A 72089-nucleotide genomic window follows, 5' to 3' on the forward strand; every position below is an offset into this window, starting at 1 on the left:
ATGATTTTCTCAGGAAAATGTTGGTCAATACCCACCTCTACCATAACCCTAACAAATCCCAGTAACGATTTGTCCAAGGTAAGGTCATCAACCCTAACAAATTTCCCAATTATGGTCGCCAGTTTTTCCAAACATTTTGTTCCCGAAAATTTCAAATCTAATCCCATCAATTTCACCCAGATAGGAACAGTTTTCACTGATACTTTGGTTATCTTAGTATTTGGTTCCCAAGGACGAATAATCATAGGCTTGCCATCAAATAGGAACATTCCTTTCTCCAGTACAAGCTTCCTATGCTCCATTGTTGCAAACCTCATCACGAATAAGCCATTTGGTAAGAAGGCTATTTTGGAAATATCATAATTCTTCCATTCTCTCCTAAGATAGCCTTCCATAGCTCTCCATGGTGGGTTTGCCCCCATGACATATCCAAAAATCGCAAAAGACGAATAATCAATTTCCTCTTTAACATCATCTAGAGTAAGTTTAACCATCATACCTTCCTCATCACTATCAGGCGGTAGTTGCTGCACTTCATTGGTCTCCTGATCCTGCACACCCTTCTGTGACTTATCTTCCGGGGACGCATTCTCAGTGACAGCCACAGATTCTGGTATCGCTATTCCAGCACTACGCAACATCGCCGCTACCTCCGCCCTGATTTTGGCTACTTCCGCATCACGATCTATTGTTGAATTCATATTATTACTATTAATATTTGGCGTAATAATATCATTTTTTTTGTTTTTGTCTGTATTAATTTATTGTATAGTATTATTATTAGTTTGTTTTGATTGTTGAACGATGGATGAATTAGGTTTAGTTGTTTTGTTCTTCGCCATTGCTGAAGACCTTATCGCAATCGCACGCACTTTCTCTCTCTAACTCATCGCAATAATATCTCCCGTCATTTATTTTGTGAATCTCATACCTTAATTAGTGAGTCTTAGCAAATGCTGATATTGTGATAATTAAAACATAAGTAATATTCAGCAAACTTAAAAATCTCGAATTAACTAAACAACAATATTCAAAAATAAAATAAAATAAAGCTGATAATTAAATAAAAAGCTGAAAAATTAAGCAAGGTATGATATTTGTTTAGTTTATCAAGCACCCCTATTTGTTCGAGGCAATGCACATAGAGCAATATTGATATAGCTATAGGTGCAACATTCATTTGCATCAGCGAGTGATCTTCCTGCGTGTTTAGATGAATATGGGACCCTTCTACAAACTGGAGTGTGTTAAAATATTTTGAATCAAGCCTAGATGCTACCCATAGAAAGGGCCCCTGAACTCGGGAATTGGTAGCCAGCCATTCAGATCTAGTACACCCAAATTGCTCGAACTTCTCCTGCAACTTAAAAGCCTGTTTGCAGCTAGTTTCATTTGTGCCAAATTGAATTAGTACTAATCCCATAAAATGAGAGGTCTGCCTGCACATAACAGGCACCAAAGACTTTATCTCATAACCTTGGCTCGTTAAACAATTAGCCAATTTAGAGAGGTCGCGACAAACATACTGCCCTTGATCCATATAACCTAGAACATTCGCCAAAACACAAGTATAGGGGAATACAAATAAATGAGACATTGTGTGCAATTGGGTTTTTTGAAATGTTTTACTGAAGAGAGAAGAGAGGTTATTGGGATATAATATTAGGTTTCAGAAATTAGATATTTATAGGCCTGGTATTTGGCACAATCACATCAGATGCTGTTCGCATTACCCATATATTAAATTTTTTGATTGAATGCTTGATTGTTCAATGTCCTTTTCTTGGGAATGGAAGTGTTATTAACAAATCATCAAAATATCCTGATACATACAACCTGGCCTTTTCTTAAAAGTGAACTCATAATCTTCACCAAAAATCATTATTAAAAGTGAACTAATAATCTGAAACAAAAATCTTTTTAATTATTTGAACTAATAATCCTGATACTTTATTTAGTGAATCTCATCCTTTATTTAGTGAATCTTGGGCCTTGTCTTGTGAATCTCTGTTGTTAAACGTTTGGATTGGTTTTAACCTGTGACTCAATCATTTTGTCCTGGACTAGAAGGTTACTGATGAAATTTATTTATTTCCTTTTCTGTGAAGCAGAGACCCTAGTTTTTGAAACTAGAAGGTTATTTTGTGAAACTTGGACACTTAATAACTAATAAGTAATATATACAACCTGGGTAAGATTAAAACTGAACTAATAATCTGAACCAAAAAGTGGACTTGTGAATCTCAGTCCTTGTCAATGTGAACCCTTATTTAGGAATTACCTATTTTGTTCTTTTTCTTTATTTGTGATTCTCAGACCTTGTTTTGTGAATCTTAAGGATTAATTTGTGTAACTCGAAGATAATATTCTGAGACTTTATTTCTGAATCACCTATTCTGCTCTCTTCCTTCATTTTGTTATACTTCCTTCATTTGTGAATCACAGACTTTACTTCGTGAATCTTAAGCCTTGTTTTGTGAATGTGAGATGTGAATTTGTGAACCTTTTATCTTCTTAGGTGTTGATTCAAATGTCAACAACAACTCAGAGGTAGTGTGACGCCTCGTGTCGGTTGCGGTGAGGTTCCTTGCTCTAATGTTGGTTCTGGTCAGGGTGGTGAGGGTTCTACTACTGTCTTAACAACCCCTACAATGCCAACTATTTCCACACCTACTACTCTGGTAACTTACACACCGGGTGGCACTGAGCAATGGATAAGTAGGATTGAAGATAAGTTTACACCCGTGGTTGGCAAAACATTTGTGGACTTAGAGTCAACGATGTTGTTCTATAAAATTTATGCTATTGCTTGTGGGTTTGAAGCAAGGAAGTCTTCAACCAAGAGGTTTAAAGATCGTATTATTCGAACAAAATGCATGGTTTGCCATCGTGAAGGTTTTAATAAGAGGAAAAGACGTCCTCCCCAAGCTGATGCAAAAACAACAACCGTTGAAACTGGTGACAAAACAAAAGCTGGTGCAATAAGTGGAAATAGAAAAACAAAAGCTGCTAAAACCAATACGAAAAAGGGTGGAGTTGCAGGTGATGAGGAGGCTGAGAGTTCCAATAAGCAGAGTGGTACAAGAATAACTAAAATTAAAAGGTGGGGTTGTGAAGCAATGATAAAATTCATGTTCCATGAAAAAAATGTACAAGATTGAACAATTCCGTGAGGGTCACAATCACCCAGTGACGCCGGTCAAAAATAGGGAATTTGAGAAACTTGCAGACAATATAAATCATCTGAATGAATATCATAAACAATTGATCATTCAAAATTAGAGATTGAATGTCGGGGCTAGTTTAACATACAACTTTTGCAAGGAACAAGCAGAGGGTTTCGAAAATGTGGGTGCTTCCCTTATGCAGTTCAAGAATTTCCAAAGAAATGTAAAGTGTCTACTTAATGGTAAGGATGGACATATGTTCATCTCTCGTTTAGAAACCCTCAGAGAAACAAAAGGGTTGGTATTTGCATACGAAACAGATGCTGACAATGCTTTGACAAGAATTTTTTGGACAAATGTGGATTCCATCAGATGTTACGCGTTGTTTGGTGATGCTATGTCATTTTATCCAACCTATGGAACGAACAAATATAACATGAAATTCGCGCCTTTGACTAGGATTGACAATCACAAAAAGTCAATAACATTCGGATGCGCTCTTTTAGACCATGAAGACGATGACTCATTTATTTGGGCATTTCAGCAGTTTCTGAAAGCAATGGGTGGCAAAGAACCAAATTACATCATCAGTGACCAAGATGCCGGAATAATAAATGCAGTTCAAGGTGTGTTTGGAATATCGTACTTTTGTGAAACTGGTTATTTATTTGGTGAATCTAGGAACATTATTCGTTAATCTTGTTGTTTATTTGCTGCTCTGTCTGTAAGCGGCATCTTCAATTTGGTTTAGTTTTTGAATGCTAGAGGTTATACTGCGAAACTAGTAGGTAGTATTGTGAAGCCTGGACCTCAATGTTGTGAATTCTGGAACTTATCTTGTGAAACTGGAACATAAAATTGTGAAACTTGGACCTGAATCCAGCATTAAGTATTTTTATCATTTCAGACCTTATTTTGTGAATCTCATAACTTTTTTTGTGAAACTTAAAGCTTACTTTGTGAAACACAAAGGAAATATTCATAAACTTGGTCATAAGTTGTTGAAATCACCTATTTTGTTATTTTTCTTATCTTGTGAATCTGAGACCTTATTTAGTGAATCTTAAAGCTTGATTTGTGACCATAGAAGATAATACTCTGACAATAGATAATGTGGATTTTGTGACTTGCAGCCGTGTTCAAAAAAGCAAGACATCGCTTTTGCATGTGGCACATTATGAAGAAAGTAACAGACAAGGTTGGGAGCACAATTTGCAAAGAGACTGATTTCTTAAGTCGTTTGAACAATGTTGTTTGGAGCGAGGACTTGGAGCCTGAGGAATTTGAAGAGAATTGGGATAAGGTCATTAGAGACTTCTCGTTAGAAGGAAATAAATGGTTGACTGGCAAGTTTGCGGAACGAGAGAAGTGGATACTCGCTTATTTTAGGAATGTGCCTATGGGCAACATTTTCAAAACCACACAAAGATCAGAGAGTTCGAATAGTTTCTTCAAGAGATTTGAAAATAAATATGGGACTCTTGTAGAATTTTAGATGAGATTTGTGAGTGCCATGGACCAACAAAGGCACAACCTATAGCTTCTTGAAGCACAGAGCGAAAACTCAATGCCTGAAACCCTATTCGGGTCAAACTGGGAGGCCCATGCAGTGAAGGTCTATACACATGAAGTGTTCTCCGACTTCCAAGAGGAGGTTAAATTTTCGGTAAATGCGTGTAGTGTTTGTGGATACACCCCAACCAGATCCAGTAACTAACTTTGAAGTTTCAATTGTTGAGGACGCAAACAAGCGAAAGAGATATGCAGTTGAGTACAATAGGAGAACAATGGATGTCCGTTGTACATGTAAATTGTTTGAAAGGAAAGGTATTTTATGCAACCACATCATTTGGATTTGCTCGGGAAATTTTAAGGAAATACCTGAGAAATACATTTTGCGTAGGTGGAGTAAGAATACACTCAGAAACCCGGTTTATGATTTGAATGGGAATCTGCTGGAAAACTACGATCTTACTGGTAATAGTAAATTTGGAATGTCTCGGGTGTGGTCTGAAATTTACGCAACTGTTGGTATGCTCAAAAGAAAAGAAGAAGAGTCAGATATGAGAGAGTTTGCCAAGCTAATTAAAGAACTATGAGAGAAGTTGGAGCCAAACCCAAAGCCTTTGACCAAAGAACAAGAATTGGAGGTCCTTCTGAACTGCAAGGCTCCAAAAGAAGTCAAGATCTTACCACCTAAAGTCTCTAAAAACAAAGGTAGTGGTAAAAGGTTGGTGAGCAGCAAAAATAAGGCAATTATGAAGGCAAAAAAATCGAAAAGGTTGTGTGCTAAGTGTAAACGCATGTCACACCACGATAAAAGAAATTGTCCAAATGAGTTTGCAGAGCATCCTTCTGAGAATCAAGTATGTATAATTCTACTCTTGTCTTTCCATTTTATTATTACTTGAAAACGAAACTACTCTTGTCTACTAATTTTTTTTTTTTTTTAAAAAAAATATCTAATCAAGGTTTGATTCTTCACATAGGGAGACACATCGAAAGAAGAGGAAGAAGGGGAAGAAGTCGAGGATGAAGATTGATGTAAAGCAGTATTCTTAAGCAATGAGAATAGAGATGACGATTGAAGAAGACAAGTTTTAAGCTCGTTTTATTTTGGTCAATGTTATGAATCCTGGAACTTATCTTGTGAAACTGGAACGTAAAATTGTGAAACTTGGTCCTGAATCTAGCATCAAGCGTTTTTATCATTTCAGACCTTATTTTGTGAATCTCAGACCTTATCTTGTGAATCTCATACCTTATTTTGTGAATCTCAGACCGTATCTTGTGAATCTCAGACCTTGTTAAGTGAATCTTAGGGCTTGTTTTGTGAAACTTGGTCGTGGTTTAAAATCATCTATTTTGCTCTTAAATTTGTGAATCTCAGACCTTATCTTGTGAATCTCAGACCTTGTTCAGTGAATCTTAGGGCTTGTTTTGTGGAACTTGGTCATGGTTTAAAATCATCTATTTTGCTCTTTATTTGGTGAATATTAGACCTTGTTTTGTGAATCTCAAACCTTGTTCAGTGAATCTCAGAGCTTGTTCAGTGAATCTCAGAGCTTGTTGATTTTAAACCACTTATAATAACCAAGTTTCACAAAACAAGCTCTAAGATTCACTGAACAAGGTTTGAGATTCACAAGATAAGGCTTTATTTTTGTATGCTAATGAACTTACCTCAAAATATTCACTTTTGGTCCATAAACTATCATCGTCCAAGGCACTCAACCACTTCAACAGAAAAACTCCACAATCAAAACTAGACAAAAAAAAAAACAGCAAATGGTTTAAAATCAACAAGCTCAAAATAATAACTATTGATCTGTTAACAAAAGGAAAAAGATACATGCTTACATACCATGTTGTTTGTTGAGGGACTTCAAGATTGACAAATTCGTTCGTGTGCATGAACTCCAATGATTTATATGACTGTCCCAAAATAGATGAAACATGATACAACTGAAAAGAAAAGGCAATAACAAGATCAAAATATATTTTGGAGTATACTTTTAAAAGAAAAGGTAATAACAATATTTTGGAGAAAAAAAAAATCATACAAGCTCTTTGGCATGCTTGTTGTCAGGATCGACATTAATATCCACGCTTGAGTCAAGGATGAAATTTTTTCCCTGCTTTATATCACAGACACAATCCCACCAATGCTTCGGCGTGTCACTATGCAAAGGGATAAAAACCTGAGATAGTAAATGTGCAAGACAAACCAAAATATTAATGCTATAATAAGGAAAATAAGGTCTAGGATTCACAAAATAAGGTCAAGGATTCACAAAATAAGGTCCAAGATTCACAAAACAAGTTCCAGGATTCACAAAATAAGTTCACAAAATAAGGTCCATGATTCACAAAATAAGGTCCAGGATTCACAAAATAAGTTTCAGGAAATAAGTCCAGGATTCACAAAACAAGGTCCAGGATTCACGAAATAAGGTCCAGGCTTCACAAAATAAGTTCACAAAATAAGGTCAAGGATACATAAAATAAGTTCACAAAATAAGGTCCGGGATTCACAAAACAAGGCCCGGGATTCACGAAATAAGTTCCAGGATTCACAAATAAGTTCACAAAATAAGTTCCAGGATTCACAAAATAAGTTCCAAGATTCACAAAATAAGCTCCAAGATTCACAAAACAAGTTCCAAAATTCACAAATAAGTAAAATAAACATCACAAATATCTGACCTTGTTGATATGGCTACCATCAACTGGAGTGTAATGGGACTTTATATATTGACCCCAAACAATGGGGTTGTATTCTGAATGAAGACCCTACAAGTCACAAAAAGGCAATTTTATAAATAAAGCAACTTTAAGAACGCAAAATACTTGAATATCAACATATAAATGATTTGAAACTAACTATATTGTTGTTGGCAAGTAGAGTACATTTGTTCTACCGAGTGTGCACTTAATTCCAAACATATCAATGACCTACAAAATTAAATTTGTTAGGAAACATACACATCGAGTGACTTGATTGATTTTATGAAACGTGAACAAAATGAAACAGTGGGCAGGAAAAGGAAAATAATACTCAGGGGTTACTTACCTGATCCATAATAAGGCCACGCGCTCCAAGGGTCTGCAAAGCATCTCTTGTGACTTCCATCCACGGAGTGGACACCATAACCTCACTTCATTATTGATAAAATGCAAATTAGTAGATATATTTATTACAATTAAAAAAATCAAAAAATCAAAGCAAAAATATGACATTACTGTTGAGTTTTCTTTGATCTCTTTCGAACAAAATTCACCAATTCCATGTCAGTGTATCGAGGCCATTCTAGTGCATCATTTTGTACTATTTCTTAGAATAGGTTCTCAGAACATGTAGTAATTTGATCGCACGCCCTCAACTCCTTACTGGTAGATGGTTTATCGAGGCCGGAAACAATTGGTGTAGAAGGAGGATCACTGTTCCCTACCACAGGAGGAGGAGGAGTAGAAGTCGCAGGAGTAGCTAGAACAGTAACGGTGGGGTGAGTGGGCTCATTGACGGGAGGGACATCATCAATAGCACTGGAAATTTTTTGCATATCTCTTTCGCTTGTTCTCCTCCTATTGTACTCAACCCACCGTTCTTGATTATGATGATCATCCTCTACCACTGTGGGCTCAAAATGGTCAGGTTGTTCATCATTGACAGGAGGGACATCATAATTGATGGGAGGGACATCATCAATAGCAGTATTATGAGAGGGAGATAAAATATGATCGGGTTGTTCATCAGCTTGAATACAAGACGTTGAAGGTTTAGGTTGAGATAAAAGATGATCATCAAGTGGTATGATTTGGCATTCTGGCATTGGTGGTGAACGACATGACTGTATTGGTTGCAAAGCTTCACCCATCACGTCCAATGCCTCCAACAATTCAGCTTTAGACCACCCACACATTCTCTCCAGATTATCCCCACTATTACCCTCCACACTCTCCTGGACATTACCCTCCACACTCTCCTGGACATTACCCTCCTCATTATTGTCTTGTTGAGATAACCTAAAACCATCTGACATACCATCTACAGCTGCAACTAGTTTAGAAACTGTTGCTGAGGAAGGTAGTTTGCTGAGAGCTTGGCTAGCAAGAGATTTGTACTCCACGAAAGCTTGAGCCATGACCTTTGCGTAAAGCGCAAGTTTATTAATAAACTCAGTAGTACTACCTGAATTGTTAGGTAGAGGAGGATCAACCTTTGCGGAAAGCGCAAGTTTATTAATAAACTCAGTAGTACAACCTGAATTGTTAGGTAGAGGAGGATCAGTAGGTTCTTCATCTTCAGATTGTTTTTGTTCATATTGTTGTTGTTCACTCGTTGGCTTTGAAGACTGCCTAAAATCAATAGTAGGAAGCAGCAAGGGTGCATGTGGCTTATGCTGAGTGATGACCATTGGAGGCTCAACAGAACCCCTGCCGAAAGTTTTCTTGTCCGAATTTTTGTCATTCACTTCCTCCTTAACTCTCTTGGATATAGCTTCTTTAGTCCAAGTTGAGAGTGTTGGAAACTACCGAGTAACAAGGCGTGATTTAAAGACACATCGGTCTAGATAAATGAAAACCACGACCATAATAGGTCCACCAAACCAATTTTCTTTCAGCTTTTTGGTCTCAAACTCCTCCTTTTGCCAAGACTCAACTTGGGAAGCCAATTTCCATTTGATGAAATTGCACCAGTTGAATTCGGAGATCAAGTCAGTGTTTACCAAACTTTTAAGAAGTTTCAAACTTGCCCGATTCCCTACAACACCGCCTAAAAGAGCCGAGAAGATATAAATGATGAAATTGCGCTTGAAATCATCTCACCATCTCTTTGTGTAGAGAGCTTGTGCAAAATGTCTTTGACCTCAATGGAACTACCTTCGTATTGACTTTTGAACTTCTCCAAAACAGACAAATAAGAAGGGCACTTATCTCCATTTTTTTCTTCAACGACAATGTTTGGACCCATTGGCAATCCCAGGCACAGATATATATCTTCCTCTAAAACAGGAAGTTTCCCATCAAACAACGATCCTTTAAAGGGGTCGTAATTTGAAACTAGCTAATACGCTAAGTTTCCAGGAATAAGATCGGTTTTCAGGTATAAGCTAGGTTGCACGGACACTCCTCCTAATCGGCGTTCCTGTGTCGGACACCCGTGTCGGACACGACACTCGTCGGACACACGTCAAAATGTGTCGGACACTTGTAAAGCCGTGTCTAACTTTTATCTTTTATTTAGGCACGTGTCCGACACGTGTCCATGGTATTTGGACACACCTGGCCTCCAAACGGAATCAAGTTGAATTTAAGTTAAATGGCGAGAATTGTTATATGGTTAAATTTGATGGGGAAATAAGTTGAATTGGAGACAAATGATATGATTTAGACTAGTAATGAGATGTCGAAATAGATTGATTATAAGTTGGTTTTGGTTTTTGAAATGAGAATGAGTTATAATTAACGTAAGTTTTACGTTCACTTATTTAAATTTAATATTCAATACTTTTTCAAAAATAAAATCACACATATATAACTATAAAATATATATTTTATTAAATTTAATTGTCGTGTCCCGTGTCCTAAATTTCATGGGATGCCGTATCCGTGTCCGTGTCCGTTTTGGTGCAACCTAGGGTGTAAGAGGCCGCCAAAGCCCATTTGTTTGATGGCTTCTATCTGGTTTTCAGAAGGTGGACTCGTCTCATGGTTGATAAAATTGTAAAAACCAGAAGGAGACATCCTAGTCCTCAACACATGCAGTCTGTCTTTGTAAATTCTTTTCTTTTTTGTAGCTGGCTCAGAGAGAAGTTCAGTAGAATCAGTAGGTGGTTCAACACGTCACTTCATCCTGGCTTGGCTTGCTTCCTACTGCTCAGTAAAGTCTATTATTCACAAAATAAAGAAAACTTCACCATATTTAGTTTGTTTATTATTTAAATTAATACAGCAAACTTCATTAATAAAGAAATGCAAACTAAGGAAAGTGTACAACAATTCAGTTACAAGTTTCAGAATGTTATGGTCAAGATTCACAAAATAAGTTCCAAGGTTCACAAAATAAGTACCAAGGTTCACAAATTAAGTACCAACATTCACAAAATAAGTTCCAGCAGTCACAAAATAAGTTCCAGGATTCACAAAATAGGTTTGACAACAGAGACGGTGATTTCATCCAGCATCGTTTCCCAATGAAGTAAGGCAAAATAACATCAGAACTAAAATCCAAAATGTAAACATTTTAAGTAAGTTTGACAACAGAGAAGGTGATTTCATCCACTTATTAACAAGTATAACAATATTATCTTCTAATTTCAGAAAACAAGGTATGAGATTCACACAATTAGGTCCTAGACTCACACAAGTAGGTCCTAGATTCACGAAATGCAAATGAGATGTAGCTACTGAAAACTTAACCAACAATACATTTTAAAACTGGCAATATAGAAGGATAAGATAATGAAACATGCATCCAAAAAACATGCATCCAAAAGAACGATAAATTAATCACAAAACCATACGCAATCAAGCTTACAAAAACTGACAATATAGAGACTACTAAAACTGAATGAAATAAGCAAGAGAATCGAAATCTACTAAAAAAATGGAAAGGAACATACAAAAAGAGGAGAAATCGACTTCAATTATGCTCGCAAAACCCTAAACCCTCAATAACAAAAACCTGCATAATAACAACAATAATTTGACGAATTAAAGAAGTTGATTGAAAATTATGGTGAAAAATACGAAACAAAAGGAGGATGAATCGAAACTTGAGAAAGTAGATAGAAAATACCTAATTTGAGGATGATAGTGACAGTAGAAACGGTAATGCTAATGGCAGACGAAAAGCTCAATGATAATGGCGGATGGAAAACTTAATGATAATGGCTGGATAATGGCGAAGACGGAAGTGAAATTGGAGCACTGAATATGGAAGTTGAAGAGAGAGAGAGAGAGTTAGTGAATATGGAAGTTATTTTGTGAAACTATTCAAGAAATTGTGAAACTTTGTCATGAATGGTGGATCTTTACTTAAAAATTTTGTATTTCTAATTTTGTGAATCCTGGATCTTATTATGTGAAATTGGAGCATGAAATTGTGAAACTTCCATATTCAGTGCTCCAATTTCACTATAATGTGGATTTTGTGAATTTAGTCTTTAGTCGATGTGGATTTTGTGAATTTAGTCAATTTCACTATAATGTGGATTTTGTGAATTTAGTCTTTAGGCTTTACTTAAGAATTTTTGTGAATTTAGTCTTTAGTCTTTTTTATAATGTGGATTTTGTGAATTTAGTCTTTAGTCGATGTCATTGTTTCCCAATGAAGTAAAGCCTGAATCCAGCATCGTTTCCCAATTTAGCCTGAATCCAGCATCGTTTCCCAATGAAGTAAAGCCTTTAGTCGATGTCATTGTGCCAAAGGTATATCCAGACCTGAATCCATTAATCATGTAATGTACATAATACAAAAAAAAGATGCGAATGAAATGAGAAGAAGGCTTGTATTAAACATCTTTGTCTCTCAATAAAAGACCGTCATACAAAGTACAGCCATCTCATCTTATGGTCAAATCCAAGTTTCACAATTTCTTGTAGCATTACATTCTCGACTACTCACTACATTCTCGGCTACTCAAATACAAGACTAAAGACTAATCAATTCATGGTACCATTACAAACAAACAAGGTCGGTCATATGGCCGAATTTCACCATTTCGAATACTGAATACATCAACATAAGATAGATATAGCAGACCTGCTGAAGCAACGGATGTCCGCCAGTGAACACATATCCATCGAAGAAAGATCATTTGATTGCAAAAAGATTGTCATATCATCAATGAAACACCTATACCATCACAAACAAGTAACAATTAAGAGATTTTCACCCAACTTATTTACAAAATGTTCACCCAAATTATGACCAAATGGACTTTGCATTAATTTTAAGTCAAGGAAGTGTACCGTTTTTGTATTTTTATCCCATTTAAGAAGTTCCAATATTATCTTCTTTCGATAGTCCGGCAATTTCTGCAAAAGAGATTTTCATACAGTATATATTTAATTGGCAAGGTAGGAGGCAAAACCCGTAAATTTATACCTCAAAATATTCATTGTTGGTCCATAAACTTTCATAATCCAACGCATCCAACCATTTCAACACATACACTCCACAATCAAAACTATAAATAAATAAACATTTATGAGTAAAAGAAACATCTCAAGTGAAGATCAACTATTCATGACCAAGTTTCACAATTTGATGTTCCAATTTCATATAATAAGTTCCAGGATTCACAAATTAAGATAAAGAAATTTATTAAATTTAAATATCAACCATTCATTTCAGCAATATGGGATTGGGTAATTGGTTTTAGTCAGAGAGGGCCATTCAGCTCCAATTTCAACCATTCAAACTTGTATGATAAAAACACAAATATAGCCTAAAAAACGAAGATACATGGTTACATACCATGTTGTTTGTTGAGGGACTTCAAGGTTGACAATTTCGTTCATGTGCATCAACCGCAAAGATTCAAATGCAGATGAACCACCACAAAGAACAGATGAAACTTGGTACAACTGGAACATGAAAAAGCCAATAAAACATAAAAATATGACAGGGTTATATTTTTAAGAGACTAAAGATAAATACTCCAAAATATTTTGGGAAAAAATCATACAATCTCTTGGGTTGTGTGGTTATCAGGATCCTCTTGTAAATCGGTGCTTGAGTCGAGGATGAAATTTACTTTTTGCTTTAAATCGCAAACGCAAGCCCACCAATGATGACACTTATCGGCACGCATAGGGATAAAAACCTGCAATAGACAAACCAATTAACAATACACATGAACGAAAATAAATAAAGAAGAAAATAAATAGCAGAAGAGAGATCTTTCACCTTTTGGATATTGCTACAATCAAATGGAATATAATCAGACTTCAGGTATTGACCCCAAATAGTCGGGTTGCACTCGAGATGAACAGTCTACATGTGATAAAAGTAGGACTATTTTAATAAACCAGAGCGGAGCAACATTAAGAAAGAAAATACTTGAATATCAACATCTAAAGGATTTGAAGCTCACATATACTGTCGTTGGCAAGTATATGACATCTGATCTACCGAGTGTGGACTTAATTCCAAACATATCAATCACCTACAAAATCAAATTTAACAAAACAAAGGTAAAGGATTCACAAAATAAGTTCCAGCATTCACAAAATAAGTTCCAGGATTCACAAAATAAGTTCCCAAAATAAGTTCCAAGATTCACAAAACAAGTTCCAGGATTCACAAAACATGTTCTAGGATTCACAAATTAAGTTCTAGGATTCACAAAAAAGCAAAATAAACATCATAAGTGAAAAGAAAATGTAAAATGAAACATGAAAAGAAAAAGGAAAGGAAAATGATACTTACCTGATCCATAACAAAGCCACGCGGTCCAAGGGTCTGTAAAGCATGTCTTGTGACTTCCATCCACGGAGTGGACACCATAGCGTCACTTAAATAGTGAGGAAATGTAATTAGTCAATATATCTCTCACAATATAACTTTTATATTGTAAAATCAAAGCAAAATCAAATAACTTTTATATTGTAAAATCAAAGCAAAATCATTACAATTTAGTTTTTGCCGATTTGGATCTGCTAACATAATCCAACAATTGCTGGTCACGGTAAGGTAGTGGTCGAGAGCCACTGACATAATACGAAGATATAAGATTATTTAATCAACTAAAGTACTAAAGAATGTAAAGGTTTTACAAGAAAATTTTGATAATATTAAAATAAGAAGGTTCTTACAGTGGTACACGACTCCATTCTAGTGCATCTTTTTTCACTCTATCTCTTAAAGGTTTCTTATCACACGTAATAATGTGATAGCACACCCTCAATGCAAAACGCTTCAGCTGAGTTTCCTATAAATGGAAAAAGGGGAATAATAATGTGTTGCAAACTTATAAAAAGTTACATTTATCAATGTATAAATAGAGAGTAAAAGTTGAAAAAGTAATCTTACAGTATATATGGTTATTGGACAATCACTTTTGTTTCCTTTGTAATTCTCCAATATGTTCAATAAATAGAGGTCATTATCAATTTCATCAGAATTTAGGTTTGATTTTGGGATAAACACTTCGGGCGTCCACAAAATACTTGTCAGTGCTGGCAACTTTGGTTTAAGAAGCCGGATGAGCCTTTCTTTCTGTATGAACAAAGGAGAAATTAGTCTTTCTTAGCACAGGTATGAACAAAACTTATTTTGTGAGGTACAAGACACGATCTAGGAATCATGTAAGGTACAAGACTGTCAAAACAGACACTAGCTACAAATCATGTGAACCATACATCTTAGTTTGTAAAGCTTGGAGTGAAATGGTAAAGGACCACAGGTTCACAAAATAAGATCTAGGATTCACAAAATAAAGGCCTACTTTCACAAAGTCCCCTATTTTGCCCTTTTCCTTATTTGGTGAACCTCAGACCTTGTTTTGTGAATCTCATACCTTGTTCAGTGAATCTTAGGGCTTGTTTTGTGAAATTTGGTCAACATAAGTGGTTAAAGTCACTTATTTTGCCCTTTTCCTTACTTGGTGAATCTCAGACCTTGTTCAGTGAATCTTAGGGCGTGTTTTGTGAAACTTGGTCAACATAAGTGGTTAAAGTGATAAGAGTGCTTTCTTGTAAATTAAGATTCACAAACCTTAAGTGGAGGCTTCACAAAATAAAGTCCTACATTCACAAAGTCAATTCCTAGTAGAATCACAATAACACATATTTTCCTATGCAAAATGGAAACAATAGACGTACCACAGGTTGTATAAAACAAGAATAATCAACAGATGTGCCTTTCATAGGATGGATGATTTGCATTTTGCTACTTTTAGTTCTTAGGTCGATACAAATCAAGAAAGGTGGGCATGAGGCAGAGACTATTGGAGCGCAAACCTGAAAAAAGGACAAAAAGTCACTGAATTAAAAAGACAAAAATACAGTGAATAAAAGAGACAAAAATGAACTTAAGTTGAAATATAAGCAGACCAAAATCAAAGACTTACTAGTTGAACTCCAGAAACATCAACATTGTCGAGACACTGGGAACAAAAAATAAGATCATTATGAGTAACGATTATAAGTGAACATCATGTAAAATAGACTTGGAGAATTGGATAAAGTAGAGAGTAATAAGACTAACACTTTCATTTCTATATGGCACAAATAAACGAGAAGGGGAAGTCCGGGATCTGAATATCTCATTACTAGTTAAGATATCACAATAAACATCTACAACATGAGAAGATATCCGATCGCCTTTCGCCACACTCTTGAACTGGCTCCTTGTCAAAGTCTGACATTGATTTTGGAAAAGAATCTCTGTTTCTCATATACTTTGCTAAGTATGAAATCTAATACTTGTTTCTCAGCTTGATTCAAATCCCTAATAATATGAAGATTTCTTTGCAAATAGGGCGATCGGAAAACTTCCGCTGGAACTACAACCCTCCTCTTACAACGAACTGGAACATCGTCTTCAATTGGTAATGGAGATAAGGGAAATGGAATTGCAGCAGTAGTTGAGGTTTTGCAAGGAACACTGGCAATCGACTTTGCCAAATGACGTGGCAATCGACGAATATAGACATTACTGACAGGTCGTTTGACAGATGGTTTATCAAGTGTTGAAACAAGTGGAGTATCTGGTAGGACAATAACATTATGATGATCAAGAGTTGTGTTACGTACCACAGTACTAGGACGTGTAGGAGTAGCTGCTAGAACAATAATTTTAGGCTCAGTGACGTCCTTGACTGGAGAAACATCATCCAGAGCAGCGTGAGAGGATGTGTTCCCTACCAAAGGAGTGGGCTCAGTGAAAGAAGGGATGACATCCACAAGGAGGGATGAGACAGCAGCATATGTGTCAGGCTCAGGTTGAGAAGATGTTGCAGGTTCAGGTTGAGACAACAAATGGTCATCAGCTGGTAGGAACCTAAAGGATGGGTATTCTGCATTTGGTGGTGGTGAATGATGTAGCGCTATTGGTTGCAAAGCTTCATCCATCACATCCAATGCCGCCAATAAATCAGCCCGAGACCACCCATAAAAATTATCCACATTCTCCCCACCTTTCTCCACATTCTCATGAATATCGTCAACCACTTTCTCAACGATATTCTCATCCACAATGTCCGAGGCCTTTTCCTCATTCTTCACATCCTCCACATTTTTAGCATCATCCTCTTGTTGAGATAACTTAAAACCTTCTGCCATGCCGTCTACAGCTGCAACTAGTTTCTTCATTGTTGTTTGGAGGGAGCTTGACTAGCAAGTGATTTGTAGTCCGCAAAATCTTGAGCCATTGCCTTTGCGGAAAGCGCAAGTTTATGGACAAACTTACCAGTGCCTTCATTCCCATTCCCAGGTAGAGGTAATTTTTCAGCTTCAGCTTCAGATGCTTTATCTTGAATTGTTAACTTGGAGGACTGGCCAAGCTCAATCTTTGGAGGAGGAGGACACAACTGTGAATGATGTGGAATATGGTGGTTGATCACCATTGGAGGCTCAATAGAACCCCGGCCGAAAGATTTTTCATCACCATGTTTGACATTCAATTCCTCCTTTATGCGCATGGATATTGCTTTTTTTGTCCAAGTCGACAGTGTTGGAAACTGTCGACTCACTAGTCGTGATTTAAATACACGGCGATCTAGGTATATGAAAACCAAGACGATAATTGGTCCACCAAACTAATTTTCATTCAGCTTCTTGGTCTCGAGCTCCTCCTTCTGCCAAGACTGAACACTGTCAGCCAATTTCTTTTTGATGAAAGTGCACCAGTTAAATTCGGAGATGTAATCAGGGTTTGACAAACTTTTAAGAAGTCTTAGGCTTGCCCTATTGCCTACGACACCGCCTAGAAGAGGAAAGAATATATAGATGATGAAGTGTCGCTTGAAATCATCACCACCATCTCTTTGTGATTGCAGCTTGATCAGGATGTCTTTCACCTCAATTGCATCTTTTGCATATTGACTTTTGAATTTTTCCAAAAGAGACAGATATTCTAGGCACTTATCTCCCACTTTTGCTTCAACAACAACTTGTGGACCCACTGGTATTCCCGTGCAAAGATGTATATCTTCCTCTAAAACAGGAAGTTTCCCATCAAACAACAATTCTTTTAAGGGGTCATAATTTGAAACTAGCCAATAAGCTAAGTTTCCAGGAACAAGATCGGTTTTAAGGTGTAAGAGGCCGCCAAAGCCCATTTGTTTGATGGCTTCTATCTGATTTTCAGAAGGTGGACTCGTCTCATGGTTGATAAAATTGTAAAAACCAGAAGGAGACATCCTAGTCCTCAACACAGGCTCTCTGTCTTTGTAAATTCTTTTCTTTTTCGTAGCTGGCTCAGAGAGTGGTTCAGTAGCTTCAGTCAGTAGAATCAGTAGCTGGTTCAACACGTCGCTTCATCTAGGCTTGGCTTGCTTCCTACTGCTCAGTAAAGCTTACTATTCACAAAGCAAGGGAAATAAGTTCACAAAATAAAGAAAACTTCACTATATTTAGTTTGTTTATTATTTAAATTAATACAGCAAACTTTATTAATAAGGAAATGCAAACTAAGGAAAGTATACAACAATTCAATTACAAGTTTCAGAATGTTATGGTTAAGATTCACAAAATAAGTTCCAAGGTTCACAAAATAAGTACCAAGGTTCACAAATTAAGTACCACCATTCACAAAATAAGTTCCAGTAGTCACAATATAAGTTCCAGGATTCACAAAATAAGTTCCAGGATTAACAAAATAAGTTCCACGATTCACAAATAAGTTCACAAAATAAGTTCCAGGATTCACAAAATAAGTTCCAGAATTCACAAAATAAGTTCCAGGATTTAAAGTAGGGGGTCGGGTATCCTAAAACGGGGCGGGAAAGGGTTTAGGGTTGGATTAGGCGGATCCGCGGTATCTTACTATTTTTTTAGAACAAAGTTTCAAAACTCAGTGGCAAAAATTACAGAACATTCTTATGCTATCCCGTGATTTGGGATTAGGCGGACCGCTACCGCGAATCCGCCTAATCCAACCCTAAACCCTTTCCCTTGCTACTCATTCGAGGGGCAGGAAGACCAAAAGACACCCTATAGGGGGGGACGGGTGAACCCTCTTTTTGGGGACGGGATTTAAAGTAGGGGCCGGGTGTCCAAAAACGGGACAGCAAAGGGTTTAGGGTTGGATTAGGCGGATAGGGTTGGATTAGGCGGATCCGCGGTAGCGATCCGCCTAATCCAACCCTAAACCCTTTCCCTTGCTACACTCATTCGAGGGGCAGGAAGACCAAAAGACATCCTACAGAGGGGACGGGTGAACCCTTTTTTGGGGACGGGATTTAAAGTAGGGGGCCGGGTGTCCTAAAACGGGACGGGAAAGGGTTTAGGGTTGGACTAGGCGGACCGCTACCGCGGATCCGCCTAATCCAACCCTAAACCCTTTCCCTTGCTACTCATTCGAGGGGTAGGAAGACCAAAAGACACCCTACAGGGGGGACGGGTGAACCCTTTTTTTGGGGACGGGATTTAAAGTAGGGGCCGGGTGTCCTAAAACGGGACAGGAAAGGGGTTAGGGTTGGGTTAGGCGGACCGCTACCGCAGATCCGCCTAATCCAACCCTAAACCCTTTCCCTTGCTCAACTAATTCGAACGGCGGAAGACCAAAAGACACCCTAGAGGGGCCGGGTGAACCCTTTTTGGGGGGACAGGGTCTAACTAGAGGGGTCGGGTATCCTAAAACGGGACGGGAAAGGGTTTAGGATTGGATTAGGTGGACCGCTACCACGGATCCGCCTAATCCAACCCTAAACCCTTTCCCTTGCTCAACTAATTCGAACGGCGGAAGACCGAAAGACACCCTAGAGGCGCCGGGTGAACCCTTTTCGGGGGAACGGGATCTAACTAGAGGGGTCGGGTATCCCTTGTTCATTGAATTCGAACACCAGAAAAACCGAGTGAACCCTTTCCCTTGTTCATTATATGGAACAATATGTAAGAAAACAAATACAAAATTAAATGAAAAATCAAAAGTAAAGAACATTGCATTGTACATAGAAAAGTGATCCATGCAAATATTTAAAACAAAGTACAAGATTACATGATAATTTATGTTATCCAAAATGTTAAACTAAGACGTACATAATTATATAGAAGGTTGACACTACTACAAAATTATACAAAATAACAAAAGGGCAAAGTTAAAACCTTAAAGTGTGAAGCCCTAGTTACACAGATAGTACATTACAAACAAGGGACAACTCTAGGCTATACATACATCATCAAAGGTAAGTCAAGAAAAGATATATTTCTACGAGTGACTAGTAAGTCAGCAGCAATGCCAATAGCTATATCTCGTTCTTCACTCGGCGTAGCTAAAGCATGCAATAACTCATTAACTTGACTACGTGTAACATCATCAAGAGCATTAAGATAAGTACTCTGAGATGGAATTTTTGCTTGGTGATAATGCAGTAAGAATTTGGCAGTCATATCCTCCGTCATGAAACATTTGCATGTTTGAAAGACTATTCTAGGACCCCTACGAATAGTCCGAACACCATTCACATCATTTATGTCTACAGAAAGCCAATATGCCATGCTGACCCCAGGTGCACTTTTGTGTATCAGAAATAGTTGAGCCCAATTTGGACCTACGAGCGCCATATGTGCTTTATCTTCGTAATGATCAATTTTAGAGAAGATTTTTTGCATAAGATCTTGATTATTAAAAACAGAATGATATGCTTGATAGTGACGGTCAGGCACTATAACTTCCTTTAACGGCGAAAAAGAGAAATCAATAGCTGTTTGTTTTTCAGTGACATAAAGTTCGCGAAATGACACTTGATCTTGGTCAAGAAGATTAACAACACAACCATTGCATCAAGTTGTCATACTTGTCTATGAAACAAGTGAAATACAACTATTAGTAAAACAAAAAAAAAAAGCAGAAATAGAAACTCAGAACAAGCTCATAGATTGCTTCAAACTTGACCGTTTACTCTTTTAATGCATTCTCTCACTAAAAAAACAAGCAGCAAGTACTTTGACTAATTAACTGTAAGTTGTTATTTTTGCAATATACACCAGCACAAGCTTAATTAACAGTAAAAAGAGTACAATCTGAACACTGAATCAAGCTATTATTGCTTCATGCTAGCTCGCTTTATACTAGAGGTAGCCTCGTCGAGTGAACATTATTATTCACCAAGGTAGGGAAAACATTTGAACTAAACAATTGCAGACATAGAAATTCATGTTGCATAAAAGCACATTCCAGTTTCATGTTGCGTACATGACTAAGTTTTACAAAGATTACGTCAAAGCCGAGAATAGATGCTCGAAGAAATCACAGAAGCAGAATAAAATACTCGTAAGAAAACAAGGCCAAGCATTCAGGCCAAATTTAAAAGTATAAAGAGTCTAGTTTCGCAATATCGTCTCCTAGTTTCACAAAAGAAGTTCCAGGATTCACAAAACCAGGAAGAGAAATTATTAAGAGAAAGAGAACTAGCATTGAGTACAAGGATCACAACTAGCATTGACAAGGTCAGATGCTTGTTTCACAAATTAACTTCCGAGTGTCACAAAATTAGATCTAGGAATCACAAAAGCAGGGAAAATAAAAAGGTTTAGATTCTCAGACCTTGTTTTGTGAATCTCAGACCTTGTTCAGTGAATCTAAGGGCTTGTTTTGTGAAACTTGGTCATTATAAGTGGTTAAAATCATCTATTTTGCTCTTTTCTTTATTTGGTGAATTCACAGACCTTGTTTTGTGAATCTCAGACCTTATTCGGTGAATCTAAGGACTTGTTTTGTGAAACTTGGTCATTATAAGTGGTTAAAGTCATCTATTTTGCTATTTTCTTTATTTGGTGAATTAGATAAAAAGGTTTAAATTAACTGAAGGTACATAAATTAACTGAAGGTAAGGGAAAAACTCAGTGATTAAAGTAATTTATTAAGGTAAGAAAGGGGAAGGACCTTACAAAGAAGCAGAGAAACAAATTAATAAGTAATGAACACTCAAGCAACAACACATTTAAGAAGACAAAGTAGCTACTGTAATTTATGCAAACCTCTGAAAATGCAACACGCAGCCAAAGAATGACAAGCTAAGCACAAAATACCGTACTCAAGCAGGCAAAAACTAGCAAAATAGAGGCAAAACTACTAAAATTACCAATGAAGCAACAACAGCAGAAGTCAGATTAAGAGCTTGATCCTTATAAACCAAGGTATTATGAGGAGCATTTCCTAAGGAGAATTTCATCAAAAACATAGGATACATGAAATCGGACATAACTAATAATGAACAATAACAATGAAACTTCAATTCAAAGAATAATTAAGCAGATAAGGAACGCATAAAAATCAATGGAAGTCGAGTGAAGGAAAATTGTAAAACAAGAGAAAAACTCCTTAATTAAACTAATTAATGAAGTTTAACACCTAAAATTTAACTAAATAAGCAAAAAAATCAAAATCTAGTAAAGAAATAGAAAGGAACATACGAAAAAGCGGAGAAATCGACTCCAATTGATTTTATGCGTTTCTACTGTGTTCGATTATGCTCACAAAGTGATCAAAACCTGCATAATAACAACAATAATTTAGTAAAGAAACGGAACATAGAAAAATAAGAGAAAGTTTCAATCAAATTGCGAGCATAATCGAGTAGAAACGAAATGCATAGAAATCAAACGAAGTCGAGTGAAGGAAAATAGAAAAATAAGAGAAAACTGAGTAATTAAACTAATTAAATAAATTTAGTAAAGAAAAGGAAAGGAACATACGAAGAAGAGGAGAAATCGACTTCAATGGCGCAACAAATGTGACGGAGTTCAGCGAATGGCGAAGACGGAGTGAATGGCGAAGACGGAGCTCAGCTGAAGAGAGAGAGTGGACGGAGTAAATGTGACGGAGTAAATGATTGAGGATGAAGGGAAATGGCGGAATAGATGAGCTCGTAGAAGCTCGGTGATAATGGCGATAATGGCGGAAAAGTAGCTGAAGGAAGAGAGAGAAATAAATGAGGAGAAGTGAGAATGTAAATGAGGGAAAGTGAGTTAGTTGGGGAGTATATAGGGGACACGTGTCAACATCTGGTGCATTTGTAATAATTAGATCCAATGGTGAGTAAATGGTTCAGCCGCCTCACCCTAAGAAGGGTGTCTCACATGATTCAATTTATATATATATATATATATATATATATATATATATATATATATATATATATATATATATATATATATATATATATATAGATAGAGAGAGAGAGAGAGAGAGAGAGAGAGTGAAGTTCAAATGAGTCCACCTAAAATGGTGAGTCCCTAAGTTCTAATCTAAGCCATTGATCTTCTAAGATTAATGGTTGAGATTTGAACCTTCTAAACAATTTCTAAATTGAAACTCTAATGTTTTAAAAGTGAAACTTTAATCTGTAAATGTAATTTCAATTCTTTACAAACGTAACTTTAATTTTTGAAAGTCATTTTATATATAAAAATTTAAATTTTTGTACTTTTAAATATAACTTTAATGTTTTACAACTGAAACTTTAATATAAAAAAATGTAACTTTAATTTTTTAGGCAATTTTTAATATAAAAAATTGATTTTATGAAATAATGTAATTAAGACAAATATTTTTTAAAATTTAATTAAATTTTGTCTGAAATCTTAATAGTATACGAGTGAAACTTTAATGCTTTAAAGTGAAACTTCAATTTTTTTGGGGCTTTTTTTAATATAAAAATTTAAATTTATTTAATAATGTAATAATGTAATTGTGACTATTATTTATTTAATTTCACTAATTTATTTAATTTAACAAATAAAACTTTAATGCTAAAAATTGCAACTTTAACACTAGTAATGTAAAAATGATTTATATTGATTTAATTTCACTAATTTATAAATGTAACTTTAATGTAATACGAGTAAAACTTCAATGCTAAAAAATGGAACTATATTTTTTTTAGGCCATTTATAATTTTAATGGTTTATGTAACTTTAGTCCTCGTTTTTGAAACGTCATTCTCTTAGGAATGAAACTTTAACACGGTGAAACTTTATACTAAATTTTGTCCGTTAGAAGTGTAATTTTAGTCCTTATCAATGTAACTTCAGCCCATATCGATGAAACTTTACTCTCAACCACCCGGCCGATAACTAATACCAACCACCACCGCCTTTGTCACCCAATTGTCCACCAATCTAAAAAAAATAGAGGGAATATGCGGTAGAACCAATACCACACGACTGACAACCAATCTGGGAAAAATAAAAAAAAAAAGATTGGCCGTTAATCTGACAAAAAAAAAAAGAAAAAGAAAAGAGAAGCCACAGCGATGACATCACCACCACCATCACGGCAAATGACCCACCACCAACAACCACTTTAGATCTGAAAAAGAAAAAAAAAAGAGAGAGAGAAGGGAGAGGAGGCGGCAGCAACAAACGCCACCAACACCTCCACAACCCACCGTAAACTGGAAAAAAAACGGAAAGGGGAGAGACGGCTGCCACAACCGCCACCAACACCCCACATGACCCACCACATAGCCATAACCACGGCCGTAATAGAAAAAAAAAAAGAAAAAAATCTGGAAAAAAATTTGAGAATAAAAGATTTCAGCGGTGGTTGAGGAGGAGACGAGGATGGACGACATAGGCAGCACACAATGCGACATGCTTTAATAGGATCTGGAAAAAAAAAGGAAGAGAGGCGGCAGGTGAGGAGTAGTGGCGTCGGGTGGTTGCCGAGGGAGACACGGGAGAAGAGAGTGACTGCCATAGTCAGATCTGGGAAAAAAAAAGATTAGTGGTGGTGTCGGGGTGGTGGGCGAAGGCGGTGGCTGCTGTGGAGTTGAAGAGAGAAGGTGGGGAGGAAGAGGGAGAAGTGAGAATTGAGTTTGTGAGGATTGAAATGGGAAATTAGGGTTTTGTTGTGTTTTTATATGGGCTCTTTATTTTGAGATTTAATCTGAACCCTTGATTTTATTTAAATCTAATGGATTAATTAGGACTTATGGACTCACCTAAAGAAGGTGGACTATATATATATATATATATATATATATATATATATATATATATATATATATATATATATATATATATATATATATATATATATATATATATATATATATATATATATAGTGACAAGTTCTCCTAAGTCCTTAATATCTTTTGAGTCCCTAAGTCTTTATTAGGGCCCTTGGATTAGGAGAATGGAGAGTGGAGATTTGCCTACTTTAATCCAACTATAGGCATGAAAAAAAAAAGGAAATAGGTTGAGGAGGAGAGAGGATGTGTGTGTCAGTACAATTGCCTATTACCCACTGTGCACACACAAACACATGCATAATCACTCAACAACCTTCCTCAACACATTTCTAAACATACTCCACCAAAAACACAATTTGAAATAAAAACTCATCAGACTGGCGATTATTTAGGGCAAATCCTACTTTCTTCATTTATCATCTTCCTTTATGAGCTTGCTTTATCAGCTTCCTTGATCATCTTCCATTATTATCCTCCAATCTCAGAAACAAACAACAAGACCAACGTCCAACGTAAAAAATGACGGATTTGCAAATGATTCCATTTGGCCATGGTAATTATTGGATTGTTTTCTTATTTTCTTCATTCAAAGTTAGTTTAGATATCATTTTTTTATGAAAACATTAGGTTAGATATGAACAGTTGTTTAAATATGACGAGGAAGTGTATTTTAGGTTATTTTTGAAGCTTGTTTTTTATTATGTAAAATCTGTAAATCCACTCTTTTAACATGAACTCCATCATTATAGAGTTCAATATCAACTCTGTGAATAATAAGTTAAACTTCTCGATGTTGGAGTTATTTATATGGTAGAGTTCAACATCACATTTCAGGTTTGAAATTTATAACAGTGAATATAGTATCTGCAACATGACTGTAAGAAGACGAATAAAGTTTAACTATAACATAAAAAAGTGTAATTATAATGGGATGAAATTGTAATTTTAACTGCAAAAGGTGTGATTTTAAGCCACCAAAGTATTATTGTAATTATTATGGTAGAATTGAATTTCAAAAGTGTAATATCTGTATCTTAAATTGAAATTGTCAAAATTGTAAGTATAACTGATAAAAGTGTAATTATAACTGATAAAAGTATAATTTTAACAGGTAAAAGTGCTATTGTAAGAGACAAAATATGTAAGTTTTCAAACTGTAATTCTAATAATAACAAGTATAATTGTAACGGACAAAAGTGTAATTATAACAACCAAATGGTTTATTGTAACAGAAAAGCTGTAAGTTTTGAAACTGTAATTGTAATAATAAAAAGTATAATTCTAACAGATTAAACTGTAATTTTAACAGGTAAAATTGTTATAATAACAGGCAAAAGTTCTAAATTTGTAAACAGTAAATCTAATAGTAAAACGTATAAATTTAGCTGAGAAACGTGTAATTTTGACTAGTAAAAGTGTTATTGCAAAAGACAATTTCTGTAAGTTTTCAAACTGTAATTCTAATAGTAACAAGTATAATTGTAACAGACAAAAGTGTAATTTTAACAATGAAAGGGTTGATTGTAACAGAAAAGCTGTAAGTTTATAAACTGTAATTGTAATAGTAGAAAGTATAATTCTAACAGACAAAAGTGTAATGATAACTACGAAAAGTGTAATTTTAAGAAATATATAATTTTAACAAATATATGGGTTACTTTAAGTTGTTATGAAAACAATTGATAATAATTAAGCCATTGTCAGATAATATTGAGTACAATGGAAAACGAAAGCCGAACGAAGAAGAATTTTGCAAAGACGTTGAAGCTAAGTTCACCCCCTATGTTGGTCAGGAATTTCTGGAAATAGAGGAAGCAGTGACATTTTATAGAATTTATGCTATTGCTTGTGGTTTTGATGTGCGTAAGTACACGACTAAGAGATGGCGTGGAGGGGAGATCAAATCTAAACTGTTGGTTTGCAACCGGGAGGGGTTCAAACATAAGGGACAATTGGAGTGTAGTGGCGGCCAGGACTCAGGTAGGAGACACAAAGTCAGGCGTGTTGGTTGCAAAGCGAGGATTAGGCTATTCGTGATGAATGGGGAATTACGAATTGACAGATTCCACAGTGGCCACAACCATGAACTCGTATCGACCCGAGGAGATAGAGAGTTTCAAAAGTTGGCATGCAACATAACAGACTATCACAAAATGATAATCCTTTATAATTCAAGGGTGAGTTGATTGAAATTACACTTTTCTTGATTAAAATTACACCTGTTTATGTTATAATTTCACTTTAAATTGTTAGAATTACACTTTTGTCATCTAAAATTACACTTTTTGCGTCTACAATTACATTTTTTCTTGTTAAAACAACACTTTTCTTTTTTTGAACTTATACATTTGTATATGTTTGAATTGTGTTTGTGTTGATTAAAATACGTACATCTAAAAGATTGTCTATAATCAACAGCTGAAGATAGGAGCTACGAAGACTTACAAAATTTTGAAGGAACATGTTAATGGGTTTGAAAACATCGGAGCTAGTTTGGATGATTTTAAGAACATTCACAGTGATGTGAAATGCTACATTCATGAACGGGACGGTCAGATGTTCGTGGACCACTTTAAAGAATTGGCTGTTATTAGACCAGGGTTCTTCTTTGACTACGATGTTGATTCTGACGGTAGCCTTAGTAAAGCTATATGGGCCGACGGAATCGCTAGAAGGAACTACTCAGTTTTTGGGGATGCCGTGTCCTTCGATCCGACGTATTCCACCAATAAGTATGACATGTCCTTCACACCTTTCACCGGGGTTAATAATCATAAACGATCAGTGACTTTCTGTGGAGCGCTTGTTACTCATGAAGATGCAGACTCGTTTAAATGGGTTTTCACCCGTTTTCTGGCTGCGATGGGTGGCAAAGAGCCTAAGTACATTATCACCGATCAGGATCCTGGAATTCTTAAAGCAGTGCCATTGGTGTTCAAGACAGCGCGCCACCGATATTGTATCTGGCATATCATGAACAAGGTGCCAAGCAAGTATGGAATGACGAGAGATGATTATTCAATGTTTCTAAAGAAATTGAATGACATAATATGGGATGAAGACATTGAAGCGGCAGAGTTCGATGCAAAATGGGAAGAAATTGGCAGGGAACACAATGTTAATAACATTGACTGGTTCCAAGAAATGTACGCTAAAAGGAAGCAGTGGGTTATGGCTCATTGTAGGGACCTAGATATGGGGGGTGTTATGAGGACAACCCAAAGATCAGAGAGCGAAAATAGTTTTTTTAAGAGATTTGAGAGTAAGTCCGGAACATTAGTTGAGTTTTCGATGCGTTTTGACAGTGCTATGGACCAGCAAAGACACACACAGAAACAGATTGACAATTGTAACAGGCACACTTTCCCTGTAATATCAACGCATCTAGCTATCGAAGTGCACGGGGCGCAAGTGTACGGCCATAAAGTATTCGAGGAATTTCAAGAAGAGGCCAAGTGCTCAATCGGTACTTGTAAAAAGCAGAGGATTCACTGAGTGTGGCTCTTTAGAGGTGACCACTGTAAGAGATGCAAACAGGGACAGAAATTATGAGGTCACATACTGCCCAGGTATCATTCTGTAGCATTTGTTTGTTAAAATTATACTTTTATCCGTTAAAATTATACTTATGTTGATTAAAATTACACTTAGGGTTGTTAGAATTATACTTTGGGATGTTAAAATAATACTTTGGGTTGCTAAAGTTATACTTTAAGCCATTAAAATTACACTTTTGTTCATTAAAATTACACTTTGGGTTGTTAAAATTACAAAATAGGTTAAAATTATACTGTGTTGTTAAAGTGATACTTTTTTCCGTTAAAATCACACTTTTATTGATTAAAATTACACTTTTGTGTATTACAGTCACACTTTCTTCTGACTGATTTAACTAACATATTACTCTATATTGTTGAACTAGATACATTGAAAGCCACTTGTTTTTTGCAGAATGCTTGAGAGGAAAGACATTCTTTGTCGGCATGTCATATGGATTTACTCGTCAAACGGAGTGAAGATTATTCTAGAACAATGTGTTGTTAAAAGATGGTGTAAAGATGCAAGGTTGTCTAAAATGTTCGATTGTAATGGTGAAGCAACTGAGGACGTTGATATAATAGATGGAAAACAGATTGCGATGTCAGTAATGTGGTCGGAGATTCATCAAACAGTTGGTATGCTCATGGGCAAAATGAAGAATGATGTCGACAACTTTTCTAGTCTAATTAGACAGTTTAAGGAGAAACTTTCACCATTAGGATCACCATTGAATAAACAACAACAGTTGGAGAAAATTCTTGGATGTTCTCCTAGTCAGGAGATAACCATTTTACCGCCCAAGAAATCCAAGAACAAGGGGAGCGGAAAGAGAATGTTGTCGATGAAGGAAAAAGCAGTTGCTTTGGCAAGGAAGCCAAAACGTATGTGTAAAAATTGCAAGTGATTAGCTAACCATGACAAAAGGAACTGCCCCAACCCATTCGCAGAGCACCCACCATTGTCGCAATCGTCAGCACCCTCGTCGGAAGAAGAAGAAGAAGAAGAAGAAGAAGAAGAAGAAGAAGAAGAAGAAGAAGAAGAAGAAGAAGAAGAAGAAGAAGAAGAATCAATATAAAACCTAATAAGTAGTACATTTTTTTGGGTATGTCTACACAAAATACGAGGTACAACATGATGTTTCGTATTGTGTTTAGACATCAAACTGTCAGGAAGGCAACTGGTCGCCTTTGGTATTACAATGTATTTTGTTGAAGTATTTTTTATTGGACGAAACAGTTATAATGTGCTAAACCAGAACGTTGAATTTTTCACTCTTGACTATTATGACAAATTATGTTCTTACAATTACACATATCTAGGGAATAAAATTGCAATTGCCTCATATCTGCTTAGGGTAGGATTGTTATGATCAGAATTACACTTAAACTCCTTATAATTACAGAGTATGCAATTTCAGTTACACTTCATCTATAGTAAAGCCTTATAATATAGTTAAGTGTTCATTCAAAAGTATAATTTTAACTTTGACAAGTGTAATTCTAAGGGCAAAAAGTATAATTCTAACGGACTAAAGTGTAATTGTAAGCTACAAAAGTATAATTTTAACTTTAAAAAGTATAATTTCAAAGGACAAAAGTGTAATTGTAACAAACAAGAGTATACTTTTTACTTTAAAAGTATAATTTTAACTGACAACCTTGTAATTTAAGCAATTACTGATAAATATTATTGCACCATCGTTTAACAGCATAACTATATTTTCATAAATAAAACACCTAAAATGACACTTTTGCCTTTTAAAATAACATTTATATTTTGTGTAATGTAAGGTCTATCTCATCACTTGATATGGCCGGTTAGAATTACACTTCGACAGCGATTAGAATTACACTTTTGTGTATTACACCACACTTTCTTCTTCGATCGATTTAACTAACATATTACTCACAATTGTTGAACTAAATACATTCTTTGTCGGCATGTCATATGTATTAACATAAAACACCTTGTCTTATAGAATGTTGAAAAAATTGTTTCCATAAAAACTAACTGTCTAGATGCTGGTTGCTAACATCTATAGATAATACAAAGTATGAAATAAGTGTTTACATAGCCAAGGCAATATTCCCACAAAAACTTAACTACTAAATTAAGGATGTTATTTTTTCACATTGGCACGGGGCGTCTACGCTTCATTTGTAATACCTTCCACAGTTTGTCCTTCGTGCTAACAAAGGCTTTGACCTTCTCGAGCACACCTTCACGCAAAACGTTCATGTCACGCTAGAACGAGGGTAGCTATCAATTTGGATCACCAAATAGCGCCTTGATTTCTTCTTCTCAAGGTCTTCATGCTGAAAAGGAAGACCCTCGTATAAGAGCATAGCCATCATGGTGAACAGACCCGACTCTGGTTGGTTGAGAGTAGGTGACATCCATTTGAAAGGTATCTGCCGCAACGCATAATTAGGAATTTTCCGTGCCCTAGTGTTCTTCTTTTCCTTATCCCGTGATTCTAAATAATCACTCACTGCGCTAGCCTGCAAATGTACATAATTACCTCGACAAACTGATTGAACAAAAAAGATAGCATTCGGAAGAAAGGGATGGACAATATCTTACAATTAAACGCGCTGCTCTTCCAAACTGCGACTTTTTCAAATCAGAATGTCTTTGCCCGTCCAGCAAGTCGACTGTATTTGATTTGTGATTGATACATACGCATGCGAAATGGTCGTCAATGCAGAACGGGACAAATAGCAAGTCTGTTGTCAAGTTAAAGGTTCGCTCACTGTCGACGATGAAGGTGTCCCAGAGCTGGTACAGGTTGTCATAGTTGTTGTCTGATTGTGTGCTTGGTTGTTCAAACGTCTCAAGTAATCCCAACAGTATATCCTTTAAAAGGCAATAGTAAACATGATTAATGTGGTTACTTTGTCACCTAAATTGACACTATTGTCCCTTAGAATTACACTTAACACGGTTAGAATGACACTTTTGTTGATTAAAAGAACTAAAGTGAAACATTCACATAATATAACTGCAAGTTAGAAAAGTGTCATTCTAAGTAACAAAGGTGTAATAGAACTGGGCATAAATATGATGCAATGGTTAATGGATTTACCATGTGACGTATACCAAAGAATGACATCCTCATTTGGTCGCCATATTCCTCCTTCTCCAAATGGTTCATCAAAATCGACCAGCACTCGATGACATTCAATGACATAAGGTTTTCAGCAAAGCGAGGGACATAATGTCGGCTCTCCGAAGCGTTGCGTGACGGGTGGTGCATCACTATTGTTCACTTGCACTCCGTAATATTAGAGAAGTCGTTAATTAAAGTAGAATAAATGTGAAAAATAATCTGAGTATCCTTGATTAAAGAAGTCGTTAATTAAGACAAATTAACAGACCGTTCATCATAATTGTGGTCATCTAACAAGAAATAGTCGGCAACATGCTTCCTCCTCTGTTTAATATCCTTGATTAACGCTTGGTTGCTCCGGAGCATCTTGGACACCACGTTTGTGTTGAGACCACCTCTACCACAGTCGAGAGAGCAGCCCAACCCGTCCCCCTTTCCACGAGGATGGATCTTAATAGATGATAACGCTTTACCAGATGGAATGTGCATGGCAACAGGTGTCACCTCCATAACGGGCTCTTCAGATTCAGTTACGCGCGCACGTTTTGTGAATTCCGGCCCTATGTCACCATCTGTTTTCCTCTTAACAGCATTCAACTTTCTTGTCAACGGATGTCCAGCAGTTGCTTTGAAATAACCAACCCGCATCAAGATGTCCTCTCGATCATCGTTAATGTCACAGGACGAGTGTTGCAAAAGCAATCTCAAAGACGGTACAAACTCATAGCATCCTCTTTCCCGAGGTCACATTGAAAAGGGCTTCCGAGGTAGAACATCATATGTAGCATCATGAAAACACCACAGTCATTTCTCGAATACCCTTGAGCTTGCAAACTTAACTCTATGTTGACGATCTTAAACCCGCCGACCTTTGCCCCCTTAAAAATGACCCTTTAGACACCAAATACTTCCCCATTATATTTGCACGAACATGAATAAGCGTCACGAGTTAACGTGGTACGACCCATATAAATTGGTTGACTTTTGGATATCGTACACTTACCGAAATACGCGCTATCCCTCCGTAAGGGAGCGTTTCTAATGGGTCATCGTATTTGCGGTTGTCGAGGTAGTCAATCTGCTCGGTGAGAAAGTTGATGCACACGCAGCTGTAGTGATCACCGTCACCAGATAACACGGGCAGAAAGATTTGCATCGTATGTGGCTAATATCAGCAAAAGGAAACCTTAAAAACCATGATAAAAGATTACATGTTTTGTTACCTACCATGTCCGTGTCAAGCTGGAATGGTACACGGCAGAGTTCAGCCCAGGCATCCCACCCACCAAAAATGTCTTCGTCTTTGTTCAATACTTTGCCAAGCTTTTGAGCATTCCAAATAGACCTTGCGGGGTCCTTTTATTTGAAAAGTGTTAAATGCGTGATCAGATAATTAAAATAGCTATTTTATAAAAATAAAGTGAAACTTTAACAAAAAAAAGTGTACTGTTAACACAGAAGAGTAATGTTAAAAGTATAATGTCAACAATAAAAAGTGTGATTCTAACGGCCAAAAGTATCATTTTAAGTTACAAATGAGCAATTTTAACATATGAAAGAAGAATTTTAACTTTAAAAAGTATAATTCTAATGGACAAATGTGTAATTTTAAGACACAAAGGTAACATTTGAACTTACAGTGTGACTTAGGCCAAAGAAACAACGGGATATGTCCGAAGGTTTCATGATGTGGTTGAGTAGCAAGCACCAACCATCAATAACACTTGTCATGATTTGCTCCCGAGGGTTCAAAGTTGCAATATCTTCCCGGGTAATGAAATAAAACTCGCTGAATTGGACCAATCGTTCACTACAACCCAAAATTTACTTAGTCAACAATATATATATATAATTAAGAAAGTTTAGGGCCTCTTGTAAAAATTTAATACACTTACAACTCGGAAAACGCGTCTGACTGATTGAACGCATAGTCAATCAAGTATTTCCTCTCACTAAACATTGGCACCAGGAGCTCCTGACTGAATGCTAGGTTTCTCGTCGCAAAGCACAATTCAGGATTAGGTGCCCCACAATCAATAGAACACCCAAGGTTCTCAATGACGTGATCCATGCATGGTAAGGGCTCACTCGAGTGAAGTAAAAAAGGATGGTAGCTCAGATCACTGTGAGGGACGTACGGTACCGGGATAGGAATGTCGGCGTTCTCTGCCTCTGGTACTACGTCAGCTGTTACCTCTCTGGGCTCGATAGTCCCGCCCGAAGACTTCACGGCATCATCCTCCACTACCGCATCTGTAATAAAAATAGTGTTATTTCATCATCAGAAAGTAAGTGAAATTGTGGCAGAGAAAAAAATAAAGTTTAGTAGACAAAATTATAATTCAAACAAAATAAAGTGTTATTTTATCACAAAAAAGTCTACTTTTAACTAAAAATAGTGTAATTCAAGCAGACAAAAGTGTAATTGTAAGCTACAAAAGTATAATTTTAACTTAAAAAAGTGTAATTGTAGCAGAGAAAAATGTAATTCTAACACCATAAAGTGTTATTTTAACTAAAAATTGACTAATTGCAGAAGACAAAAGTGTAATTCTTAGAAATAAAAGTGTTATTGTAACTTCAAAAAGTGTAACTTTAGCAGAAAAAAATGTAATTCTAACAAAATGACTTCATCCATGGCACTTCTAAACTCTGAAGGTCAAATGCATTACCTCTGTGATCCTTCATTGCAGCCCCATCCACCACCTTTTCTACCACTGTCTGAGGACTTGTTTCCAAATTTGGCTCATCATTATTCCACCCCCCTCACTTTCAGCATGCACAGATATTGGGTGCTCCTCGAACAGCGCGTTTACGTCCGCAGTAGAATATACAGTACTTGTCCATTCTACGTCCATAAATTCCTTTGCCTGCAACGCAAATACATATTTCGGCTGCTCGTTACCCTTTAACAACCGCTCATCATTCGTTGCGCCTCCGCCGTTTCCGGCACCCTCTTCATAATGTTGTTCGGCTGCGCGCTCTGCGCCACATATCTCAGATGTTGAGAATAGGAACTGAGTTGCAGGAGGTGCAACGTCTATGTTCTGAACTTCTACCAAAGCATTATCCGCCTTCTCAGGCTCCGCAGAATCAGGCCCACTAAATTCCAAAGATTTCGAATCCACTTGTACAGCATCGTCTAATGTTGCGCACTAGTAGAAAAATATTTATTTGCGGCTACAAAAAAGGGCTTTTGCGGCGTTTTTCATGTAGCAGCAAATGGCAGGGCCGCAAATAACAAAGTTTTGTTATTTGCGGCGTTAAAAAAATGCCGCAAATAAATGGTTATTTGCGGCGTTTTTTTGAAAAAACGCCGCAAATAAATAGGCTATTTGAGGCGTTTTTTTAAAAAAAAACGCCGCAAATAGGTATTAAAAAAATTATTTTTTTTTTTTTCTTTTACAAAAAAAATGGTCTAAACAAATTATTTAAATATAATAGCTATCAAATAGAATAACAATCTTACATTATTTTCATTCATACATCAAATAGAATAAAACACATACAAATACACAATACTTCAAAACTAATTACAATGGCACTAAAATACAAAATTAAAAAGTAACTCAAGTTTGATTCTAATCTCAAGGTTCTAAAACATAAAGACCCCATAGTATACTACGGCTACAGGACTCCTTCGTTCAACAAACCAGCTCTTGTGTCACCTCTCCAAATGTTCACCGCTCAAAGTGATTTTCCTGGAGTGCAGGCTTCTAGACACGAAATCCATCAATTACAAAGATGATTGATGAGAAAATTTTATTTACTAGGAAATGGAAATAACGGAAGGGGAAACTTCAATTACTTAACACCGTACCAAAATAAATAATAGCATCAGAAAAAGAATACCTTTCTCAAAAGAATCAAATCTAGGGCTGAGTGTCGGCTTTCGCATAGTTTATCTCGACTACTTGGCTGCCACTTACCAAAATAACACAAACCTATCATTAAAATTATACAAATGTTATTCCAAATAATCCAATTCTTACAACGCGAACCACTAGCTACTAAGCAAATGAAACAAGGTCCAACAGCATCGTAACAATGTCACAACAACAAATGATCAAGAGAGTCGGTTGTGGCGAGCCGTAAACCGTAGAGTATGTGGTCATATTCAAGTATTCAACATATCTTGAACCGAACAACTTTTCATGCAAAATCTTAACAACGATAAACAAAGTGGTTATGATTTCACATAACTACTTTGTCTTGAGGTGAAAAACTCGGTTATAATGAGTGAAATGCGAAACATTTCATGCAACAATTTGTGATGATAAACAGTGGTTATAAATATAATATTTCGTGCAACTTGAAGAGAATATCTTCTGAATTAAGCAAGTATTTCAATAGTGTTCCTAAACTTGAGAAGCAAATGACTCCAGCATTAAGTTTCTAGGAAACCTATAGGTCATAGCCATGCAATTTTTCATACCTCCAAATGTTCCATTCGTGTAGTTTACTGTCATATAGTTTTCACATAACTACTTTGTATTGAGGTCAAATACGCGGTAATGATGAACTGAAATGTAGACTATAGCTATTTTTCAGCAAAAAATTAACATTCCAGGAGGGCTACACTCAAAATACCTTAATTTTAGCCAACTATGCTCGAACCCGGTGACAAAATCCTCACATTTAGTTGAGCCATGAGCACTTTGCAGAGACTTCTCCACAATCTCATCCATAGTCCGCAAGACATTTAATTGAGTTGAGATAAAAGTAGAACTTTAGTTTTTACAGGTATCCATTGTTTTTCAAAAGGCAAAAGAGAGGGCAGAAACTAAGAGATCAATATATATCAGTTAATCATATCACATAGTTTACCCGCCATGATTTTAAAAAGCAGTATTGTCTAGTATTTGAAACAGAAGATCTAATGGACACAGAGCCTTTTTCATTTATAATGTATAAATTAGTGATTTGAAATACATATTTGCATGTCTTTTCCCATCCTAGTTAACAACTCTCCTTCAAGATAAAAAAAAAAATTACCTTGTTGCATCAACAAAGTTAAGACCTGTGCCCTTCTAAGACCAAACTCAAGTAGTAATTTCTCATTTCCAGCAACCAGTCGGTGCCTTGCTGATATTATAATGAGTCTTTAATCTTAATCTATATACGAAATTATAATGAGTCTTTAATCTTAATGAAATTATAAGACCATTAGTATAAAGGAAAAGTATCAAGGTATGCAAATCATCTTGCTGATAAGAGAGCACCTTGCTGATAAAGGAACTGGTGTAAGAGTTGATTACCTTATTTCATCGAAAAGGATCATTTTCCTTTCCCTTGATTCCTTTAGCTTTCTCTTCTTGGAAAGACATTCCTACACCAAACCACACAAAATATCATTCACCAAGAGATGATCCATCAACTGTCCAAAGACGGATAGCGTAATGAAGGAAAACGCTTTACTAACTAAGTTTAGCCAGCATAAAAGCAATTCGAGAGGTGGGGAAAACAACTAGCTTCGATTATATTTACACTCAAAAATCCAACAAGTTGTTGGTGAATCCCTATAATCACCTAACTCTATTCTACATCAGTTACATTAAAAATTTTGCAATCTAATGATAACTGAGCATCTGAATTTCCACCAGTAATCACATATAATCAAATAATAAAGAAGATGAATTGAAGATACTAATAATAAAAATCAAGAAGAAACTTTTTGCAAGACAAAAGATTCTTGTAAAAGAGCCAGATGCTTGTCCTTAAGTTTAGCGTCATCATCAACATCAAAAGCGAATCTATGATAATCCATGGAATACCCCCTTTTCACCCTTTTACTTAAATCAAATCAAAAACCCATCAACCCTATAAATAGATGAATACCTGCAAATTCCACATTGTTCACTGTGGTACTGTTCTTAGAGACCTATATGCAACATCAATGTCATAATATCATGATTAGCTATTAAGATATATGGTAGGCATTCAAATAGCGAACTAAATTGAACAAAATAAAGTATTTTATTACATCATCGTCAAAGAAAATGATGTTCTACACTAATTTCAATTTTCAAGTACTCAAGTATCTGAAATCAATTTTGGATCAAACACCCAAAAACATGCCTTATGCATGTAAAAATAGGAAACTGAGTTAGGAAATCAAAGTCGCTGCATTTCTGAACATATAATACAGAAGAGGATTATAATTTACACAAGTTGGGAATCAAAACAACCATTGTATTAGTCTTCCAATTCTTAAGAGGCTATTATGGAAAAGAGAGTAAGGCCTACAAAAAGATAGGACATTCAGACAAATAACCCAAGAGATCCTAGCAAGGTGTAAGTTAGTTAAGTAACACCACTACTCTTAAGTAGTAGCTTCCAGTATGAGCAAGGGAGTGAAATTAAAGATTAAAGAAGGTGTGATCAATGCAAAATCATAAACGGAGTACTAAAAAGTAAGGGAAGGCATGTCCAGTAAACATTTAACAAGGAACATACCTCTAAAATTACTGGATTATTCAATACTTACATTACTTGACTACCTTCCAGCTAATTAGCAAATTACTCATTATTAATGCAACAACCAACATAAATAAACAAACAGCAAAGCTAACCAAACAAAAACACATGTTTTACTACATCAAGATTAAAAATCAACCTAATTTCAATGTTTTGTTAAAAATCTAAGATTCTATCACTAAAATTAATAGTTTGCAACATCTTAAGTACTTTATTATACTATGAATCATCAAAACATCGATTCAATACAAAAGCCCTAATTCAATTGGAAATCTTAATTCATAAAAATACAATTTTTACTCGAAATTAATGGGTGAAATTTACCCATTTAATTTAGATAAAAGTTAGATAATAACCTTGATTAAATAAAAGTAATTGATTTTGAAAAATATAAATAACAATCAAAACCAAGAAATTTCACTATTATATTCTAAGAGATGAAAAGGGTGAACTTACGAATGGCTATAGAGGAGTGAACTTGAATACTGGTGTACGAGTCTTATTTGTTAACGCTGCTGGTGTTCGTAGTGGCGGTGGCGGTGGTAATAAATCTGAATGAGAAAGGGAAGAGAGAGATATGAGATATGGAGATTAGGAATAGGGTAAGACGGCATGAGTGACTGAGCGCTGTTTATTGTAAATATGTAAGCGCTTATTTGAGGCGTTTAATTATAGAACGCCGCAAATGCAATTTATTTAAACAAAAAAAAAAGAAATCGAATTCTTATCTGCGGCGTTTAGATAAAAACGCCTCTAATAGGGCGCCGCAAATTAATGTTTTTCTACTAGTGGCGGTAACCACTATTGTACTTGAACATTGGATACCAACCTCAGCATTCCCCTTCCCAATCTTGTCTTCGTCCTTGTCCGTCTCGGCATTCATAACTTCACTCACATGCACAACCGTTCCCGTAGCGTCCGGGGCCAATTTCACCAATTCTATTACCTCACCAATTCCTTGGTCTTCTCTGGCCGGCATTTCTGCTCGGCGCTCCGCTTCAATAATCTCCGCAGACAAAATAGGAATTGAGTGACAGGTGGATCAGCGTCGGTGGGCCCATCCTCGTCATTTATTTTGTCAGCTATCACGAGGTTCCCGACCCACGAGCACCCCATGTCCATAGTCTGCTCTTGTTCCTTTGCAGCAGCAGCATTCGCATAGAACTTCTTCTCAGCCTCATCAACATCTTCTTTTGAATAATACTCTTCGAGAACTTCCCGGTCAAATTTAGGTGGTCCGTCAACAGCCACCTCCTTCCCAACTACCTTCCTCCTTTTGTAAATTACAGAAATATCACGAGTACTACAAACGTCCACGTTGGTGTCCTTACTGTAATCGTCTCGTTAGCAGCGTCCTTAAATTCGGGCGTCTTTGTAAAATTGCACCGCCTCCATTATCGTTGTGTAGACACCTCCGTGCTTTCTCAATGGCTACTTCATCCAGAAATAATTGAGGCGGCCACCGTGCCTTCGAGGTCTGTACCAAAGCATCTACGATCACCTCTTTCTCATTATCGTATCCATCATCCTCCATATCATCACCATCCTCCTCATCCTCAACATCATCACCATTCTCATCATCTCCCTCGTCCTCATCACCATTGTCCTCCTCTTCATCATCATCCCCAACTTCTTTGCTTTCGTATCCGTCGTCATCTACCTCGTCATTCTGATACTGATCACCTGGACTTTGTTGCAGCACAGGAGTTGATTTCACGGAACGGTTTATTCGTTCAGCTATCTCCTGCATTTCCACAGCATAATCCTTCATACTTTGGCTTTGAAAGAATTATTGCGTGCATTGTGTAGCGACAGGGTCACTAGAATAGTTCAGACCCCCTGTTAACCTTTTGAGCGTCATGGCTGCATCTGCATACCATGAATAGAAGACAGTAGCATTCCTTTGCATCTTCAAGAAAGCTCATTCCTACATTAAAATCTGAGATATTTGGACAAGTGTTGTCAAAAGTGTTCATTCAAAAGTATAATTTTTACTTTGACAAGTGTAATTCTAAGGGCAAAAAGTATAATTCTAACGGACTAAAGTGTAATTGTAAGCTACAAAAGTATAATTTTAACTTTAAAAAGTATAATTTTAACGCACAAAAGTGTAATTGTAACAAACAAAAGTCTAATTTTTAAAACATTAAAATTAGCCTTGACAAATGAACAAATAACACTTACATCTACAGCCCGAGCTTTCAACTCCTCGTCATCATCAACACCAGAAGGGAGTTCAATCTCGATGAACTTCTTCCTGTATGAAGTTGAAGTCACTTGTAATGCTGCATCACTAACCACATTTCCAATGGCCAACACTTGGCTGTCATTAGGCACCCCGCCAATGCTTAACAGTTCTTTTTGAAGGCACCGAGGGTACTTGACCAAGGACCAAGTTAGCCGACCCAAACGGTTCTTGTCAAGCTCACCATGTAGTCTGTCGAAAGCGTCTCCGGTCCCGAGTGCTTAATGAGAGGCAGGTGTGGCGACAACTCTTTCCACGGAAATCGAAACGTTGAAAGTACGTGATCATTAAGAAGGGGATACACCCCCAGCGTACGTCATTTATTTTCACCGATGGCGCCGCAGCCTTCACCAAATGTTCCAGACATAAGTACACCAATCGTCTGCGTAATCGAGTCCACATCTTCATGACTCTCAAAAGCTTGAAGTCAACCCCTTGTATGACGTTGGAGTTAGGAATGATGACATGGCGAGCGAACAAACAAGCGACTGCACTGAATTGAGGACCTCCTTTTTGTATTTTTTTTTTTAAAATATCTTGGAAGACAATTCCTAAATTAATGCCTTCATTAACCCCTTTTATGTTGTACGCTTTTCGCCATTTATCTTTCAATTGCTTGTTCTCCGGCGCTTGAGAATCCTTCTGGCGGCCCGTAGGTACTAGATCAACAGTTTTAGGACCAAGTGGTAACATAAAACAGTCATACACGTCATGCTTGGTGACCATGAACTCCTTATCCTTAGTGCCGGAAAATATACGATTCGTCACTGAATGCTTTCATAAAATCTTTAACATGACCCATCGGATATGTTTTGAGCTTAAGCTCCAGAATACCACCGAAACCGATCCTCCGTACCGCATCTCGTTGTGCATCATTAAGCTTTTCAATGAGCTCAACAAGCTGCTTCGACCGGCACTTGACAGCCACCTTTGCAATTTTGTTCGTGGCTGGTTTGGCTGGTTTGGCAACAACAAGCTCCTTATTCAACTTGACAGGCACATTTGCTTTTTTGGACTTACCTGTTTTACCCTCATTTCCATCTGACATCTGTTAACATTACTCAAAATTAATTGTTGCATACAAAAAAAAATTACTACAAAAAAAAGTTTAAATTGTAGCAGCATAAAGTGTAATTATAGCAGCCACAAGTGTAATTCTAACAATATAAAGGTGTAATTATAGCAGCCACAAGTGTAATTCTAAAAAAATAAAGTGTTATTTTAACAGGCAACAGAAAACTCTCAGAAAAAAAAAAGTGTGATTGTAGCAGCATAAAGTGTTACTTTAGCAACAAAAGTGTAATTCTAACAAAATCAAATGTTAATTTAACAGACAAAAGTGTAATTTGAACAAACAAAAGTGTAATTGTAGCAGACGAAAATGTAATTCTAACAAAATAAAGTGTTATTTTAACAGCGTGAGTGACATTTAACGAGAAAAAGTGTGATTTTAGCTGACAAAAGTGTAATTCTAACAAGATAAAGTGTTATTTTAACAGGCAACAGTGTAATTGTAGCAGCATAAAGTGTTATTTTAGCAACAAAATTGTGATTCTAACAAAAGGGTAATCAAAAGTGGGATTTGTAGCAGCATAAAGTGTTATTTTAGCTTACAAAAGTGTAATTCTAACAAAATAAAGTGTTATTTTAACAGGCAACTGATGCGATCCCGCTAAGTGTTCACAAATTAAGATGTGGTCGTTGGTCACGGCCGAATCAAAACACAATTTATAGCTCAACAAGCAACTCTACAATTAGTAAAGAGGCAAGTAAAGGTCGGATCCCAAGGGACGGGAGTTGAAATGAGATTTCTATTGTAACTAGTGGTGTCTAAGAGGTGTCACAAATTGGGTTGATGTATAAGGTTACTAAACTAGAATAACAATGAAAATAAACAAGCAAGATGAATTAAAGGGGGTGTAAACAATTGATTAAAGGCACTAGGGTGTCATGGGGTCATAGGGGAATCATGGGATATGATCATACAAACATGTTCTCAAATTATAAGCAAGCAATTATTGTTGTGATGGATTGAGTTGGGTTATATCTTACAATCCTAGGAAAGTTTGGGTCCCGGAGCCGAATCGATTAGATTGTACAACACCTACAAGTCGACTTAATCTTCCCTACTCAACAACATGCATGGTCTAATGAGACTCGAGTTGGGTTATGTCTTACAAGTCTCATTGAAAAGATAGAAGATGATAGTAAATGCAAGGATTCATAGGCTTAGCATTTCATCAAATATAACATGTGCATGAGTTGAGATCAAAACAAGCAAGCAAATAAAACATGAAAGCATATTAATTTAAGCATGAATCATTCCCCATGTTGGTTTCCCCTAATCACCCATTAACCCTAGCTAAGAGACTACTCACTCATTATCATGTTGATCATGTTAGAAAGGTTGTCAATCATACTAACAATATGAAACATGATGAATAAATGAAAGTAATTAACAATAATTAAAAAGGGATTAAGAGATTATACCTACTAATGATTCCAATAATAAAGCAAGAATAATAGAAGTACTTGAATGCTAGATTGAGAGGTTGTCAATCTCCCAATAATAACCCAAATAATCTTCAATTACCCAAAATAAAGTGTTGGGGTTGGTGTCCTTAACAGTTAGTGCAAGGACTTACAAATCTCTAAAAGGATCAAAGGGCATACTTTTGGTATTATTATCAGTTGATCCACGTTTATCAATAACGGTTGGCTTGCTAGATAAGTTTGACGTTATTGTCATACAGTTGACGTTTTAATATCCGATAACCGATGACGATTTATAATAAACCGTGTCATATACATTTAGTGGATTTCGGATCGGGCCACGAGTTAAACATAAGGAGAAAACGGAAGCCCATTCCCTCCTTGATCCACTCGGCCAAACCGAGATTAGGAGAACAAAAGGAGAGCTCCTCCTCTTGTTTAACCTAATCATCATTAGTGAAAAATAATTAGGGTTTTAGAGATTAATTTTCTCTCTGAAACCGAGATCTCACATCTCGAAAACCTCACATCAAGTTCTCCCAATATTGCAAGGCAATCGGAGAACACCTTCTAGCACAAGGGCATATCTCGGACAAATCTTGGGTGCAACAATTAGGAGGGAATCTCGTTTGATTTCTGTTCTTTACGTCGTGCATCAAAGGACCCGAGGTTAATTCTTTACCTTTATCGTTTCTCCTGTATTTACGCTTTATGACAATATTTCACATGCTAAATTTACGTTATAGTCCTAAATTTAGAGGGTCTTATACGGATATTACCCCACATAAAGGATGAACAAAAGAGAGATTAAAGAACTAAAACTTGGATTAAAACTTGATTAATACTTGATTACAATATTGAAGAGAGGTTTGATTGATATTAACTACACTAATTATTGATAAGAAGAACATGCTCCTCTAATTAGCCTAATGGGGTATTTATAGTGAAAATTAGGGAGGATGCATTAGGGTTAACCAAGGGCTAAACTAGTAATTACACTTTTTAAGTTGAGCAAGGAGGACCCGGTATTTTCTGAGAGAAGGGCTTCTCTTTTCGTAGCTTGAAGAAGACAACCCGTGCTGTGAAGAAATCCGGGCGGAATAAGGTCGGGACGGCCGGATTTGGGCGATGGAATCCGGACGGATTGTTGAGGGGGAATCCGAGCGGATTCAGGCACGGGACGCTCGGATTGTGCACGGGCTGGACGGGCGGATTGTTGACAATCCGCTCGGATTGTCAGTCAGCATAGTAACTTCTTCTTTTCTTCCCTTTTCTTCATAAATTCCTTGGGGATTTCCTTGGGGACTCAAGGATCTTTCCTCAACATTGCTCTTCTTCTATGATATGTACAAAGGCCTTCTAATCTTGTCTCTCCTTGATGCTTGGTCATTGAATTCGATCAATTTAGTCTCGTTTTGCCATGAAAATGCAAGATTCTTACTCCTTTCCTACCAAGGGATCAAAATCTCAAAGAATATGCAAAACAAAGAACTAAAGATAAGAAATGACCCAAATAAGCACTAAAAAGCATGGAAACAAGGCTAATTCGGGGGCTAAATATGCGCCAATTATGGTCACATCAAATATCCCCAAACCGAACTTTTGCTCGTCCCGAGTAAAGAGGTGACAAAGACTAGGACCAATACTAACCTATCCTAATCATATAGCCGATATGAGACAATTAGCGGGTCTCACTCCGCCCCTTCAACTCACAACAAGACAACCATGAGGTAGGATGCCTTCTTGCAAGGCAAGGTGGGTCTTGCCAAAATGGCGACACATCCAAACATTAAGCACACAAAAACACATAATGGATGCATCTACAAAAAGAATAGCCACTCCCTCATCAAGTGGCGGAAATTATCTACAAGGGAAGCAATTCAAGGGTACACAATCCTCCATAGATGCAATTTGTTCAAACTACTAAGCCTATAAGGATACCAATAAATCACCTCCAAGTTGTGTCAAGCTAGGGTACCTTTGTCCTCAATCGTTAAATGTTTTTGTCAAGAGTAGACTCCCTATAGTGTTAGAAACACTGGAGGATCGTGGAATTCCCCCTCTTGCCTAGACAAGAAGAAGGGTCGTCCTCTCTCTACCATGCACAAAAATGGATACGAATGATAAAGGGATCAATAGATATTTGAGTTTCACTTTTGGGAGTTTGCTTTTGTTTTTGTTTCCCCCCCCCCCCCCCCCCAATTTCTTGTGGCATTTGACATTTGAGAACACTTTCTTTGCCATTTCTTTTTGACTTTTGGCATTTCAATACTTGACAACTTTTTTGCATTTCTTTTCGAACATTTTCAAAGTCACCCCAATTAGTAACGAGGGTGCCTTGTATTTGAAGCTTTAGGAGTTCTATTTTTGCTCCTCTTTTCATTTGATGCATTTTTGCAAACTTTCTTTCACTTTTCATTTCATTGAACTCAAATTGATTTCTTTTTGTGCCCATTCCCTTTTGTCAAAATGTATGGTAGAACATGGATGATGGATGTATGGGTGCATGGTTTCAAGGGTCACCTTGGAATAAACGGTAGCCAAGGAGTTATCACACCACAAGGTACTCTTGACTCGGCCTTAAACCATGGGTCAAAGGATACTAGCATGACACATCCTAGGGTGTTTTACAAGCATTCTAACAAGCAAAGTCTTAAGAAGAAAAGGCATCTACTAGGGCCTATATACACTTGTCAAGCTTCCCAAATAGACGGTTTCGCAAAATTTTTCTAACATGCAAACTACATGCCATGATGCAACTAACATATAAACATCCTAGTGCATATGATTCTACCAACTAATATGACATATAATCTAAATGCAAGTCCTAGATTCACATTGTTATACCGCATCAATCAAAATAAAGCCACATAGTCATTAACATAAAGAGGAAAAAGGAGATTGGAAAGATCATACCATGCGGTCTTCAATATCCTCATGTCTCGGATGTGGCGTAGTCAATCAATGTGAACAAGGATAAAACAAACACAATATATACAAGACAATATATACAAAGGAAATGAACTTGTTTTTGGGTTTTCAATTTTTTCAATTTTTATGATTTTTGAAATTTTTCAATTTTTATGGGTTTTTAAAAGTTAAATGTTAGAATTCCCATCCCCACACTAATATGGGCATTGTCTTCAATGGCCAAAATGATGGAAATTATGCAAAGATGATGCATGGTTTCTATACTAAATGCAATTCTATACTAAGCTACACTACATGATGCATGGTTTTTGTTATGACGGAGAGGATAATTTAGATTACCTCCCGTTGCGTATGCATTAACTTCCCCAAACCGAGTAAGACACTATTGCTAATGTCAAAGGATGGGTATAGTTCATGCACACACTATGCTATGCATGAAACTAGTTTGTCATTTTGGATTTTACAAATGGGAACAATAAGATAAGGACACCTCAATGGTACCGAGGTGTGAGTCCTTTGATGGGGCTAGGACTACTCCAACAATGATCAAAATGAAATAAAATACAAAGAGACAAGACAAGAACTTCTTTTCATGAAAAATAAAGATAAAGAGGAGAGATGAGAGAACTTCACTTGAACTTAGGCGGCCGCTCATGCTTGCTCCACCTAGTGATGAAGTAGTCTCCTAGGCATCCGCATCATCTCCCTCTATATCGCTATCCCAAATATCCTTTGAAGCATCACTTAAACTTGGATCCATGAATTCATCTTCCTCACTCTCAAGCTTCACCGTATCACCTCCACAAGAATCGCCACTCTCCTCCCCTTTGTGACCGTTCGCCCCTTCATTGGCCTTCTTCGAGTTGGGAAAGAGCAATTCCATTTGAGCCCATGAGGGGAAAGCTCCTTCCTCACTAATCCGTCCTTTTTGAGCCATCTCATGGTATTGGGGGTAAAGAGCATAATAAGCGTCCACAGAGGTCTCATATTGACGGTAGTGTAAGTCTTGCAAAATTCCCGTGACAAAGTCGTCACGGGGGAGGATGAAGGGATTTGGATGGTTATATGGTTGGTAGGGAAAGGGGTAAGGAGGCACTTTTATCTTCTCATTTTGAGTTTGTTGTTCTTGTTGTTGTGGTGGTGGATTTTGTGGTGGTGGAGTTTGCCTTGTTTGACTTGGGATGAGGTAGGAGGGCATTGGGGACAAGCTTCCTCTTCTTGGGGAGATCCGTGGTAGATCGGTTATTGGGAGATAGATAGGATCGCTCCTTTTTGTCAACCACTTTATCCTCTTATCGACTCCCTCAAGGGTTATCCAATGGTGTTGGACGACAAGGAGGTCTTCATTAATTCTTGTTCCCCCGTAAGTGGAGTGTACTCATTGTTCTCATTGAACCTTGGGTTAAAGTGCTTTGCAAGTCTAGTTATGAGACCACCATTCACTATGTGCTTCATTCCATCATCATCCCCATTCCTAAACCTTGCCCACTTTTCTAGCAAAACTAGAGGTGCATTGAAGTGATACCTATCTCTCCCTTGAATGTTGAGGTATGATTCCATAAATACAAGGTCCAATTGGTTGACGATGGCCGGATCTCGGCGGGCGAAGAGAGTACCCGAAAGAAATCGATATGTAAGCCTCAAGATCGGGTTTTGGATGTGAAAAGCAAGGCATTCCTTGGTAAGAATGAAATCCCAGCCCGTCATGGCCCTCCACAATGGTGCAACATTATACTTTTTGGGCTTTGATGTTCGGGTAGGCGAAACATCAAGTCCGAACACATTGGCAAACTCGACAAGGGTCATCATCCTAGAAACATTTTCCAACCTAAACTCTATGCATATCACTTTGTTTACGGTTGTAATCTTCAAAAAGCTTAAGAATTCTAGCACAAGGGACCGATAGGTTGGTTCATACATGCGAAAGAGAGTTGAAAGGCCAAAAACCTCAAAGAGTGCTTCTACTTGGTGAAAAATCCCAAGCTTTCTTAAGGTAGCTTGACAAAGAAATTTAGTGGGAAGAATATTCTTACTTAAGAGTCGGTGGAAGACCAATCGCTGCACATCATCAAGGAATTCTACATTCGAGAAATCATCGAGCCTTATGAGATCTACAATCTCCACATGTTCCCTTCTAATGGTGTTGAGATGTGAGGTAGAGGAACTTCCCACCATCCTTGGTCTTCTTGCACTGAAGGAAAGGTAGATCTTTATACCTAACAACATACTCATATATGTATAATTTAATTTGTCATAAAATTAACTAATGATCTTATGCATGCAAACAAAAGATATAATAGAGGAGAAATCATGTCCTTACATTGCAATATCGGTATATATGGGCACAAAAGAGTTCTCCTTCTCTTTTGTTCTTGAGCTATCCCTTAAATGGAAGAACAAAGAACCCAAGACCCAAGTATAGGATCTCTCCCAAGGCTTTATACCCAAAGCTTTCTCTTAATTAAAACCAATATTATGAAGACTAGATAATATTAATTTTGTAAGAAAATTGAACCAAAAATTTTGGTCTCTATGGACTCTTCAATCTCACGGTTTTGAGAGGAAGAAGTGTAAGAGCTTTTGCATTGCTTTAACACTTATTTTTCCAGCAACTTTAGAATGAATGATTACTTAGTATATATAAGTAATTATGGGCAAAAGAAAAGTCAAAGACAACTCTTAAACTTCCCCTAAAAAACGTGTAAAGAGGAAGCTTGAAGGGTTTGATTCTCTTCAATATTTCGGCCCTATGTATAATATGGATCCCATATTATTTTTGTCAATTTGTCAATATGTTACATGTCACATGTCACATAAAATTGCTATGTATTTTTAACACATTTAAAAATCAACGTATTAATAAAAATACGTCATACACAAAATTGACTCAGTAATTCATAATTACTTGTACCAAAATATTTTACCAATTATAAATCACAACAACTTGTATTTATAATTATTCATTCAATTTTCAATTGTTTCCTTAAACAATAATTTCATCTGAGTAAAGATACAATTCGATTACTCAGACCGTATCTCATCAAAATGAGACACGTAAATTTTACTTCCAAAATCGTCCGTCAATTTTCAAGTAATTTAATTAACTCGCAACATTATACGATTAATTAAATAATCAATTAAGAGTGTTGCCCTATAGGTATGACCTAGGGGATCAACTGATCACCACCGTCGCACGACAGTAATGTCAAACTCTAGTCAGCCAATCATTACCGATATGTGTGGACCAGTTGTGGTAAAAATACTTCCCAAATGTATTCTTTAAAATGAGATTTAATAATGATATTTAAATCATATGATCGCACTGTTGTTGAGGACACATTTCCCAACAATCTCCCACTTGTCCTCGACAAGTGTGCGTCACCAATTCTCTTGTCCTATTACTATCTCCCACTCAATGCAAGGTGTCTTTTGGTTCGTACTTGCAAGTGATCATATCGAGAGTGGTTTCCTCGATCCGGAGAATAATCGATTGACCGGATTTATCCACCATGGATACATTCCGAGCGTGGCCACGCATTTCCAGTTCATTACTCCTCGAGTGGCCCCGAGATATTGTTATAACCCTGACAAAGGGGTGGACAATTCCTATCGCACTCATTCCTTCGACTAGCCACAACCATCATAACCCAAAATATGCCCATTTGACCCCATTTACGAAGGTCGTAGTAACACAAATCAAAGTTAATCAAACTGTGCCATCTTAGGTGAATAGTCTTTAGTCAAAAGAATCGACTCATTTGAATACTATAGCAGATCTCGCCACGACCAGGCTATATAAATTTGCCATAACTCTATAAGCGGTCATTAGGCCTGACAAAATGTTCCTCTAGATCGCCTATGTGATCGACTAGTCATCTCACATGACTCTATGGCACTTGAACTTGCCATCAATCGCATCACACTCTAGTCACTTCGAGATGTCACCTCATACAAGTGACTATGGGCGAATACAATGTTAATCCGTGTTCACTTTAACGGGGTTCAATTGTCATTACAACCCGTTTGGATGTAACAAAGTATAAAAGGAGTTTTTAAAGAAAAACTCGAACGACAAATGTGATTATCACATATGAATAGTCAATGCCTGATTACTATTTCATGTTCTATAATCTTATTTGATCTTGTACGTAGTTGTTCATTTCAACTCAATTGAAATGACATGACTCATCATGTTTAGCCTTTGAGAAGGCTTTGGTTAGTAGGTTTTATCAACTTCTTGTACCTTACTCAACCTTACTACATACTCGTTTTCCTTTGCAATGTATACATTTGCATTACAAAACTTTCTGAGCACGTGTCGAGATCCAATCAAGACATAGGCCCTCTAGCCTTAGAATAGCTCCCACTTTGTTTTCACGAGTGTGCGGGACTTATCCTTCTTGCACATCTCATGATTGCAAGTGTACTCAATTTCCGTTATAAATATTTCTCATTGTTCTTTATTGCCTAGAACGATTCTAGAAAATCTACTTCTTAATTATCATAGCCATAATGGTCTCTTAACCACCCTAATGTGTTTTGATTATGGTTTTGTCGAAACCATGCGCAATCTCAATTGTCAATTGTCACTTGTGTATGTGACCTTACACAAAATTGCATCATAAACACTTTGCTTACTTACTTCCTTAATACTTCGCAAGCATTTAAGGGTAATCTGCATGGCTTACTTGATAAAGATTACTTAAATTCGATTTTGAAAACAATTCATCATACTCAAAGTATATGAAGTGTTATACATCATTACTCATTTAATTGATCAGTGGAAGCAAATGGAATCAATCAAATATGTTCAATTTAATTGAACTAGTCATGAATCTTATCAACATAAGACTTCTTATTGACGTTAATATCATGTAGATTTATCTTCATAAATCTCGATATTAAAGATGTATTATATTACTCCAAAAGTCTTAAATCATTCTCAATGATCAATATGTCATCCACATATCGGACTAAATAAAATTTCCGTAACTCCCACTAAACTCCATGTATAAAAACAATTTCTCGTCTTATCGAGAAAAGTTTCATAACATGATCAAAAATATTGATTCTAACTCATTGATGTCCTACTTAAGACCCTCTCTTAAGTCTCACATTATCTTAGGATTGCAAGAATCTATAAAACTCATGACATGTATTGAATACATTCCTTCTATTGAAGAAGTGGGTTTTAGATTCACTTGATGTGTTCATATCTTCATAATGAAACACAATCCCTAAGAAGATCCAAATAGACTTAAGCATTTCAATTAGTGCAAAACCTTTTGCAACCAATCTTGTTTTGAAATCTCTATTCATTAGTGCAAAACCCTTTGTCACTAATCAAGCCCTTTTGTTTCGGATTTTCATGGCTCCAAGCCTTGTATTGAGTTGTGACTTAAACACTCTTATGTAAGTCATATGTTCATTACTTTCTAGAAGTAATCAACTTGAATCAAACAATTTCTTTTGTAAGTTATAAGCTCTTTACTTTCTTAAAAGTAGCTTGAATTCATCATCTTTAACAAGTGACGAATTTAACCTCCTAGGTTTTAAAGAAACAACGTCTTACACAACACGTCTCATGTAGCCAAGAAAGACCTGTTTCTTGCGACATAACATTCTTTGTGGCTCTTGAATAATTTTCTCCCACTCTGTCTTCTAGAAATAAACTTGTATTTTTAGAAAGACAGTTTCACGAGCCACAAACCTGGTGTACTCGTGATTATAATAAGGAAAAATGAGCATTTGTTTCTTGTGAAAACTTACAAACATGGTACCCTTACCATTTCATATCTCATATGATTCTATTTAGTGGAATAATAATTTAGACAAAAATGATAAAATCCCCAAAAGGATCAAGTAACTCAAGGTAACTTGATTGAAGTCCAAACCATATCAAATAGCGTTTGATTTCTTATCCAACCACACATTACTCCATAATGCGTGCTAAGAGAGATTAACTTGTGATACTATATCACATTTCCTTTGGCTTATATCAAAGTCTTCACTTTGATAATCCCATCACGACTAAATCGTGATTCCTTGAACTCTTTGAACTTCTTCAAAAGATTTCTTTATTTACCTCATCAACTTAAATCGATGGTAAAAGAAAATGATCAACCTATTTTGGATCAATGATTTACAACCTCGATCTCCTTTTTAACAAAAGGCACGAGTCATCTTGCATTGAATACAAGATACGCATATACCATTAACAATCTAATGGTTTCAAGAGTACTCGATAACTCTTTGCGTTCATCATTCCAAAATTTAAGGTTTAATCTTGGGTTACCAATTTGAGTCTTGCATCATCTTCATGATATATTATTCTAGTTTGGTTTAGAATATAATCACCTTGATAATGGGCTAGCCATACATCAAATCGTGGTGTATAGGGTCACAAAAGTGAAACCTCTTTTGTATCTTAACAAGTTGTATTCTTATTTAGAGTTTATGTACTTAATAGTCACAATTAAGTACAACTCCAAACCCAAAACTAGATTTAGTACACAATGACTCTATCTCTCGACTTCATTGTTGCTAGTCGTCATATTCTAATCATCCTATGTATCAAACATAATGATGAAAACCACCACCTGTTTCTAATATTGTGAAGTGGTACTAGCAAAATTTATGTTTAATCAAATAAACATTTAAAGAAGAAGATCCCATTAGATGTCCCACAACTAACTTGTTGATTCTTCAATAATTTGGGGTAGTTTCCTTTCTCGTGTCCAACATTTAAGACAATGGAAACTTTATCGGTCGGGATTGATAGGTTTAGTATCGTCATTCTCAACAACTTTACTTTTAACATTACCTTGTATCAATTCCATTATAATCTTTACTTCTTGAACCTCGTCCTCATCTTAACGGTTTAAGAGAATGCTCCCACTCATTTCAATGAGTCTTTGCTTTGAGAAGCAAAAATTGAATTCATGAAGAACACTCTTCATTTGTTCGTTTTAGTCTTAAAAACTCTCATTGAGGTGGTTGCGTTATTTTGGTCAATTACGAATTCAGACAAAACTAATTACCAAAACAATCATTTCAAGGTACTTAATTCTTTTAAGTACATGAAAAACAATCCATTGTAAGTAGATGTGTTAGTCTAGAATCAAAAACCTGTTTGATAATAGATAACTTTAATCTATACTCTTTGCAAGAGATCCTTAGCAATGGTTCATATGAGGTTTTAGAAGCAAAATTCAAATTTGTCTCTAGTTACGATGTTTTGAAGGAGATTTTGAAAAATCGAAATGATATCGTATATGAATTGTGGTAAAGAAATAGAACAATATGATAACGGAATAGTGGAAAACTTAACACTTATCGTTTTAAATCATACTTGTAGATAACAAGTTTTATGCATTTTTCTAGTGACCTCTACCCAACTAGATAAATGATTCCAAGACCCAAATTCATATCAACTTGGGGCACGGTGTGCGAAATACCCTCATCAATATAACTCGGTGGATTAACTCTTTAATCGATTCTACTTTTAGAACTCTTGGTCGATGATATTTACATTAATATTCATCTCTAGCCCGAAACACATCCGGAAATACGTCGTGAATACTTTCGTTGAGTACAACCCAAATTTCGAATAAATGTGTCCATGATCCAAACCCACATCAACTTAGGGCACGGTGTGCCGAAATACCCTTCATCAACATGAATTCGGTGGATTGACATTTATCACCCACTTCACCAACGTAACAAGGTTTGTCTTACGGTAAAAGCCGACTCAACTCCCGCTAAACCGGTACTTCATGGTTTCTACTATTTGGTAAGGCTATGTCTCAATTGTTTATTTTAGCGAGAGGTCATGTCAATTTATTATCTATCACGTTTTAAGTGAACTAAAGCGGTGAACTACGATAATTGTAATTGACACGGTCGATGAACTCGATTAGAACGATGCATGTTTTAGTTGTGGCGATTTAGCGATGTATGCGACATAAATAAAATGCAAAGCATAAAAAAAAATCCTAGTATGGCCTTCCTAGAAATAGAAAACTGTTTAACTATTACATATTCGGAAACCAACTCCATTGGTCCCTTGAACTTCGGTTGTGGCACGCATCTCGAGGTAACACCGTCTTTATGTATCGCCATCTTTAGGAAATCCGTCTTTAGGAACTCCGGAATGAATTAAAATTACATAATAAATTACATAAATCCTATTATACATTTGTAACTATAATAAAATAAATCTATTAAATTACAAGACGGTGATACGAGATCACATTAAAATTACAACCGAATCGATATTCCCATACATTTCGGGTAATACCAATTAAAACTAAGGCCATACTAAGCAAAATTACATAATTCAAAAATTATATAAATAAAAGACATTCAACAATTGAAATATGCAGCATTATAATATGTATGAACATGCCCAATTTTATGCTAAATCGCCTTTAAATTAGCCAATATCATATATTACTCGGTTTTTACGGATTTGCGTGATTTCAACATTTTACAATCACCAAAAATACATAAATTCATATTTATGCATAAGTTAATTACCCTAACTGTTTAGGACTCAAAATTTAGTCTTCACTAATAATTTGACCATAATTAACTCATATTTGTTCATAATGGACTTAAAATTATAATAAAATGCTATAAACTTCAAATAAATCATAAAATTTCAAATAAATTTGAAATTTGAAATTTAAACTCTTGAACATTCTGGAAAAATACCATGACACTCATAATGTTCAAAAACTTAGGTTAAAAATTTCGAAATTTTATCCGGAAAAACAATGTTGCGGTTTATCGATTTTAACTAAAATAATCATAAAAATATGAGAAAAATTATTTTCACCAACTTTTCAATTTTAGATCTGAAAAAGATAATAAAAAGCAACATGTGACGTTTTTCCTTAGTCATGAAGTATGTTTTAGCAATTTTTCACTAAAAAATGTCACTATTTATGCTATTTTTCTTCAAAAATTCATAAATCATGCATAAAGACTTCAATATAGCCAATTATTTTACACACATCTTGTAAATGTGCATGTGACAACATACTAAATTTATATGACCAGAATCGAAATTTATCTCATATTAACCTATTTTTCACTTAAATCCGAATTTAATAATAAAAAATTCATTTTTCGAGCATAACAACTCATAAAATTATGAAAATTTCCAGATCATCTAATAATAATATATGTGAAAACATATCCAAAAAGAACTGGAAAATTCGAAGTTTAGCTAATTTTCGTCCAAAAATGGCATTTTTATCATAAAAATCACATTTTAATGCCAATATTATATATTATGAACAGTAAAATCCGTAAATTAACCAAAAATCCTAAAATCATTTTAGGACCAGAAACTTATCATGCATGAATTAATTTCGTGATATATCATAATAACACAAATTCACAAGTTTTATATGTTAATCGTATAACTCGGAAAAACTATAACCGATTTGCATGCAAACAACCATTGCTCTGATACCAATTGAAGGAAAGGTAGATCTTTATACCTAACAACATACTCATATATGTATAATTTAATTTGTCATAAAATTAACTAATGATCTTATGCATGCAAACAAAAGATATAATAGAGGAGAAATCATGTCCTTACATTGCAATATCGGTATATATGGGCACAAAAGAGTTCTCCTTCTCTTTTGTTCTTGAGCTATCCCTTAAATGGAAGAACAAAGAACCCAAGACCCAAGTATAGGATCTCTCCCAAGGCTTTATACCCAAAGCTTTCTCTTAATTAAAACCAATATTATGAAGACTAGATAATATTAATTTTGTAAGAAAATTGAACCAAAAATTTTGGTCTCTATGGACTCTTCAATCTCACGGTTTTGAGAGGAAGAAGTGTAAGAGCTTTTGCATTGCTTTAACACTTATTTTTCCAGCAACTTTAGAATGAATGATTACTTAGTATATATAAGTAATTATGGGCAAAAGAAAAGTCAAAGACAACTCTTAAACTTCCCCTAAAAAACGTGTAAAGAGGAAGCTTGAAGGGTTTGATTCTCTTCAATATTTCGGCCCTATGTATAATATGGATCCCATATTATTTTTGTCAATTTGTCAATATGTTACATGTCACATGTCACATAAAATTGCTATGTATTTTTAACACATTTAAAAATCAACGTATTAATAAAAATACGTCATACACAAAATTGACTCAGTAATTCATAATTACTTGTACCAAAATATTTTACCAATTATAAATCACAACAACTTGTATTTATAATTATTCATTCAATTTTCAATTGTTTCCTTAAACAATAATTTCATCTGAGTAAAGATACAATTCGATTACTCAGACCGTATCTCATCAAAATGAGACACGTAAATTTTACTTCCAAAATCGTCCGTCAATTTTCAAGTAATTTAATTAACTCGCAACATTATACGATTAATTAAATAATCAATTAAGAGTGTTGCCCTATAGGTATGACCTAGGGGATCAATTGATCACCACCGTCGCAAAAGTAATGTCAAACTCTAGTCGCCCAATCATTACCGATATGTGTGGACCAGTTGACAGTAAAAATACTTCCCAAATGTATTCTTTAAAATGAGATTTAATAATGATATTTAAATCATATGATCGCACTGTTGTTGAGGACACATTTCCCAACATGCACTTCTAAAGGAGGATCTTCTTGGTGCCATTCTTGCTTCTTTTGTTGGGTTCTTTTGATTTGAAGATTGCTAAGGATGTTCCTTGTTGATTGAGAATTGGAAACCCTAGAAAATTGGGGATTTTTAAATTTTGAGGGTAAAGAGAGTGATTTGGATATGTATGGGAGTCATAAGGAGGTGGGTTTTATAGGGTAAGTGGAAGGAATAGTGATGTGTCAAAGTATGTGTGGTGGGGGGTATTTTAATTAGGAAGAAGTCGGGTCAAGACGCCGTGAGAAGACGAGCGGATTCGAGGTGAAGACGCTCGGATTCTTGCTTCACGGGACGGGCGGATTCTTCACAATCCGCTCGGATTTTGCCACAGAGAAAAATCCCAAAATTTTGACGCCACAAGACGGGCGTCCCGAGCATAAGACGCTCGGATTCTTTCAAGGTCGGACGGGCGTCTTTTTGAGAAGACGGGCGGATTTCTGATGAGATTTTCCTTGAAATGCATAGGTGAAAAGACGGGCGTCTTTCTTGAAATCCGGCCGGATTCCTCAAGACGACGGATTCTTCACAGGACGCTCGGATTCGACCTCGATCCGTAAATCTTCAATTTCTTAGCGAGGCGGACGACGGTTTCTCCCCTATACGCCCGGATTCTGACAAGACGGCCGGATTCTCTGGAATCCGCACGGATTCTGGCTGCGAGTTTTGACTTCTTCTTCTTTTTAGATGCATCCCCACACTTGGGCATTTGTCCCTTCCTTCATTCAAAAACTCATTAGTGACCCTCCCTCACTTACGCTCATGAAAAGAGTCTATGCTACTTATTAAAACAAATGCAATAAATAAATACAAGTTAGAGGGTTAGTATATTTACAAATGGTGGTTTAGGGAGGACTCCACCAAACTCTCCCTTAGAGGGTCCTTTCAAGGGGAAGGAGGCCCGAGGTAGGTAGCCTCGACCTCTCCAACAAACGCTCCTTCATAGTAGGGCTTCAACCTTTGACCATTTACCTTGAATTTGCTTCCATCTTCCGCCTTGAGTTCGAAATCTCCATATTTTCCAACTTCGGTTATCACATAGGGACCCATCCATCTAGAGTTCAACTTTCCCGGAAAGAGTCGGTAGCGGGAATTGAATAGAAGGACTTTGTCTCCCTTGTGCAAGGCCTTTTGTCGAATTCTTTTGTCATAAAGCAATTTTGTTCTTTCTTTGTAAATCTTCGCATTCTCATAGGATTGTAGTCGGAATTCTTCCAACTCTTGGATTTGAATCATCCTCCTTTGACCGCTCAATTTGAGATCAAGATTGAGTGCTCGGATTGCCCAATAAGCTTTGTACTCCAATTCAATTGGCAAATGACATGCTTTTCCATATACAAGCTTGTAGGGGGAGGCTCCTATGGGAGTTTTGTAGGCCGTCCTATAAGCCCAAAGAGCATCATCAAGCTTTGTGCTCCAATCTTTCCGAGTCTTGTTCACAACTTTTTCAAGGATTTGCTTGATCTCTCTATTTGAAATTTCCACTTGACCGCTTGTTTGAGGATGATATCCCAAGCCGGTTCGATGTTGAACACCATATTTGGTCAAAAGCGATGCAAGCTTTTTCTCATGGAAATGTGTTCCTCCATCACTAATGATTGCTCTAGGAACTCCAAATCTTGGGAAAATTATCTTCTTGAAAAGCTTGGTGACCGTTTTCGCATCATCATTTGGGGTGGCAATTGCCTCCACCCACTTTGAAACATAATCTACGGCCACAAGGATGTACTTATTCCCATTGGATGTCACAAAGGGTCCTTGGTAGTCAATTCCCCAAACATCGAAGATTTCTACCTCTAGGATGCCTCTTTGTGGCATTTCGTTCCTCCAAGATATATTCCCCGTTCTTTGACAAGCATCACAATGAATGATGAATTCTCTTGTATCTTGGAACATTGTAGGCCAATAGAAGCCCGATTGGAGGATTTTTGCAACGGTTCTCCTTGCTCCATGGTGCCCACCGTAGGGTGATGAATGACATCCTTCCAAGATTCCTTGGATTTCCCATTGAGGGATGCATCTCCGGTAGAGCCCATCACTACACTCCTTGTAGAGGTTTGGGTCATCCCAAAAGTACCTCTTCACTTCGAATAGGAATCTCTTCCTTTGGTTGTGGTTCAAGTTTGGAGGGAGTACTTTTCCAACAATATAATTGGCATAATCGGCAAACCATGGGGTGATGTGCCTTTCAAGTTGTGTTTGAATAGCCATCAAAATATCGTCGGGAAATGAGTCATTGATCGGGGTTTCTCCATTTTCATCATGAAACCGGATCCTTGACAAGTGATCCGCCACTACATTCTCGGCTCCTTTCTTGTCTCTTATTTCCAAGTCAAATTCTTGAAGAAGCAAAATCCATCTCAACAATCTTGGTTTTGCCTCCTTCTTTATCAAGAGATGTCGAAGAGCACGGTGATCCAAAAATACAATCACCTTGGATCCAAACAAGTAGGAACGGAATTTATCCAAAGCATATACAATGGCAAGAAGCTCCTTTTCGGTTGTATCATAATTTACTTGAGAAGGGTCGAGGGTTTTGCTTATGTAATAGATGGCATGAAGAGCTCTCCCTACCCGTTGGCCAAGAACCGCTCCAACGGCGTAGTTGCTAGCATCACACATAATCTCGAAGGGTAACTCCCAATTCGGGGGTTGAATGATTGGTGCCGTGATTAGTGCTTCTTTGATTATATTAAAAGCTTCAACACACTCGTCAGTAAATTGGAATTGGGCATCTTTAAGCAAAAGTTGAGTGAGGGGTTTTGCTATTTTCGAAAAATCTTTTATGAAACGACGATAAAAACCCGCGTGACCGAGAAAACTTCTCACCCCTCTAACATTCACGGGAGGTGGGAGTTTCTCTATCACCTCAACTTTAGCTTTATCGACCTCGATGCCCTTTTCCGAAATCAAGTGACCCAAAACAATTCCTTCATTGACCATGAAATGACACTTTTCCCAATTTAAAACAAGGCTAACATCTTCACATTTTTGCAATACAAGAGAAAGATTATGCAAGCATGAGTTAAAGTCCTTTCCATAAACACTAAAATCATCCATAAAAACTTCCATTATGGTCTCTAAGTAATCGGAGAAGACACTCATCATGCATCTTTGGAAAGTGGCGGGGGCATTACATAATCCAAAAGGCATCCTCCTATATGCAAAAGTGCCATAAGGGCATGTGAAGGTGGTCTTATGTTGGTCATCCGGGTGTATAGGGATTTGGAAGAATCCCGAATACCCGTCAAGGTAGCAAAAGAATTTGTTAGAGGCTAACCTCTCAAGCATTTGGTCAATGAATGGTAAGGGGAAGTGATCTTTTCTTGTTGCGGAGTTTAATTCCGGTAGTCAATGCACATACGCCAACCGGTGATCATTCTTGTGGGTATTAATTCATTCTTTTCATTTGTCACTACCGTGGTACCTCCTTTCTTAGGTACCACTTGAACGGGGCTAACCCACAAAGAATCCGATATGGGATATATGATTCCCGCATCAAGTAATTTCATGACCTCTCCTTTGACAACTTCTTGCATGTGGGGGTTCAATCTTCTTTGGGGTTGAATGGTAGGTCTATGGTCGTCCTCTAAATGAATTCTATGCATGCAAAAGTCGGGACTTATCCCCTTAAGGTCATCTAGACTATAACCTATAGCCTTCTCATGTTGTTTCAACACATCAAGCAATTTTCCCAATTGGTCATCATCAAGTCTATCATTAACAATCACGGGCTTGGTCTTTGATTCATCAAGGTAAGCATATTTCAAATTTGGGGGAAGGGGTTTCAAAGTAGGAGTTTGTACCTTACTTTCTTCTTTTGGAGTTTCATTGAGAATTTGCTCCATCTCCATTAGACATTCCATTCTTATAGCATACTCAACTTCACTTTCATCAACCTCATCATATTCAAATCCCATGATGGGTTCCTCTTGCTCTTGAGTTTGCAAAATATCCTCTAGGATGGATTGCTCATCCTCTATGGGTTGACATGCTTCTACTAGAATATTATACACCAACTCGGATTGTGCATGAGTAAGTTCCTTGTTAGCTAGAGCGGCCTCAAAGAGATCCACCTCCAACTCCCAATACATGCTCTTAGCCTTACTTGCTTCTAAGGCTTCTAGTGCTTGCATGGGATCCTTGAAGTAAGGGATACTCAAGTGGTCCTCTACAAAACAGTCTATGAAATCCATCTCGCAAAATATCAAACAACTCGAAAAATGATTAGAACAAACCTTGAGGAGTTTTACTTCCTCAAGGCGAAGAAAGACACAACTAATAATAATAAAAAGAAATCTAAATCAAACAAACGCCGTCCCCGGCAACGGCGCCATTTTTGATGCGATCCCGCTAAGTGTTCACAAATTAAGATGTGGTCGTTGGTCACGGTCGAATCAAAACACAATTTATAGCTCAACAAGCAACTCTACAATTAGTAAAGAGGCAAGTAAAGGTCGGATCCCAAGGGACGGGAGTTGAAATGAGATTTCTATTGTAACTAGTGGTGTCTAAGAGGTGTCACAAATTGGGTTGATGTAGAAGGTTACTAAACTAGAATAACAATGAAAATAAACAAGCAAGATGAATTAAAGGGGGTGTAAACAATTGATTAAAGGCACTAGGGTGTCATGGGGTCATAGGGGAATCATGGGATATGATCATACAAACATGTTCTCAAATTATAAGCAAGCAATTATTGTTGTGATGGATTGAGTTGGGTTATATCTTACAATCCTAGGAAAGTTTGGGTCCCGGAGCCGAATCGATTAGATTGTACAACACCTACAAGTCGACTTAATCTTCCCTACTCAACAACATGCATGGTCTAATGAGACTCGAGTTGGGTTATGTCTTACAAGTCTCATTGAAAAGATAGAAGATGATAGTAAATGCAAGGATTCATAGGCTTAGCATTTCATCAAATATAACATGTGCATGAGTTGAGATCAAAACAAGCAAGCAAATAAAACATGAAAGCATATTAATTTAAGCATGAATCATTCCCCATGTTGGTTTCCCCTAATCACCCATTAACCCTAGCTAAGAGACTACTCACTCATTATCATGTTGATCATGTTAGAAAGGTTGTCAATCATACTAACAATATGAAACATGATGAATAAATGAAAGTAATTAACAATAATTAAAAAGGGATTAAGAGATTATACCTACTAATGATTCCAATAATAAAGCAAGAATAATAGAAGTACTTGAATGCTAGATTGAGAGGTTGTCAATCTCCCAATAATAACCCAAATAATCTTCAATTACCCAAAATAAAGTGTTGGGGTTGGTGTCCTTAACAGTTAGTGCAAGGACTTACAAATCTCTAAAAGGATCAAAGGGCATACTTTTGGTATTATTATCAGTTGATCCACGTTTATCAATAACGGTTGGCTTGCTAGATAAGTTTGACGTTATTGTCATACAGATGGCGGTGATCAACTGGTCCCTAAAAGTCACACCTATAGGATACGTTTTGAGAGACGTGACAGTATGAAAATACTGTCATGTAGATGCCAATTTTGACTAACCAGTTAGTCCGAGTTATTTGACTAGTAATTAGTCAAAATGTGATGTTGAGATATTATATTTAATACGGATTAAATATTATGGGCTAAGGCGAATTAAACAGTTAATTCGTAAATTGAATATAAGCGTTTTATATTTAATTAAATGTATATTGAATATAATTATACAATATTGTCTTTGTCGGACATGCATTAATAACTCAACTAATCCGAGTTATTAGTTGACGTTTTAATATCCGATAACCGATGACGATTTATAATAAACCGTGTCATATACATTTAGTGGATTTCGGATCGGGCCACGAGTTAAACATAAGGAGAAAACGGAAGCCCATTCCCTCCTTGATCCACTCGGCCAAACCGAGATTAGGAGAACAAAAGGAGAGCTCCTCCTCTTGTTTAACCTAATCATCATTAGTGAAAAATAATTAGGGTTTTAGAGATTAATTTTCTCTCTGAAACCGAGATCTCACATCTCGAAAACCTCACATCAAGTTCTCCCAATATTGCAAGGCAATCGGAGAACACCTTCTAGCACAAGGGCATATCTCGGACAAATCTTGGGTGCAACAATTAGGAGGGAATCTCGTTTGATTTCTGTTCTTTACGCCGTGCATCAAAGGACCCGAGGTTAATTCTTTACCTTTATCGTTTCTCCTGTATTTACGCTTTATGACAATATTTCACATGCTAAATTTACGTTATAGTCCTAAATTTAGAGGGTCTTATACGGATATTACCCCACAAGTGGTATCAGAGCGAGGCCACGTAAATTTTCATTGTGATTTTTCATAAAAAACGATTTTGAAACGATTGTTTTGTCTCGAAAACCGTGCCATGTATACACGGCTGATTTTTTTAAAAACCGTGACATGTTTTTGCACGGTTGTTTTGTGTGATTTTCGATTTGTTCTTTTACATATTGTTGTTTTATACGGAGATTATAACAATATGTCAAGTTTTGTCAATTGTTAAATTTGTTTTGATGCGTTTTTGATCAAAATTGCAATTGATTTTGTCTCGACAAACTTTTTCACGAGGTTTAGGATTTCAGAAATTTTGTACTCGATCGAGCAAGGTTTTAATCGATCGAGTGGTTTTTCTGTCATATTTTTACTCGATCGAGTCCTTGCAGATTCGATCGACCATCGTTTAAAACCTCGCTTTCGATCGAGAAGTCCTCGTACTTGATCGAAAGCGAGTTTTTCTTGATAAAAGTCCTCGATCGACCACCAGTTCTGTCGATCGAGTACTTTCTGATTAGCATTCCACTCGATCGACTTGCAGTTCAGTCGATCGAGTCCTTTTTGTTCCTCGATCGAGAACTTTTGTCCCTGGATCGAGGGATTTCGTTTCTGGCAGCTTTGAAAATTTATTCTTTTGTTTTAAATTTTCTTTTGGCCATATTATGTACTTTATACGGATATTGTACACTCGCTATGATTGTGAAACGGTTCACCACGTACCATTAGGTTATTTTAAAGCGTATTTAAAGTAACGCAATTGGATGTATTAGATTAAAATTAAATTGATAGAAGCGGTTTTATCACATGAATTTTAATCATTAAAAGGTGGTTTGGATAAATTTAACATAATTACAGAATTATGTCACGAATGAATTTGTTTTTAGTTGATGCATTTATTTTTCGTTAATTTTGAATGTTTTTGAATGCCTTTTATTACGTATTTATTTATTTTGCAAACGGTTGTAACTTAGTGTGGCCTTAGTAGAACGTGTTACCGTAATGATGGAACACGGTCTTGGTTGTATTTTGAGATCTCGTATCTCCGTTTTGGATTTTTCACTTGTAATTACAGTTTTTAATTAGAATGTAAATAGGTTTATATTTGTAATTTTAAATTGTAATTTTTGAGAAGACCAAAGATGGAGACCGGATGCTCACTCCCGCTACATGGATCAAGATGGAACATCAAGACAAGCTTCTCGGGTCCAACGGTGGATTCCAAAGTTGTTTTATGTTTTATTTTACTAGGATAGGCCACACTAGGAATTTTTATTTACGTATTGCATTCAATTATTTATTTTATCGTAACGATAGTATGCATCATATTCCGCCTAAAAACCAAACCACCTATTTATTGCATGAAAACTGACACATATAGAGGTCACGAGTTAGTTTTCTTTGACATTCGTATGTCACACGATTCATTATAAGCCATCACCCAAATTAATTCATTCACGCAGACGCTAGTTATTCGTTCACTTAATATGAATTATAATTTAGTTGATGGGATCTTCCTCGTATAAACAAAAATTTAGAACGGTCTTTATAGGTCAAACTCAAATGAGTCCCTTCTTCGTCGGTAGGCATAATATGACCCTTCTACGTCGGGTAAGTTGGAACCGATTGACCTATTTTATCTCAACACTATGATCACTCAAACGATCCTGTGATTATGGTGGACTATAGATAGGATTTACGTAAATCTATCGACCAAGAGTTCTTACGGAAGAATTAGCTAAACAGTTGGCTTATCAATTTACGTAAATTGAGTCTTGGGATCACTTGTATCATTCTTGAGGGAGATCAATTATGCAAGTGCGAGAGTCTACATGTTTAAAATGAATTTTAAAATAGACTTAAATCACCTCGATGAGTTGCTTATTTCGTTTTGTTTTTCTTTCTTTTTCAGTGTAGATCACGAAATTTTAAACTGCTAATATCAAATGGCTGGTTCTACTGATAACCCAATGCCAAGTGCCACATTGGACCGCGAGTCCCGGCCGGATCTTCATGAATCGGATGAATCGTCTACTCGATCGAAGAATGATGGATCAAACTTCGCGGATCGGGAGGCGGCATTACGGAATGCCGCCGCTGACGACGGAAGCTCAAATATCTCTTGGAGCCCATCCGCGAACCCGGGTCCCACGGAAGAGCTGCTGAAATCACCAAGTTTAATGATTTTTACGTATGGAAGCGGATGCGATTAAAAACGTACTCATTTTTGCAATGGAACCCAATTTGCAGAAACGCTTCATAGCCCATGGTGCGAACAAGATTTTCACCACGCTCACCAAGGAATTCTCGAAAGCACCGAGAATCGTGACCTATGAGCATACCACTCGCTTCTTTGATGCGAGACTCCAGAAGGGCCAACCAGTTAGCCCACACATTCTCAGCATGATTGAGAATGTCGAGAAGCTGGAGACCTTTGATTGTAAGATCAGCGAGAACATTGTGATCGACCGCATACTTCACTCACTCCACGATGGTTATTCACAATTTAGAGCGAATTACTATATGAATGATTTGAAGAAAACTCCCCATGAATCGCACTCCCTCCTAAATGCACCGAGAAGGACATGAAGTTCGGTGGGAGCATGAAGCAGGATGTTCTCGTTGTGACAAACAAGGGAAAGGGTAAGGGCAAAGCTCAGGCAAACCTAGCAGTAGGTAAGGCGAAGTTCAAGAAGTCGGGTTCAGGAAAGAGTGGGCCTGGTGAGTCAAGCACCTCATCAGGCGCGACAAAGAGCAAAACCGAAAACATGGAATGCCATCACGCCACAAGATCGGGCATTGGAGGCGCACATGTCTGTTTATCATGAGGACATAAAAGCGGTCGCGTTAAACTTTGTTGGTATGTCTTCTTCTTCTACTTTTATTCATATGATTGAGATTAACCACGCAAGTTACGGAACTTGGGTACTTGATACTGGTTGTGGTTCTCATCTGTGTAATCATGTGCAGGGCCTCCGAAATCTCGAGCCTCTCGTAAAGGGTGAGGTTGACCTGCGTGTCGGGAATGGAGCAAGAGTGGCTGCCGTCTCGAGGGGAACATATGTGATCCATCTTCCTAGCGGATTTGAGTTATCATTATATGATTGCTATTATGTACCAGATCTTTCGAAAAACATTATTTCAGTTTCGCACTTGACAAACTTGGTTTTTCATTTGTAATAGAGAATAATACTTGCATTTTCTCTTTACACGATATGATTTATGGCAAGGCGGTCTCCATGAACGGAATTTATGTTTTAGATCAGACCACGGAAATACTACACGTAATGAATAAAAAGTTAAAGGTTGGTGACAAAGATCAAACGTATCTATGGCACCGCTGTATGGGACACATTAATGAGAAACGCGAAAAAACACTCATTAAAAATGGAGCTATCTCGGCCTTTGATTTTCAATCATTTGGCACGTGTGAATCATGTCTCATCGGTAAGATGACTCGGATTTCCTTCAAAGGTGTTGGAATGCGCGGCTGGCGACCTATTAGGGCTTACACACGGATGTATGTGGTCCTATGTCAATCACCGCACGAGAAGGCTATAGGTATTTCATCACTTTCACGGATGATTTAAGTAGATATGGCTATGTCTACTTAATGAAGCACAAAAGTGAATCCTTTGAGAAATTCAAGGAATACCAAAATAGGTACAGAACCTATTGGGTAGAAAGATTAAAACACTGCGTTCGGATCGTGGTGGCGAGTATCTTTCTCACGAGTTTGATCAACACCTAAAGGCGTGGGATTGCCTTACGATTAACTCCACTGGAACACCTCGGTTGAACGGTGTGTCCGAACGGAGAAATCGAACACTACTTGATATGGTTCGATCCATGATGAGTCACACCGTGTTACGACTCGTTATGGGGTTATGCTCTTATGTCATTTGCTCTAATACTTAACCAAGTCCGTCTAAAGTGTTGACAAGACTCCATATGAACTATGGAAGGGAACGGTCCCTAACTTGTCCTTTATACGGGTTTGGGGCTGCGAGGCTTATGTCAAGTGGAGACCTGAAGATAAGCTCGGCCCGCGATCGGTCAAGACATACTTTATAGGTTATCCTAAAGGAACACTTGGTCATTACTTCTATTCGCCAACCGAACAACGTGTTTTTGTTGCGGCTAGTGCGACATTCTTAGAGAAGGAATTTCAAGAGAATGAAAAGAGTGATAGAACCTTCGACCTGTCGGAGATTCCAGAACCAAACACCGAGCAACCATTGGAGGAACCTGTTCCTTCAATCCCGGCTGCGGTGAATATTCCTGAGGAACCTAGGAGGTCGGGAAGAGTCTCTATTCCTCCAGACATATACATTGGTATGGTCGAGGAACATGACATAGATGACGTTCTACTCTTAACGAGTAGTGAACCCGCAACCTATAAAGGTGCCATGACTAGTTCTGACTCAAATCTATGGCTTGAGGCCATGCAATCCGAGATGGACTCCATGTATGAGAACAACGTATGGGATCTTGTTGACTTACCTGCTAAGGTTCGTCCCCTTCAATGCAAATGGCTTTACAAGATAAAGCATTCTGTGGAAGGTCAACAAGATATCTATAAAGCACGACTAGTTGCTAAAGGTTTCACCCAAGTGCCAGGTTTGCACTACGATGAAATTTTCGCACCCGTAGTCATGCTGCGTTCCATTCGGATTATCTTAGCGATCGCCGCTTTTCATGACTATGAAATTTGGCAAATGGATGTGAAAACCGCCTTCTTAAACGGCTTTTTGGAGGAAGAGTTGTACATGGTACAGCCCGAAGGTTTCATCGATCCACAACATCCTAAGAAAGTATGCAAGCTTAAGCGTTCCATTTATGGACTTAAGCAAGCATCTCGGAGTTGGAATCATCGCTTCGACCAAGTGATTAAAGAAAATGGATTTACTCGATCGGTCGAGGAACCTTGTCTTTATATCAAGTCGAGTGGGAGCAAGATTGTCTTCCTAATACTGTATGTCGATGACATACTCCTGATTGGGAATGACATACCTCTCTTAACTTCGGTGAAAGTATGGTTGAAGAACCATTTCAGATGAAAGATCTGGGAGAGGCACAAAGAATTCTGGGCATCCGTATCTATCGAGATAGATCACGTCGGATGCTATCTCTCGCCGAGTCTTACATAGACAAAGTCCTAGAGAGATTCAGCATGACTAACTCCAAGAAGGGTTTTCTTCCTATGGCTCCAGGGGTGCATTTGAGCAAGTCTCAGGCACCAGAGACACCGGAAGAGAAAGAGCGCATGACACGGATTCCTTATGCTTCGGCTATAGGATCAATCATGTATGCCATGATATGCACACGTCCGGACGTGGCATATGCATTGAGTATGACAAGTCGATTCCAACGGCATCCAGGTGAACCACATTGGTGGTGTCAAGAACATTCTTAAGTACCTACGGAGGACTAAAGATTGGGCATTGACTTATGGAGGCGAACAAAAGCTATGCGCAACCGGTTACGCAGATGCTAGCTTCCAAACGGATCGAGATGACTCGAAATCTCAGTCTGGATTCGTTTTTACTCTTTAATGGCGCTGCGATCGGTGGAAGAGTTCGAAACAAACATTACACAGATTCTACGATCGAGTCCGAGTACTATGCCGCGTCGAAGCTACAAAGGAAGCGATATGGATGCGTCAATTCTTACATGGGCTCTCTGTAGTGCCTAGTTCGAATGACCCGATCACCATCTATTGCGACAATAGTGGTGCCATCTTCCAAGCTAAGGAACCAAAGTCTAGCAACAAGTCTAGACATGTACAACGGAAAGCTCATCTAATCCGGGATTACGTGGAGCAAAAGGAAGTAGTGATAGAAAAGATTGCTACAGATGATAACATAGCAGATCCTCTCACTAAACCATTACGACAAGATAAGCATGAAGGGCATGTTAATTCCATGGGAATTAAACGTGTTCCTAAGTTGTAGTACTCTTTTATGGATCAGATTCATTCTCTCTTGTACTCTATACGACATCATCGTTTTGATATTTTATATATATTTTGTTTTTCATGTGGATTTGTACGACAAATTTTGAACACCACAAAGTGTGGGTTAATATCCGTATACTACCCTTTAAATTTAGGACTATAACGTAAATTTAACATGCGAATATCGTCATAAAACATGAAAACAATGGAAACGATAATAAACAAGAAATAACCTCGGGTCCTTATTGTGCGGCGTAAAGAACAGGAATCAAACGAGTTTCCCTCCTAATTGTTGCACCCAAGACTTGTCCGAGATATGCCCTTGTGCTAGATAGTGTTCTCCGATTGCCTTGCAATATTGGGAGAACTGATGTGAGTTTGTTTGAGATGAGAGATCTCGGTTTCGATAGAGGAGAATGCTCTTTCAAAACCCTAATTTTTGTCTAATGAACGATTAGGTTAGACAAGAGGAGAAGCTCTCCTTTTGTCTATGTTTGGCTCGGCCAAACCGAGTCCACGGGGAGGAAATGGGCTTTTCCATTTCCTCTTCATTTTAACTCGTAGTCCGTACCCCATGACTAAATGTATATGACGCGGTTTTTATAAATCGTCATCGGTTATCGGCTATTAAAACATCAACTAATTATACGGGTTAGTTGAAATATTAATACATGTCCGACAAAGACGATATTGTATAATTATATTCAATATACATTTAATTAAATATAAAACGCTTATATTTAATTTTACGAATTAACTGGTTAATTCGCCTTAGTCCATGATATTTAATCCGTATTAAATATAATATCTCAACATCACATATTTTGACTAACTACTAGTCAAATAACTCGGACTAACTGGTTAGTCAATCTTGGCATCTACATGACAGTATTTTCATACCGTCACATCTCTCGAACGTATCCTATAGGTGTGACTTTTAGGACCCGATTGATCACCGCCATCGTATGACAATAACGTCAAACTTTTCTAGCAAGCCAACCGTTATTGATAAACGTGGATCAACTGATAATAATACCAAAAGTATGCCTTTTGATCCTTTTAGAGGTTTATAAGTCCTTGCACTAACTGTTAAGGACACCAACCCCAACAAGCTCCCACTTGTCCGTACAAGTGCATGTGCAATGACGTTATCCGCACTAACTGGAGGACACAAGCTCCAACAAACTCCCACTTGTCCGTACAAGTGTATGTGCGATAACCGATTCTCATATTCATTTAAAATTTCTCCCACTCAATGTAAAACAATTTGCAGATCTGGATCCACAAAGGTCGTATTTTACAATCGATCTGTATCTAGAGTGGTTTCCCCGACTAGAGAGTAACTTAACTGATAAAACGAATCCGTATCCGAGCATGGCCATGCATTTCGATTCTGACTCCTCGAGTGGCCCCGAGAAATATCGAGTACCGATAAAGGCTGAATATTTCCTTCAACTCGAACTCCTTCCGATCTAAGCACACGCATGAAATGACCCGAGAAAAAATCTACTTGGCCCCCTGTTACGGATGACCGTGAGAAAGAAACCAAAGTCACCCAAAATCTGCCTTAGTCTCAAGAGACAGTCGATAGTCAAAAGAATCGACTCTTAGGATCACCATGGAGGTCCTATCCACGACCGGGCAACGAATGTTATAAAACATTTAGGACTCCACGTCGATGTCACAAGTGTGTCCTACGAAATATCCGTATAAATCGCCTCTGTGATTGGTCAGTCAACCGGTTGACTTATGGCTCGTTGAACCCACCATCAACCAACGTCACAAAATAATTGCCAGAGTTATCAGCTCATGTGGGCAATTAAGGACTGAAAAGATATAATGTTCGTTCAGTTCACTTTGTGGTGTTCAAAATTTGTCGTACAAATCCACATGAAAAACAAAATATATATAAAATATCAAAACGATGATGTCGTATAGAGTACAAGAGAGGATGAATCTGATCCATAAAAGAGTACTACAACTTAGGAACACGTTTAATTCCCATGGAATTAACATGCCCTTCATGCTTATCTTGTCGTAATGCTTTAGTGAGGGGATCTGCTATGTTATCATCTGTAGCAATCTTTTTCTATCACTCTTGTCTTTTGCTCCACGTAATCACGGATTAGATGAGCTTTCCGTTGTACATGTCTAGACTTGTTGCTAGACTTTGGCTCCTTAGCTTGGAAGATGGCACCACTATTGTCGCAATAGATGGTGATCGGGTCATTCGAACTAGGCACTACAGATAGCCCATGTAAGAATTGACGCATCCATATCGCTTCCTTTGTAGCTTCAGACGCGGCATAGTACTCGGACTCGGTCGTAGAATCTGCATAACAGTTTGTTTCGAACTCTTCCGGTGATGCAGCGCCATTAAGAGTAAAAACGAATCCAGGATCGAGATTTCGAGTCATCTCGATCCGTTTGGAAGCTAGCATCTGCAGAATCGGTTGCGCATAGCTTTTGATCGCCTCCATAAGTCAATGCCCAATCTTTAGTCCTCCGGAGGTACTTAAGAATGTTCTTGACAGCCAACCAATGTGGTTCACCTGGTTTGTGTTGGAATCGACTTGTCATACTCAATGCATATGCCACGTCTGGACGTGTGCATATCATGGCATACATGATTGATCCTATAGCCGAAGCATAAGGAATCCGTGTCATGCGCTCTTTCTCTTCCGGTGTCTCTGGTGCCTGAGACTTGCTCAAATGCACCCCTGGAGCCATAGGAAGGAACCCCTTCTTGGAGTTAGTCATGCTGAATCTCTCTAGGACTTTGTCTATGTAAGACTCGATCGAGAGATAACATCCGACGTGATCTATCTCGATAGATACGGATGCCCAGAATTCTTTGCGCCTCTCCCAGATCTTTCATCTGGAAATGGTTTTTCAACCATACTTTCACCGAAGTTAAGAGAGGTATGTCATTCCCAATCAGGAGTATGTCGTCAACATACAATATTAGGAAGACAATCTTGCTCCCACTCGACTTGATATATAGACATGGTTCCTCGACTGATCGAGTGAATCCATTTTCTTTTATCACTTGGTCGAAGCGATGATTCCAACTCCTTGATGCTTGCTTAAGTCCATAAATGGAACGCTTAAGCTTGCACACTTTCTTAGGATGTGCTGGATCGATGAACCCTTCGGGTTGTACCATGTACAACTCTTCCTCCAAAAAGCCGTTTAAGAAGGCGGTTTTCACGTCCATTTGCCAAATTTCATAATCATGAAAAGCGGCAATCGCTAAGATAATCCGAATGGAACGCAGCATGACTACGGGTGCAAAAATCTCATCGTGGTGCAAACCTGGCACTTGGGTGAAACCTTTAGCAACTAGTCGTGCTTTGTAGATATCTTGTTGACCTTCCACAGAATGCTTTATCTTGTAAAGCCATTTGCATTGAAGGGGACGAACCTTAGCAGGTAAGTCAACAAGATCCCACACGTTGTTCTCATACATAGAGTCCATCTCGGATTTCATGGCCTCAAGCCATAGTTTTGAGTCGAATCGGTCACGGCACCTTTATAGGTTGCGGGTTCACTACTCGTTAAGAGTAGAA

The 72089-nt window shown here is 37.1% G+C and overlaps 2 protein-coding genes and 2 long non-coding RNA genes across 5 annotated transcripts; 2 read left to right on the plus strand and 2 right to left on the minus strand.

Moving 5' to 3' along the window:
• Nucleotides 1-2876: 2876 nt before the first annotated feature.
• LOC141651368 (protein FAR1-RELATED SEQUENCE 5-like) lies at nucleotides 2877-4884 on the plus strand. The gene is made up of 4 exons (XM_074459084.1): nucleotides 2877-3149; nucleotides 3283-3793; nucleotides 4301-4560; nucleotides 4708-4884. Exons 1-4 carry the CDS (start codon nucleotides 2877-2879, stop codon nucleotides 4882-4884), a joined length of 1221 nt encoding a protein of 406 aa, XP_074315185.1.
• A 20453-nt stretch (nucleotides 4885-25337) lies between these two features.
• Nucleotides 25338-29262, plus strand: LOC141651369 (uncharacterized). The gene is made up of 5 exons (XM_074459085.1): nucleotides 25338-25371; nucleotides 25930-26057; nucleotides 26513-26734; nucleotides 27276-27895; nucleotides 28770-29262. Exons 1-5 carry the CDS (start codon nucleotides 25338-25340, stop codon nucleotides 29260-29262), a joined length of 1497 nt encoding a protein of 498 aa, XP_074315186.1.
• Nucleotides 29263-34921: 5659 nt separating this feature from the next.
• Nucleotides 34922-36159, minus strand: LOC141652203 (uncharacterized). Of its 2 annotated transcripts, none has more exons than XR_012547030.1 (3): nucleotides 36104-36159; nucleotides 35320-35411; nucleotides 34922-35183 (listed from the first exon to the last, which is right to left on the minus strand). It is a non-coding gene; the product is annotated as an uncharacterized LOC141652203 (long non-coding RNA). The 2 variants fall into 2 exon arrangements; XR_012547031.1 differs by having other exon boundaries at nucleotides 36058-36151.
• A 223-nt stretch (nucleotides 36160-36382) lies between these two features.
• On the minus strand, nucleotides 36383-38592 carry LOC141652204 (uncharacterized). Its single transcript, XR_012547032.1, has 3 exons — nucleotides 38401-38592; nucleotides 37306-37348; nucleotides 36383-36796 (listed from the first exon to the last, which is right to left on the minus strand). It is a non-coding gene; the product is annotated as an uncharacterized LOC141652204 (long non-coding RNA).
• Nucleotides 38593-72089: the final 33497 nt, after the last annotated feature.

Source organism: Silene latifolia, chromosome 4, assembly GCF_048544455.1.
Source record: "Silene latifolia isolate original U9 population chromosome 4, ASM4854445v1, whole genome shotgun sequence".
NCBI lineage: Eukaryota > Viridiplantae > Streptophyta > Magnoliopsida > Caryophyllales > Caryophyllaceae > Silene > Silene latifolia.

Excerpts from the sequence above, each read along its gene's own strand:
- LOC141651368 (XM_074459084.1), top strand. The coding sequence starts at position 2,877 with ATGGTTTGCCATCGTGAAGGTTTTAATAAGAGGAAAAGACGTCCTCCC. Across the intron at positions 3,150-3,282 it reads TCATGTTCCATGAAAAAAAT|AGATTGAATGTCGGGGCTAG; the intron begins GTACAAGATTGA and ends ATTCAAAATTAG. Across the intron at positions 3,794-4,300 it reads AATAATAAATGCAGTTCAAG|CCGTGTTCAAAAAAGCAAGA; the intron begins GTGTGTTTGGAA and ends TGTGACTTGCAG.
- LOC141651369 (XM_074459085.1), top strand. The coding sequence starts at position 25,338 with ATGACGGATTTGCAAATGATTCCATTTGGCCATG. Across the intron at positions 26,735-27,275 it reads AGATCAAATCTAAACTGTTG|GAACATGTTAATGGGTTTGA; the intron begins GTTTGCAACCGG and ends AAAATTTTGAAG. Across the intron at positions 27,896-28,769 it reads GAAGACATTGAAGCGGCAGA|AATGCTTGAGAGGAAAGACA; the intron begins GTTCGATGCAAA and ends TGTTTTTTGCAG.